Source organism: Lactuca serriola, chromosome 4, assembly GCF_051521515.1.
Source record: "Lactuca serriola cultivar US96UC23 chromosome 4, Lser_US96UC23_V15, whole genome shotgun sequence".
Taxonomy (NCBI): Eukaryota; Viridiplantae; Streptophyta; class Magnoliopsida; order Asterales; family Asteraceae; genus Lactuca; species Lactuca serriola.
The window spans coordinates 191,650,990-191,723,078 of NC_136411.1; the positions used below are offsets into that span (position 1 = coordinate 191,650,990).

The window sequence follows — 72,089 nt, forward strand, 5'->3', positions numbered from 1 at the left end:
GTACGAAATTCTATATAGACACAAGCCATCTGTCAGCAATTTCCGAGTATTTGGCTGCCCTTGCACCCTTCTCCACTTGGAATCCAACCCCAAATTCAAGGCAAAAGCCAATGATTGTTACTTTGTTGGATATGCTGCTCGAACTGCTTACAAGGTTTATAACAAGAAGACAAAACAAATTGTAGAATCTTTCGATGTTCGTTGGCTCGAAGAAAATGAGACAGATGCAAGGGTGGCTCCTGATTGGCTATTTGACTACACATCTCTTTTCAAATCATTCAATGTGTCCTCAGATAATCAAGAAGGATCTACGTCAAATTCGAAGATTATTATTGAAGATGAAGAAGACGAAGTTGTCTACCGACCACCACTGGTTTCTTCTGATCCTCCAATGGTGCCCTCTATTCACACTGAATCTTCTGAGTCTTCTCCTCAACGACCTTCTCCTAATGCTATTGCTAATCCTCTAACTCCGGTGGAAAGAGAGTTCATGAACCACGAGACTTCCGATGTAACTTCAAATCTGATGGAACTTCTCTTTCCAAAAAGTATTGCTGAAGAGTCTGTAGCAGATCCTCTGAACGAACCTTGTTCATCTACTATGGATCACACAACAAATGATGGAGCGGTTAACATTCATACTCTTCCAGTCTTTGTTAATGATATTAGCTACGAGATCCCTCCGCGCATTCAGCGCAATCATCCAATAGAGAACGTCATTGGCCAACTGGGCGACGGTGTTCAAATGCGAAGTCAGAGTGGAGATGTTAATATGTATCTCTATTCTTGCTTTATTTCTCAGATTGAGCCCAAAAATGTCGAAATGGATCTGAATGATCCCAGCTCGTTTGACGCCATGCATGATGAACTTAATCAATTCGAGAAGCTCGGGGTTTGGAAGTTGGTGGAGCTGCCAAAAGGAAAGAAATCTCTTGACACCCGATGGGTCTTTCGGAACAAACAAGATGACTCAGGTGTAATTGTGCGTAACAAGGCGAGATTAGTCGTTCACGGGTTTCGACAATTTGAGGGTCTTGATTATACGGAAGTTTATGCTCTGGTAGCTCGCTTGGAAGCCATTCGTATCTTCCTTGCATATGCTTCCTATATGAACTTCACCGTATACCAAATGGATGTAAAGACAACTTTCTTGTACGGCAAGGTCAAGGAGGAGATTTACGGTGACCAACCACCCGGTTCCGTTAACTCAAAACTTCCCAACCATGTTTACAAGTTAGATAAAGCTCTATATGGGCTTCATGTGTGCAAACTCACTTAGTTTTAAACCTACTTTTTATTATCAAATAACACACAAAAGGCAGTGAACCTATCAATTGTGGTATAGCTAAATAAGCAGGGTATCGATCACAGGGAATGGCAAATTAAATTAAAAACTAATTTTATCTAAGTTAATTAAGAAGTAGGGGTTTTCTCTAGTTTTACAAGTCTAGAAACTTACTAACTATTACTAATTTAAGACTAGAAAATAACGACTTAACTAGATTCAATAATTGGAAAGGAACTTCTGTTTAGTTCAACTTGGTTAACTCTATGGTTGATTTCAAGGTAATGGTGCAATGGATTCATTCTTTTGTTGGTTACCGATTCAAGTGATTAGATTCGTATTCACTACCCTAATCCTTAGCAAATAAACTAACTTAAATAGTGGCCAATTGTCTACTTTAATTAAATTCACTAGATTAATTATTCGGGTTAAGTTAGACTTGCAATAGTTAACTAATTTATTCTTTTAATTAACTCCTTGTTTGATGGTCATCTAACAAGCTTGCACATGAATTTACTCAATTTTCTTATTAATTCTAGTTTCATATTCATTAATCCCAGACATATAGCAGAGTGATCACATAGCATATGAGGTTAATAATCAATAGATGTTCATGCTAATCTTATCTTCCTATTAATAGAAAATTAATTATTATTCACACACAAGGTTCTTTAGCAAGCTAAAATAACAAAAATTCACCAACTTGGAATTAATCCTACCAATCAATCAAACCATATTGTCAACTTTGTATCCCCAAACAGAAGTCTAAAGGTTTTAGCTCATAATTGAAGTAAATAACAGCAAACAAACAAAGTCAAGTTGCTTAACCATAATGATAAAACAAAAGAATAAATGGAATGATGAAATTTTGCCTCAATTACTCTCCGGAATTGAATTCTAGCTTCCTTCGTTGTCTTCTAGGGTTTTTCTGGCTTCTCAATCGTAGCAAAGTATTTCTGAATCGTCCCAAAACTCCCCTCTATCGATCTGTGGAATTATCTTTAAATATACGAATCGACTCGTCGAGTCCCTCTCACATTCCCTGTATTGTGATAACTCTCTGGGATCCCGAGTCATTATCTTCTCGATTCTTCGATCGGATTCGCCGAGTAGTCGATCTGACTCGCAGAGTAGGTGCCATTTTTAATGTTTTTCTTCTTTATTCCATTCTCGATCTTCTAACTGTTTCTCCCGCTTCCTTTCGCTTCCGAGCTTCATCTTTGGACTGAAAAACATAATTTAACACTTTTAAGTACCTTTTGTCCATAATATGCAATAATTTAGCTAATAAATGAATAAAAATGTATACTTAATATGAACTAAATATGCAAATATCAAAATACCCCACACTTGTCTTTTGCTTGCCCCCAAGCAAAACTGAATTTTAAACATATTAGAATCATATATAACAACTCCAATCTAACCCAGCCATTATGCCAAGACCGCATCGCATGCATTTGTGTCTAAAATTTTTCCTAAAGACCTCCCATACTCTAAATACTCACAATCCTCATAAACACTTGCCCACTCATCCCGAACTATGCTCATTTTATGCAACCCTCCGAATCCATCCGCAGAAAACCTCTTACCCTCAAGGTGTTTTTAATTGAGCAACCCAAGCATACATAATCTAGAATTACAACTTTTCGGTACCACTATGGAGCTCTTTTGGAATTCCTCACTTCCTTTGGTAATTTGATCTTTGATCTCTTTGAATTCACCACCTTTATTGTTTGATTTTCGGGTATCTTCAACTTTTTGAATTTCTTCGGAATTTTCGATCTTTTGATCTTCACTTTAATTGCTCCAAAATTCTTACAACTTTTCTTGTAATTCTCTCTTCTTTTTTTTTAACATGTAACTCACTTTTTTTTCACTCAAATCCCTACATGCTTAAGCAGGGGCGCTCAATCTCAACCTTTATTGGCTAACGATAACAATCTTCCTGGATACATTTCAGGTTTAGGCTGCTAAACATATTGCATCCCTCGAGCTGAGCAGGGTCGTGTTTTTGTCCCATGATTTCACTAGAATAAGGAAGCCACAAATGCACTAGAACGTATATAGGCTCAACTAAACATTTGGGTTTTCATGCAATCATCAACACAACTCTAACATGGAGTCCTAATTTTACTTTTACCAAAATTTTCTAATTTAGATCCTAAGTAATACTTTTGGTATGCAAAATTTTAAAATTTAGCCTAACTTAAGACTCTAAATTTTCTAATATGTAACCAACCCCCTACCCCACACTTATTTGATGCAATGCCCTCATTGCATATTATGTATGACAAAAACATAAAAAAAAAAAAAAAAAAAAAAAAAAAAAAAAAAAAAACTAAAGAGGGAATTTGAATAAAATCCCCTGGGATAGCAGTGGATAGGTTGATCACTTCCTTTTCAGCTCCAACTTCAATTGACTTTAGACATGGTATCCATGCCTTGGGTGTCTCGTCTCGTGTGGGTCACTCCAAATATACGGAAAACAGTGTAAGATCTTCAGGAATAAATATGGAAAGAATAGATAGTCAAGTGGTACTCTAATCAGCATCAAATCAGCAGCCCCTTCGACATGAAACCAAACGACTCGTCGAGTATATACCAGACTCGTCGAGTTACTTCGGGAAAATCTTCGCATTTGTGAGAATTAAGGCCGACTCGTCGAGTCAGCTTAGTGCACTCGACGAGTTGGTCACGGAATGAAAATAATAGCATTCTACATCTGATCCAGCTTCCAATAAACTCTCTATACTTTCTATTCACTTCTAGACTCCCTTGCCAACATCTCTAAGGACCGGACTCAATACTTTAACTCTAACGCTCCCCCTTTCTTGACTCTCTTTCTCACTTTAATTCTATAACTCTAAACCCCTTTTGAAGCTAGCACTCCTAATTCAATTCTGAAAAATTGTCAAAGCATCAAACATCAATTAAACATCAAAAACAAGTTTTAAAAACATCAAACAAACCAAATAAAAAAACAAACACAAAAAAAATAAAAATTGAAAATTGTTCAATAAAAATGCATAGAAATCAATCCTCATCATCATCATCATCTAGCCCTGCTCCACTTCCTCCAGCACCACTTCGTCTTGCATTTATCACTTCTTCCCATGATGGAATATATGGAAAGTTACCACCATCTATGTGTGGAATGTTAAAGTGGTCAAAAAGTCAGATATGAGATTGGTTTCTAAAATTCAAGCCCCGCGCCATCTGGTCTTGTAGTCGCCTCATCTCCACATTGTACCAATCCATTGGTACTTCGTTGTTATCAACCGGAATCACCGGCGGCTCATCCTCAACATCCCGCTCTCTCCTTGAACGAACCCTCCTCCCCGGTGCTTCGGGACCAACAACCGGATCATCATTCGGGATGGCATAATGGCCACCACCATAATCTTCAATAATCCTCGCTCTCCGGAAAAGAATCGGATTGAACGGAGGTGTAGGGATCATCGTCATGAAATTCCACGCACCACGATTCATCAACCCGAATGAATTGGCTAACCGAGTGACAAACATCCCACCATTGATTCGGGAAGTTTTGCGATCCTTGACCGCACCCTCCGAAAGGTATGACGCTAGACACCAAGGAATGTTGCAAAAAACGCCGGGTGTAATGATGCTCCATAAATAGAATACATCAAGGTTGGAAACCCTGTCATCATCCTTTAGTTGATTGATGGTGGATGAAATGAGGCGGTGTATGAGGCGGTGTGTTAGGGATCGAATGCTCCCTTCCTGTGCCGACTTCGGAATATAGACCTTGTTACCAATTGTATTCCACCAGCCCGTACTCGTAACTCCTTCGGGAAACACCATATGGGTTTGTGCCAAAAAGGCTCGAAAGATGGGTGTTGAGACCAAGGGCTGATCATAAACCCCTAATCGACAGGAAAGATCCATCACAGAGCATTGGTGAAATTCTCCCCCCAGACAGAAACTAAAGCTCGATGGGTGATAAACATCCACTCCCCCGGTGAAAGATACCGTGGAGAAAAACTCCAAACAAAGCTCCAAATAAACCGGCTCTTGAATACGGAAGACCCGGCTCCACCCGTCACAAACCATTGTTTCGCCTTCATGATGAAACTCCTTCACAAGATAAGGAGTTAACTCCTCCTCATAGCGAACACTTTGCAGCCAATCCCAATCTATCCGGTTGGGCACATAGACCTCTTTCTTCTTGATGTCAGCCAGCTTCTTCTTCCATTTCCGCAATGTCGAAGCGGACTCGATTTGTGGGAAGTTTAGCCACGGAAAATCCCCTTGGTTGCCACTGGAACTCTGCCCTCTTCTGAACATATTTTCTACAAAACAAATACACAAAACCCAGAAAACACAGAATATAATTAAAAACATCTCACATATGTTCCCCAACTCGACTCGTCGAGTCCAGCTACGATTCGGCGAGTCGCACGAACTGCACGAGTCAGTCGGCGGGTCGATGAAAATTAGACCATGAAACCTGAAAATTTCGTCAAGGGTTTTGTCTAGGCATACTTTATTAAGGTATTAAGGCCAGAATAAGCTTTCAAAACAACATAATTCATGAAAAATCAAAACCCTAGAAATTTACTACTTTTCAAAAACGGGTTTTTTCATGCAATTGCTACCATAGATGGCCTTATAATCACGTTCTTAACAGAAAACAAGAAGAAATTTGTTACCTTTTGAGATTGAACTTGAGAAATTTGAAGAAAACTTGAAGAACAAAGATGAATGCTTGAGAGAGAGTTGAGAGAGAGGCGCACGGCGAGTGGATGTGTGAAAATAAATTGATTCTTAGGGTTAAAACCCTAGTTACCGGTTGTAAAAGTAATTTCAAAATTATTTTTTTCTGTAAATAATACCGACTCGTCGAGTCGGGGTCAAACTCGGCGAGTCTGGTCGCGATGTCAAAATTTTTCTGAAATCCATATATACTCGTCGAGTCGTGGTCAGACTCGGCGAGTCTTTTGCAAAAATTCATAAAAAAAATTTCTTTTATCTAAAAATCATTTCACCCCACACTTAGCCCATGCACACTCTCAAGCATACCTGTCCGATGAATTGGAGAATTAACAATCTAAAAACGAAAGAAAATTTTCAAAAAAAACTAAAAAGTGAAAGAAAGCAAACTCTAAATAACGGGTTGCCTCCCGCCAAGCGGTTCTTTTTAAGGAGTCATTAGCTAGACTCCTTCCCATCTACGTTTCGTCATCCTCGAGCATCGGGAATGCACGCCTAGTCCTTTGTGGTTTGTCCTTGGTCTTGTAAGCGTGAATCTTCTTCTTGTAAGCCCTTTTCAATGCATCTCTTTTCTTTTTCACAGCATCATCCTCAGCTGCTTGGGCTTCCCTTTTCCTCTTTTTCTTCTTTCCCCCATTCTTTTTCACCTTCTCTTGCACTTCCTTCTCTTTAAATTTAATTACTTCATATTTCGTGATGGTTCGTGCTTTAGGTTTAGTACTGAATGGTTGATCAGCTTCCACCCTCCTCTCCTTTGTCTCTTCATCCTTTCCTGTGCTCAACCCATCTTCAAAAGGAATCGTATCAAGACATGCTACATCGGCGTATTGAACTTTCCTTCCCTTTCCTCCTTCTGCTGTTTGTTCTTCTAAAGAATCATGAATAATATCTAAATTCAAGGTATGTGAAGAACTAGTAACAAACAGATCTAAGTCGACCAAGTCTTTGTCAAATTCGACTGGACTCGTCGAGTCCATTAAGGTGACTCGGCGAGTCTGATCGGGTTCCATCAATTCTTGGGTGTTTTCTGAGTTGGCTCCTTCCAGTAGTTTTTCTAACTCTTCCAAGTCCTTGTTAACATCTACATCTTCTTCAGAGTGTATCAAAATTTTGCTTGGATCTTCTTTTAGCAAACGTGCAAGCTCTTCTTGTAATATCTCATCATCCAATTGGATAATTGAGATTTCTTCATTCTTTTCTTCTTCTTGCTTGGCTTCTGGAATAGCTTTAAACATTATAGATTCATCACCCACCCTTAATGTCAATGTAGACTCACATATATCAATTAAAGCACACGCGGTGTTCAAGAATGATCTCCCCAAAATAATTGGAATTTCGGGGTCTTCTTTCATATCAACTACCACGAAGTCTACTAGGAAAATAAACTTGTCAACTTTTATTAGGAGATCCTCACAAACGCCTTGTGGATGAATTATCGTCTTGTCCGCCAAATGGATCTTCATATTTACCGGCCTTGGTTCTGGTAAATTCAACTTCTTAAAGTATGACAAAGGCATCATATTGATGCTTGCCCCCAAATCAGCTAATGCTCGGGTGGAAACTTCATTACCAAATTGGCACGGGATCACAATATTTCCCGGATCACCCTTCTTTTCAGGTAGCTCACTCATCAATATTTCCGCGACTTCAGCCAAATCTTTCCTAGCAGCAAAAAGGCCCTTAAGCAAGTTGAAGTACTTGGGTGTTTGGAGCATTGTTTCCACAAATGGCACATTAACTTGTAAACCTTTAACATGCGTCATGAAGGTTCTGTATGCTTCTACTTTTTCTGCAGGCATGGCTTTGATTGGGTATGGCAGAGGAGGATTATAAGGCTTCAAAGAACTGGCAGTTTTATTATTTACGTATGGACTCGTCGAGTCCATTGGAGTGACTCAGCGAGTCGGATCGGGTTTTGCTGGATCCGATTCTTCTACCTTTTCTGCCCTCTTCTTGGAGATTCTCAGTGCTTCTGTGAATGTTTCTTCACTGTTGGAGGTTATTACACTTACATTCTCCATTCTTGGATTGGATTCGGTGTTACTCGGAAGTTGACCCGGTCTTCTATCATTCACTTGATGCACCAGCTACCCCAGCTGTTTCTCAATGTTGAGAATTGATGCTTGCTGATTCCTTAGCATGTTTCTGGTCTCGTGTATGGCAGCATCGTGATCACTGTGTCTTTTTTCGGACGCGGCTATGAATCTAGTGAATAACTCTTCTAAATCGGCTTTCTTTTCTACCGGTTCTTCCTTTTGGTATAGTCCCCTCTCCTTCTGCTTGTATTTCTCCTCCTTTGCCTTCTTATACTCCTCGTATGGTAGCCAATCCTTCTTAGGTTTCCGCCAATTTTCATCATATCGATCACCACTTGAATAAAAGACTTGAGCTTTCTTATTTCCATTCTCATCTAAATCACAATCCTTTGTGAGATGGGGCCCTCTACAATTTTCGCATCCTACCCTAATAGCATGGATTGCTTGATCCATTTTTGTCATTCTTCGATCTAGACTATCAAGCTTAGCTATCACCGCCGCCATGCTATCATTTGCCGCGTTCACTACCCCACGACTTACTTCGTTTCTCGGATTATGGTATTCTCTAGAGTGCTTAGAGAATTCTTCAATTAATTCTTTAATTAACGGGGGCACCTTCTTTGTGAGCGGGCCTTGAGAATCAAGCAATTGCCTTGTGGTGACATTGACTCCATCATAGAAGATGGAGACCTCTTGTTGCCTATTAAGATCATGGTGTGGGCAATTTCTAAGTAGGCTCTTGTATCTTTCCCAAGCTTCATAAAGAGATTCTCCGGGTTGTTGCTCGAAGTTGGCAATGGCTTTCTTTAGCTTGGCTATCTTGGAGGGCAGGCAGAAATGGTCTATGAACTCTTCTTTCATCTTGGCCCATGTGGTGACCGATCCGGGAGGAAGTGACTTTAACCAATCTTTTGCAGCTCCTTTAAATGTGACAGGAAGCATGCGAAGAAGCTGGGTCTCGCATGGAACATTCGAGACATTGAAGTAATCGGCCACATCATTCACTTCGTCCAAGTGCTTGTAAGCGTCTTCGTGATCCTTCCCGTAAAAAGGAATCTCCTTGAGTTGGGCGAGAATATGGCCTTTTAGTTCGAAAGTAGCAGTCGCGGGAATTGCGGGTTGCACAAGCCCCGGCCCGGTGTCATCACGCATCCTTTTCTTCCATTCCCCCATGGGGACTTCATCAATGTTAGCCATTGTGATAGGTAACTCTTCTTCGGAATCGGTTTCGTGCTCGTAAGTATGCTCTTCTTCTTCCTCGGTCTCGTACTCGATATCTTCTTGAATTGGTTCTTCAACTGTCAACAAGGCACTGGATGCTCCTGATTTGCTGCTCTTCTTCTTGCTGAAAACGGATTTTAAGTTTTTGAGTGGGGAGTTCTTTGAAGATGTGGTTTCTCCAACGGCTTTTCCTTTGCTTCTTCTTAGTGCGGATTCCGGGTCTTCCAAAGGAGGGACCAGAGGTGTATCAGATCCTCGAGTCATGAAACAACTGTAAACAAACAAAACAAAAGGAACAGAACGCGTAAAAAGAACAAAAACGAAATAAAAGATAAAGACTGAAACAGCGATGTACTCGCCGAGTCGGCACGAGTGCACTCGGCGAGTTCAAGGCAAAAACAAAAAAGAAAATTTCTAGTTATTTTAAAAACGAATTTTTTATAAACTAATTCTACTTACTGAATTACTTTGTAAATAACTTTGTGTAAGATAAATCCTACACAAAGGATCGATTAAACTAGAATTTAATATTAATTTTAGAACCGTTCCCCGGCAACGGCGCCAAAAACTTGATGTATCCAAACTCACTTAGTTTTAAACCTACTTTTTATTATCAAATAACACACAAAAGGCAGTGAACCTATCAATTATGGTATAGCTAAATAAGCAGGGTATCGATCATAGGGAACGGCAAATTAAATTAAAAACTAATTTTATCTAAGTTAATTAAGAAGTAGAGGTTTTCTCTAGTTTTACAAGACTAGAAACTTACTAACTATTACTAATTTAAGACTAGAAAATAACGACTTAACTAGATTCAATAATTGGAAAGGAACTTCTGTTTAGTTCAACTTGGTTAACTCTATGGTTGATTTCAAGGTAATGGTGCAATGGATTAATTTTTTCGTTGGTTACCGATTCAAGTGATTAGATTCGTATTCACTACCCTAATCCTTAGCAAATAAACTAACTTAAACAGTGGCCAATTGTCTAATTTAATTAAATTCACTAGATTAATTATTCGGGTTAAGTTAGACTTGCAATAGTTAACTAATTTATTCTTTTAATTAACTCCTTGTTTGATGGTCATCTTACAAGCTTGCACATGAATTTACTCAATTTTCTTATTAATTCTAGTTTCATATTCATTAATCCTAGACATATAGCAGAGTGATCACATAGCATATGAGGTTAATAATCAATAGATGTTCATGCTAATCAATTATCTTCCTATTAATAGAAAATTAATTATTATTCACACACAAGGTTCTTTAGCAAGCTAAAATAACAAAAATTCACCAACTTGGAATTAATTCTACCAATCAATCAAACCATATTGTCAACTTTGTATCCCCAAACAGAAGTCTAAAGGTTTTAGCTCATAATTGAAGTAAATAACAGCAAACAAACAAAGTCAAGTTGCTTAACCATAATGATAAAACAAAAGAATAAATGGAATGATGAAATTTTGCCTCAATTACTCTCCGGAATTGAATTCTAGCTTCCTTCGTTGTCTTCTAGGGTTTTTCTGGCTTCTCAATCGTAGCAAAGTATTTCTGAATCGTCCCAGAACTCCCCTCTATCGATCTGTGGAATTATCTTTAAATATACGAATCGACTCGTCGAGTCAAGTGGTGACTCGTCGAGTCCCTCTCACATTCCCCGTATTGTGATAACTCTCTGGGATCCCGAGTCATTATCTTCTCGATTCTTCGATCGGACTCGCCGAGTAGTCGATCTGACTCGCCGAGTAGGTGCCATTTTTAATGTTTTTCTTCTTTATTCCATTCTCGATCTTCTAACTGTTTCTCCCACTTCCTTTCGCTTCCGAGCTTCATCTTTGGACTGAAAAACATAATTTAACACTTTTAAGTACCTTTTGTCCATAATATGCAATAATTTAGCTAATAAATGAATAAAATGTATACTTAATATGAACTAAATATGCAAATATCAGGGCTGCATCAAGCTCCTAGAGCTTGGTACGCTACCCTAACTCAGCATTTTCTCAACCACGGCTATTCCCGAGGCACCATTGATCAAACCTTTTCATCAAACATGTCGGTGCAGATCAAATTCTTGTTCAAATCTATGTGGACGACATTATTTTCGGGTCGACAAGTCAACAGCTTTGCAAAGAGTTCAAAGCAGTTATGAAGAAGCGATTTGAGATGAGTTCGCTTGGAGAGATGACCACGTTTCTAGGGCTTCAGGTCCAACAATCTTCAACCGGAATCCTTATTCACCAAGTAAAGTATGTGGATGATGTGCTGGCGAAGTTCGGGTTCCGAGATGCGAAACCTGTTCTTACACCCATCCCAGAAAGACCTTTATTGACCCCTGATCTTGAAGGTGAATCCGTAGATCAGACGCATTATCGATCAATGATCGGATCACTCATGTATCTGACTGCCAGTCGTCCAAACGTAATGTTTGCTGTCTGTCAATGTGCTCGCTACCAGGCTAATCCTAAACTCTCTCATTTACTTGCTGTTAAACGGATTTTTTGGTATCTCAGCCCAAAACTGGGTCTTTGGTATCCGAAAAATCCAGAATTTGAGCTTTATGCTTTTGCAGACATCAACTATGGCAGGTGTGAGCTTGATAGAAAATCGACTTCAGGAGGATGCCAATTTCTGGGTGATAGATTGGTTTCATGGCAGTGTAAGAAGCACCATACCGTTTCAACCTCAACAGCAGAAGCGGAGTATGCCGCTACGTCTGTATGTTGTTCTCAAGTCATCTGGATCCAACATCAGCTGTTGGACTACGGTTTGAATTTTCAAGAAACCCCTCTTTTCTGTGATAATGAGACTGCGATCCAAATTGCTAAAAACCCGATCCAGCACTCAAAAACAAAGCACATCGACATCAAAATTCATTTTTGTCAGAGAATGTTATGAGCGTTCGCTCATTCAGCTAGAATAGGTCCGCTTTGATAACAATGTAGCAGATCTGTTCACCAAGTCGTTTAACAAAGCTCGACTCGATGTGCTGGTTAATTTTCTGAAAATGATCTGTTTTGAGGATTAAATTTTTTTAGTGTTTAGTTTAGGATAAATTTTCATATTATTTTTCCTTTTATTTTATGCACAAATTTAGGGGGAGAAAAATAAAAATCCAAAAACATTAAAAAAATTAGAAAATCCAAAAACATCAGAAAATTAGAAAATCCAAAAACATTAGAAAAACAAAAAAATAAAAAATATATATCTGTGTTTTATGATATGATTTGGGAAGTGATATTAACAAGTGATAACGAGCAATCTGAGTTTGTGTAAAGTACCAAAACTGGATTCTCTAGGCTCTGTATTTGATGCGCTGGTAGGCACGAAGAATTTAACGGACTTGACTAGGTGCAGATGAACTTAAGGAATCTAGAGACTTGATAAATATTGACCTAGATAGTTCCGTTTAGCCTGACAATACGACGCTTGGATAGGTTGAGCAGGGAGATATACATAAGAATCCATCAGTCACATTAAGAGAACCCATATCTAGAACTGTGGTTTAACTTTTCCTAGATGTACGGATTCTGTCCTTAATTTCGGTATTGATGGAGCAACTGGGGAATTCCGATAAAGTAGGTCTGTAGAAAATTATTTTCTTTCTTTCTTACTGTTAGTCATATGTTGCCTCCTTTACGTGATTGGAAGAGATCCGACCTGGACTGCAACATATGCAAATCTATTTCTCTACATATTATATCTATGAAAATCCTCCTTGTCTCCTTTGCGTGATTAACAATCCGACCTGGTACACAACATATGCAACCTTCTACTTCTCAATCCCTCTAAAAACTATAATTAATAATAATCTGAATCTATCCTCTCAATGAATAATAGTATGGTCACCTAAAGTAAGGAGTATCTCGGAAGTTCTTGATTATTGGGGTATATCAGGAAGCGGGAAACATGTTTTAGTACATCTAAAATTGAACAATTATAGATTGTTTGTAGATTTTGCTGCTCAATTTAGGTGGAAAACAATATCCTTGGTCGTCGTCAGATAGATGGTCCTTAGGAATTCTATCTAGTAACTTAGGGTTAATCTGTCTTGTCATTTATAGCATGTCCAAATTTGTCACAAAATTTTTCGTGTTTAAGTGGACCACAATACCGACGATCGACTAGATTTATTCATGAAGGAGAAGGAACTGATAAATGAACAACGATTGTTTAACAACTTTGATCCCTAATCTCAATAGGTTAAAATAATTTATATAGGATTAAAATTAAAATTTAATTCTTTGTCGTTAATAGTATTTCCATTTTATTTTATTTTATTTTAGTCTATTCTATTTTATTTTTATTTTTATTTTTATCTTAGTTAATAAGTTTACTTTTAGTTTTTATTTTTAAAATCCTTAGGAATAATAAATTTTAGTCATTTAATCCTCAAAATCGTTTGTTATCGAAAAAAAAGGTTGAGTATGAGTCTCGGTTTTAATTATTAAAAAGGTGAGGGGGAGGAAATGAAAAACTTTTGTGTATATATAGGGTGTGTGCGGTGAGACTATCACCGGCACCATTTCCATTTGCCTTTTTCTCAACCGCACACAAATAGTTTTCTCTCTCACTAATCTTTGAATATTCCAATATTTTTCTTGAAATCAAAGCTCTTACCTGGTAATTATCATGAACACGGCTCAAAAATCGAATTGTTTATGAAAAATCATTCATCGTTTGCTATTTAATCGAAATGTCAATTGTTTCGTATGTAAGTGCGACCGCACACACGGGCGTGTGCGGCTGAACCGTGTGCAGCTACATTAACTTGTGAGCGGTTGAGTGTGTGCGGCTGCGGCTGCACACTTGCATGTGTGCGGCTGTGTGCACTTTTATGTGCGGTTGCACCATTTTCAAAATTAATTTTTCCCTAATGATTAGTTGTGTTTATTTTCAGATTAAGATGGGAGACATGGAATTTTCTAAGGTCCACAACTCTGCCATTTTTCTTGAACACCCTCCTGCAGCTCACAATGACTTAAAGTTCATTGTTGATGGTTTGAAGAAATCTTGACTGGTCCATGCTTTAACCACATGCCCTGTAATTTACCAGAATCTGATCAAGGATTTCTGGAGGAGCGCAGTTGTGAAAAAGAATAATCAGGGTGAAAAGTTCATTGAAGCGGAAAAGAAAATTCAAGTGACAGAGAGCATCATTCGAGAATCTCTCCAAATAAACAACAAATCTGAATACACTATGGAGATTGACATTCATCAAATCCAGGATGTCTTAGAACACATGGGGTACGAGGGAACTTTTCCCCCTACCATCAAGAAGTTGCTTCCTCCTTGTTGGAAATATTTAGCCCACGTGTTTGTGAGCTGTATTTCCGGCAGGAGATCAGGTGCAAATGAAATCTCCCTAGCTAACACAGGAGCAATCGCAACCTTGGCTGCAGGATTTGAGTTCAACTTCTCCAAGTTCATAATGCATGAGCTGGTTCTAAACCTTGAAGGGAGCAAGAGGGATAAGTTCTTGATGTACCCAAGATTTTTGCAAATCATCTTCAATGTAAAGCATCCCGAGCTGCAGAGAGGAAATGAAACCTTGAATCTCAAATCCGTTGGTCCAAGTGCTTTTGGGCTAATGAAACAAAAGAGAGGCGGAAACTTTGTGTTTGAAGGAAAATTTCCATTGATAAAATTCGGAATCTTCGAAGAGAGTGATCGATCAAAATCAGGAGAGCAATCCATTCCTATGGAACCTGAAGACATTGTTCATTCAACCTCCGAGCCAGAATTTGAGGAGGTCCATGATTCCCTTCAGCTGCTGTGGCTGAGGAACATAATTATTAGAAAGAAGATGAAACGTTATCTGCTCAAGAGGATGATGATGATGATCTTTATGGTGACGTAGAGTTTTTGAAGGAAATTGACTTTACAAGGATTAGTGATGACATCCCGACAAATATAGAATTTGATCTTGACGATGAAGATTTCGTTCCTTTTCCTGGAATTCCCAGCAGCTGTGTTAATAAAGTCGATGAAGTTGCTTCATCAGCAACCAAGATTGGAGAAGAAGGAAACGTTCTCAAGATTTTGCTCTCTACTTCAAAGCCCCCGGAGGTTGCATCAAGCTAAGGAGATGTGACATCAGAGATTCCTCCCTTTGTGTCATCCATCTCAACATCTGCTCCAATTGTTCCTGACTCAACTCAGCCCTGGACCTCTCAGTCTTCGATGAAAACAAGCCAATCATTTGCAAGCTTGGAGGTACCTACTATGGGCAGTGCACCTCAAGTTCTCTCTATAATCACTGTTACCACTGCTTACTCTCCTCCAAAACAATCTGATGAAGGTCCGAGTACTATGTTTGAGACTGGTGGCTCATCATCCATTCTAGAATATTCTCCCACCAGACCTTCATTAGATGAAGCTTCTATAAGGTTGGCAAAACACCTGGCCCAACATAGTCCATCCTCCTCTCGTGGCAAAGGAATATCATTTGGAGAGGAGCGGACAGGTGATGACAAATCTTCCTCGCCTGATCTTCGTGAAGAAATTGGGATTCTTCGTCAAGAGCTCATTGAAAAGACAATTCAGATGGATCAGCTCACTTCTTACATTGAAGAGCTCAGAGCGAATGATGAAGAGAAAACCAAACATATTCAAGATCTACAGACAAGTCTTGGTTCTGTAACAGCTAACTACTTCAATTTTAAGAACGTTCTGTATGATGCATTCGGTGAAAAGTCAAAGTTCTTTTCCAACAGCTGTACGGAATCGATGATCCTCCCACAGCTCACTCATATTCTACATCTGATGATCTTCCAGTCGATCCACCTGCTCCAAGATCAAACATTGTTGTCGACAGATTTGAAAAGGAGCCAGAAGGAAGCAGAGCCCGAATTACGATCAAACAGGGAAAAAGAACTGTAACAGCCAAACAAAGCGAAGGTCTTCTATTCAAGAAAAAACTCAAATGAGAATCGCAAAGCAAAAGACCCTGTTTTGACCGTCACGGATTTAAAGAAAAGAAAATTCGGTGAAGAGTTTGGAGACAGGTCTGGAATCCGAATGTGGGCCTCTGATCCAGAGACAAATATGTGGGTAGTAAAATGAAACTCAGGAACCTCTGAGTTTTACAAAAGCACCCACGATTTCAACTCTTGGACCAAAGTTGATCTAGCTGAATTATCCAGAGTCCCATTCCACAATCCCTCGGAAGATCCAAGTGCTTCAAACTTCAAGAGGTTTCTTGACAGGCAAGTCAAAGAAAATTTTCCCAAAATGAAGACTGCAAGAGCCCTATACAGAAAAGATAAAGAGGTTCTTGATCCAGAATCAGGCGAACCCATGAAGATCATTCTTTGGCCTGCTACGAAACAGCAGAAAGAAATTCCTATCCCTCGACACTTCCAGATCTTGATAAAATGGAATTTTGGGCTTATGATGACGAAACTGCAACTGCTGCTATTAAATTCAAGGATCGGGAACAGGTTCTAAGGTTGATTAGTGCCAAAGATCTTCTTTGATTCAGAGAGAGGGATATCAGGACTCTAGCTCGTCACCAGATCATTTGCAGAAAAGACGTCATGGAGGTTGCTGCTAAAGAATTCACTATAATGGTGGCTACAATCATTAATGGAAGAATGTGGATGGGCTCGATGGGAAGATCAGACCTAAAGTTGTATAAGAAGACAGCCGAGAAGCCAAATGAATGAAGATCAAGACTATGCTAGCCTCAAACCAAGGGGGGAGATTGAAAGTCCATAATATTGTGGTTTGAGCTAGGCATTAATTTTGTATAGATCTGATTAGGGTGGAAGTGTATGTATGGTAGTGTAGTGATTTGAACTTGATGTATGTGTGCAGCCTCACACGTGTGTGCGGCCGCACACGCGTGTATGGCTGCACACTCGTGTGCTGGTGGGGATACTATTTATAGTAGCTGATTTGTGTCAGATTGTACTTGTTGCTGAACACTGCAGTGGGTGTACTTTCTCAAGGTGTACTTGACATTTATGATATAGATGTGTGCATGCTTGATGTTATCTTTCTTCTACTACTTCTACACTTCATTTTGATTGTTGTTTACTTCATTGATTACTGAATTGGATCCATAATTTGGGGACTAACAATCAGTAATTATATTCTTGCTATCTGATACTTCCAACTTCACATTAGTGCCAACTTCTTTAACTAAATCTATGGTGGTAACTATAGATCATGTTCTAATCCAAAATCATTATAAGAGCGTAGTGAATCCTTCAATCGGAGTTCTAGTTTTAACTCTAGATTAGACGGTTCATGAACACACTAAATTTTAGCACAACATCCTTGATCAAGATCCTCTAATCCTGCAAGTTTGAGTTTAACTTCAAGTGGTTTCTAGTTGACATTGTCTTTATGCATGTTAATCTGTCTTTTTGTTTGGAACTAGTGCTAGAACTGAATTTTCGCTCTCCTGCGATAACTAGCCAGCTATAACGGCTAATAACTTAAAGGCGCAAATTTCACTGCATCCCGATGGTTTCTTATGTAAATTCCTCTAAAAGAAACAAGATTAATGTCAATAGAACCTTTCATGAATCGGGGAGTAATTCTAATTAAATACATTGCACTATAGACTCGCCATTATAGACCTAGTATCTTTAGCTACCATAGAGGAACGCAAAACATCAAATCCTCCATAATGTAGGCTCTTCTTTAACACTATCTATTAGGCAAACATTCCAAGAAAGAACATGAACCACAATGAAGCATGTATGACACATTTTTGTTATTTAGTAATTAAGATTCAAAATCTTGAATGTAAATAATCATCATCTAAGACTTGTTTAGTATTCAATACTAAGTGGAAGAGAAAAAAAAAATTATGCACTCACAAAACAAAAAGCTAGAAAATGACATCATCTTTTAAAAAGGGTTTGGTTAAAAGACTAAATAAGGCACTAAATTAGAAGCCAACAAGACATCAACAAAAACGGAAGTACCTCATTCTTTTTATTACCTAGTAAACAAATAAATAAAACTTAAAGAACATGTTGGCTACAAAATAATCTCATCAAGATATTTACCAAAAAGGTATGAAAATGTTTAGACTTATCGATTTTTGAGTGTTATAATATGTGTTCGCATCATGTCAAACACCTGGTGGGTGAAGTTAAACTTTCATAGGTCCTGTATCCAAACACCAATTTCATCCAAATTAAACATATTGATATCGATATTGACTTACTTAAGAAAATGTGGAGTTATCGATCATCATTAGTTCAAGGAATTCATGAAAATCGGTTCAAAATAAGGTAATTCGATCTTGATTGTTGCTTGGATTTTGAAGAAAATTAATGGGTTTTCCAAAATAATTTTGAGAAACATAAAATTTGAGGAAATTTTTTGAAGAAGATAGAATTAATGAACCTGGTTGGAAAAGCAAGCTGCAAGAGCGAAAGAATCGATGAATTTGCAGAGTACACATCTTCATGGACAAGCCATAGGCATGAAATCAGATGGATGGTGAACCTATTCAATGGAACCATGGTTTTCGATGGGAGATGATAACGAAATGTGCCTCCTAGAATTCGTGAACCTGGGAAATAAAACGAAAAAATGTTCCCAGGATTAATCAAGAACCGATGTTCTGGAAATGATGATATTGAATCAAAAAGATTTTTAGCGGAGGAAGTCTTAGGAAAATAAAGAAAAAATCAGAATTGTGATAAATCATATCCCTTATCAAATGATGTAGTTTTAAATGCTCGGATACCTAAACTTATATACTCTCGAGGATATATTCACTTTTCCATATATATATATATATATATATATATATATATATATATATATATATATATATATATATATATATATATAATTGATGAATTGTCCTTCAAATTTCAAAATTCCTAAACTAAAACACCATTAGTTTCCTTTGTTTATTTATCTAAATTATTTGTTTAAATTTAAAAGAAAAAAAAACACTTTAATTTTAATAATTTAATAATTTTCTCACTATTCTTATAAATTAAAACTTCTCAAATGTTTAGACATTCATATTTAACTTTTCTTTTAAATAAACTCACGTCATACATGGGTCTCACAACTAGTACTCAAATAAATAAAAATCTTTTTTGCCACATATTACACTCTTGTTTATTTTTCCATATGTCATTTTTTGGTTATTTTAAAATAATTTTTTTACATGTCATTTTATATTTTTTTCCATTTTATTTAAATTCCACATAGTATTTTAATATAATAATTATTATAAATATAATAACAAATGTATATCAATTTCATCAATTCAACTTTCCCTCTAATTTCAAAATTCCTAAATTAAAGCCCAATTATTTTCTTTGTTTATTTATTTAAATTACCTGTTTAAATTTAAAAGATAAATGTTTATTTCAATTTCAATAATTCAATATTTTTCTCACTTTCTACATAAATTCACAGTCCTAAAATCTTTATACCTTCATATAGAATATTTTTTTAAATAAACTCGTGCAGTAGACAAGTCTCACAAATAATTTTAGTAATAAAGGCTATATTCATAAATATTTTCGGATTTCCAGCAACATCCAAGACAAATAATGATTTTCATCACATTCAACAACACATTTAAGCAATAATAAGTATTGTCATCAAGATTAATCAACAATAACCTTCATAAATTAGAACAAGAAAAGCATCAGAAATAAGAGGTGCAAACTTTTTTAGTTTTCAGAGGAAAATCCAGTGGTTTAAACCATCGGAGTGTAGTTGGTCTTGATAGTGAATGAAGAAGATTGTGGTGATAAGCTGAATAAGATCGGTAGTTATGGGAGTAGTCGATGATAAGGAGGAAGCAATGGATGTCGTTGATGACTGTGGATGGTTATCAAGGCAGTTGTTGTATACGGCTACTGGTGTGGAAGGCAGCAACAATGAGACGGTAAGGATGACCAGTGAAGGACGGAGGTTTGAATTGCAAGAAGGAAGGAGGCATTGATATGTCGAGGGAAATAATATGCATGTGCTTTTTTGGTTTGGAATAAAGTGTGTTGACCTTAGAAGACTTAAGTCCAAGTTTGTGCCATGAAGACCTTGCGTAGATATTTTTATGCCTCTCGACTTCATAAAAACAAACACACTGCAATTTGTAGGGTGCAGACAGAAAAGGTTGTACATATATGTAGACAAAAAATAAACAACCCCTGAGTCTTCTATCAAAAACCAAACACCTATGCTCTCATTTTGCATTTTCTCTTCTCTTTATTTGCGGGTTCACTTTTTCTATGTCAACCTTCCCCCGAAGTGACCTCTATAATGAATACGTTCTCAATACTCATGATGTAACAACCGAATTTGATTCCGTCAGCTATTTTAGCTCTGTTACATAGATATTTATTTTCATAGGATTGTTCCAGTTTTAAGGTTATAAAAATAAAAAAAATATGTATATATGTAATTTAATATCCAGAATAATTCTATAATAACTATGAGGAAATAATTTAATTAAATGGCTTTGTGAAAAAAAAATAAGGCAAATATAATTCTTTAGAAATCGTATAATTGGATTTTACGGGTAAAAGGGGTCATTAAAAGAAACTCAATATGTTAGATTATTTAAGGTTAGGGTTGAAAGGGTGCAAGAGTAATACATGAGGACTATATGGAAAAAATAGGATTAAAACCCCATGAGCTTCAATCTACGTGTTTATGGAGTGTTAAAGCTATATGTGTTTTTTTCCCTTGGGCTTCATACGTTCCATCAAAAAAATCAAGTCTCTTCCCACTTTTTTTGTATGTGTCAATCAACATCAAGGAAGAAAAAAAACTGAACTTGAAGGAGAAGGGTAGGCGACATCGATCTTACGACATGAGAGATGAGAGAGTCAACGAGTTTGATTTGGGATTGAAATTAAGGATGCAATTGATATTCAATCTTATGAAGTTTCTTGATTTTACTTCTTCGTCATGTGTTATTTCATCAATTTGTTTGAAATCAGTTGCACCTTGAGGTCAAATTAATTTCTTTTGGTGTAATTCTTATTGTTTCTTTGATCTCATTCATCTCAATTCTCATGGCTTCTCATTTGGAGTTGTACATTCTGTTTTATGCTTAAAACACTAAACAGGGGTCGAGATGGAAAATTATAATATATATATATATATATATATATATATATATATATATATATATATATAATTTAGTATAAATTTGTATTTTTTGAAACACGTACTTTATTTATTAATTACTTGTTATGTGTGGTTTTTAGGTGAGGCCTTGATAACTTCAAGTGAGTTCAAGACTTGGAGTAGAAGGAGAGTTTCATCAAGACTAAAGGTGAGTTCATGGTTTTAACTCAATAAGATGTATAATTGATATGTGCAATCTATAGATGGTGATTTGATTCATATTAGGATTACATTGTTATTACTTTTGCGTGATGATGATATGATATTTGTGGTGTTACTATATACTTTGTGCTATTTCTATCTTATGAGTTAATTGCTATGTTACTTACACTTTGATGAACTTGATGTATATGGAATGCTACCTTAAGTTGCTTGAAATAATGTTGTATGCCTTCGATGTATTGGTTGTGAATATAATGCATGTTTTAGTACACATTTACATGGTACGAATCTCATGCTTTATTTAATGTATAATACCATGGCGTGGTTATGCGTAGAGGGTTTAGGTAGTTGATGATCTTGGCCTAAAGCCTTATCCATATCATTTATGATACTTACTAGGTTGAAAAAGTACATATATGAAGAGCTATAGCCACAAAGGTTGTTAGTTTCTTGTCCTTTTAGATGGTTGCGGGCACTTCGGTGTTCGTGGATTAGAGTGATGTTGGTCCTTCGTTCGTGTCAAGTACAAGCATCATGTAAGAGTAGGAAGGTATTGTGGTAGAATTGGCACTGTTTTACTGCTTCCTGAATAACACCATGAAGTACTTTTACTTTGCAAAGTCGGAGTAGCGAAAGAGTAGTCAGGGGTTGGTAGAAGTAAGGGACACTTGTCTATCTATCGGTTGGATAGATATCATAAAAGTTTATATCAATTTAGTTATGAACTTAGACACCTTAATCCAACACATTTGTCATAACACTCTAAAAATTTAAGGCAATTTAAACTTTTCAAAAACAACCCGGTTTCATAAAGTTATTACAAAAAGGTTTTCAATACAATTATTATCAGAGTCTTCCTAGAAACATATCATAAAACATAATCATGAGGAACAGTACGATCACGCCTTTGCCTTGCCACGGTCTCCTAAAGAACCTGAAAAACATTAAACCACAACTGTAAGCCCGGAAGCTTAGTGAGATACCCCCAAAATACCAACCACATATACCATACACGCACAACATGACATAACATAACAGAACATAGAACAGCCATGCACTTTAGGTCTACTGTGTGACTGGTCCGCCTCACCGGGCCTTCAGTCTACCTGGTCCACCCCCCGAGTCTAGCCATGTCCATCGAGTATGCAGTGTGGTTTGTCCGCCCGCACCGGGCCTTCAACCCACCTGGTCCACTCTTTGAGTCTACAGTATGACTGGTCCGCCCGCACTGGGCCTTCAGTCGGCCTGGTCCACTCTCTGAGCCTCGGCACATCTGGTCCACCCTCTTGGGGCCTACAGCCTATCCAGACCGCTCGCTGGGCCTTCGGATAACCGGTCCACCCTAGGTGTGTTGGCCTACAACACAAAGCAGGACCCGCCTCAACCCAATCCCTGTCCAACAACCATGTGCAGATAAACATACAATCATATACAATGCATATCCAATCAAACCAATCTACAGATCACATAGCATGTCATACTCTAAACAGGATACCGACCTAACCGGTCACTAGCATAGCATCATCCTATATACCAGGATACCGACCTTAACCAGGTCTCTAACAAATACCATCCTAACTACCAGGATGCAAACATAGCCAAGCAATAATATAACAACGATACCCGGATTACAATCCGATAAAGGGCCGGCCTTGGTGCCGTAGACCCTGTTGATATAGTGAGGATAACTCATCTCGCAACTGCCGAAACTCTGAAATGAAGAAGTAGATTCCCGAATCACTGCCTCACCGAAAATCCCGAACTATCCGAAGCAGCAAAATAACCATTAGACCAAATACAATATCCTTCCAAGGGTAAATTGACCAATTTACCCTTAACTCAATCCGGTCCATGACTAAGGCCCACAATCAAAATATGAAAGGCCCATCACTAGATAAGCTCTCAAGCCCATTAATGGCCCAAAGACCAAAAGTCCGAAGCAAAGCCTAATATTGGCCCAATTTACTAAATTGGGCCCACCTCACCAAATGGGCCTAGATCCAAGGTCCATAATAATTAGTGAGTCCACAATACTCCATCCATAATGTCCAGTCACGACCCAAGATCTAGCAGCCCAATAACAGCCCAATCTCCTAAGGCCCAAAATGAAAACCCAATAGAGGGAGTACGTTGGGCGTACCCTCTCTGGTACGCTGGGCGTACCACGATGCTTGCGAATTAGAATCGGGACACAGACCCGCTACGCTGGGCGTAAGTCCGCTGAACTACAACTTCTCATAAGATCTTAATGGCTTTATCTCTTAAGTCCAAACTTCAAATCCATAGACCAAATATGCCTAGGATTCATAAAGTCTCAAACTTTATTACTTGGGACGTCCATAAAGCTCTTAATCCAAGGTCTTAATCCAATAAGACCTATCTATAACAAATGTGAGACTACCAAAGCCCTTGGGACCTCATTTTTCTTACTCAAGACCTCTCTTAAGGTCTAAAAGGACAGCTAATCTCAACCAACTTGAAACATGCATCAAGATGAGGGTTTTTGGGACAAGAATGATGTCAAAACTTCACTAGACATATATCTACATAATATGATTGCCAAGCTAGAGACTTTTTACCTCAAAAGAGCCTCAGAATATGATGTCTTTCCAGATCTACAAGCTCCAGCCACACAACTCCTTCTTTGACAACTTCCTCTTTCTTCTTCAAGACTCTCTTTTGCCAAAACAAGCTTTCCAAGGCCAAACACACCCACAATGGAGGTGGGACTGCTATCTAGGGTTTCTGAGGTTAAGAGAGTGCTTATGGAGGCTAGGGTAAGAACCATTATGTTCCTTATATAGTGGCTGACCCTAAATTTAGGGTTTCTGGATGATAGACGTACGTTGGGCGTACGTCAAGAGACCTCCGCGTTCCTTTCCTCCACTACGTTGGGCGTACATCCAGCTTACGTTGGGCGTACCCAGCCAACCACAAGCGCGCATGCAAGGCATGCATGGTGCCCCTTTGCTAATCCCCTCCATCAAGCCATTCCCGCTAAAGTCTATATCCACATTAAGGACCGAAACGCCCTTACTCTTGCTCTCGGGATCCCATATATAGATATTTCAAGAACGGGGCGTTACAGTTGTCTATCAATCGGTTGGATAAATATAATAAAAGTTGAATAAATAACAAAATGTTAGTTGTACATTAAAATGTTGAATATATAACAAAACATTGGTTATTAATAAAATGTTAAATAAATAAAGGTTGCTTATATATGAAATGTGAATATTTATGTGATGTGCAGTTCTTTATATGGTATTTGGTTGATCATATATGTTTTTTGGTAGAACCGTGCTTAAAAATATATGAATGTATGTGGTCGAATATGAGATTAAATAATTATGATATACAGTTGTTTTCTTAGAGATATTTGTCTATCATTTTTATGTTTCATCATAAAATGAATTATTGACCTTGTATGTTATGTCATGTACCAAGTCTGGGGACCCGTGCTTATAAAGCATGTCATGGCATTGAGCAATGTTAATGTCTTAGTTTTACTGTTGAGATAGAGGAAATGAGCCGAGTCCCACATGTTTTTACTAAGAGATCGATCTTGTATTTTATATCATGTACCAAGTTTGGCGACTCGTATGCCTTAAGCTTGACAAGTCAGTATCATTGAACTTGTCGATCCATTCTCCAAGAAAATGTCATTGATCAAGTATGATAGTCAGACAAGGTCAAAGGATCAACTATGATAGTCACATAAGGTCAAAGGCAATAGATTTGCAAATGAACTGGCTTGAGCATATTTAATTTAGTTTGTTTTGTGTTTCGGAACTTAAGCAATACAAGTCTTTGTTTGTTTTGGGATCATTAAGTGGAGACCTTAATTAGTCATTTCATTAGTTAATCATTGTGTTCCCCGTTTACATGTTTAGTACCACTTCAAGAATATTAATTTATTCAAAAATCAAACATCAATCCTAATCTTGTTGAATATTGACCCCTTTCCATTTGAAATCATATAAATTATTTTTCTTTACATTTGAAACCGTGTATATATATATATATATATATATATATATATATATATATATATGTATATATATTTATTTAAAAACCACATTTTTATATAAATACAATGTTCTTTTTACATTTAAACCATAATGTTATGTACAAATATATTAATTATATTATAATCGTACTTATCATCAAATAGACAACTTTTATATGAGCTTGGAGATGCAAATAGTAAGATAATCTAATTTAATCTCAAGAACACGAGGGTTTGGGGTTGCTTTAATTACCAAGTGACCGTTCGTTATATATATTTATGATTTTTGGTTCTTACATATATATACTTTTTCTCCACTTAACATTACTATGCAAAAATCTTCTCTCAAAGAATATCAAAGAAGTTAAATGTATTTTTGTTTCTGAATTTTAGATTTTATATGAAATCCAAATTAAGTTTTATTGGATTATCCAAAATGTGGTTTCAAGTTAATTAGTTATCTTGTCACGCCAGCGCCACATAATCAAACAATATATGAAAAATACAGCTATAATATAATTAATACATATTTATAAATAACATTATGATTTAAATATAAATAACCTTGTATATATACAAAAAAAAGATATGGTTTTAAAATGCAAAAACCATATTATCAATAAAAAAAATATATTTATGCGGTTTCAAATGTAAAAAAATTATTTATACGATTTCAATTGTAAAAAAACAATATTAAACAAGAAAATGAAGTGTCGTTTTTAAAACGTACAAAATTAAAAAAAAAATGATGTTCGATTCGGAATAAAAAAATGACAACATTAAAAAAGAAATTAAAAACAATAATGTTCGATTTTGAACAAACTATGTGCCAAAATTGAAAAAAAAAACATAGTTTGAAAATTTAAAAAGTAAAAATTTAATGTCTTTTGTGTTATTTTTTTCAATTTTGATATATCATCATAACACGTCAACAGACAACCTAGTCAATATAGTTAAAATTATAACAAATTAATAAATGAAATGTTAAATGTAAGACAAAAAATAACATAGACTCAAAACTTTTATGAAAAAATTTTCAATTTTTTATTCCTAAAATGGGTGACAATAATTGTCCTTAATTTTTTCATTATTTTGTAATACAAAATTAAAGAAAATAGTTTTTTCTTTTCTCTAAATATTATTTGATTTAGGTCTAGAGGCGCGTGCAAAGAGTAAACCGTGGAACAGCATGTTCAACGCCTCTTCATCTCTAACCTACAGACAAACGTGGAAGCATCCCCCCGTTAAAAAATAGGAGGCGAAGGCCGTTAGGTACAACATCTCAATCATCACACCGTCGTTACACAAACGACCAAATTTAATAATTCCAAAAATAAATAATTAAAAATAAATAAAATACCGCACGAAGCTTTGAACGGCCAATGCCAGAGAGATAATGCCTGAGACTCTGCAGTGGTCGTTATATTCACCACAACTTCCATGCCGGAACTTCCCTTTGTCTCTCTCGTCGTTTTCTGTGTTATGCGGCGGTGGTCGACGTTTTTATGGCTGACGACGACTAGCTCAATTCCGCCCCTCAGGAGGAGGCGGAGATACCGCCTGAAGTAATCGCAAAGCGTTGACATCTCCCTCTCTCTCAGTCTTATGTCGTCGGCATTTGAACTTGCTGTTATCCCTGGTGTTCGACTCCGTGAAGCTCCTGTTCTCTTGTTGTTGCACTTTCACAATGCTCTTCGTGAAGAAGTTGCTGACCTCCGTCGTACTGCGGCGGAGGCGTTGGACAGCAGGATCTACGGTGTTGACTTGATTCAGGAACTCCGCCGTAGATTTGAGTTTCTGAAGCTTGTTAATAAGTATCACTCCGTTGCTGAAGATGAGGTTTCTTCATTTTCCTGAATCTGATTTCTGTTTACTAATAATTTAACACCGACACTAATTACTCTATGTTGAAACCACCGTCGAATAGCTTATTACCTTTTTCATGAACTTTTCCCTCGGGTTGACTTTTAAACTTTGAATTTTTCTGCTTATAATTAAGGATTTGTTTCGAATTGATTGTTTGTGAGCTAAATGCTTAAGTAATCCAATTGACTATGATGATATTTGAGGTTTTTAGGCACATTTCACTTGATTAATTTCAGGTGATTTTTAGAGCTCTGGATGTACATGTAAAGAATGTGGTGTCTGCGTATTCACTTGAGCACACAAGCTCAGAGGATATTTTGGACTCGATTTTCCATTATTTAGATGTTTTGGAGAAGGAAGATGAAAGGTCTATTTCCAAGCCATTTCAAGAACTTGTGTACTTCATCTGTACATTGCAATCCAGCATTTGCAAGCATATGGCCAAAGAAGAAGAACAGGTATGACACACATTCTTGCTTAATGCTCACAATCATAGATATATGGTTTTTTTACTCTATATATACTACTTATGTAGCAGATAATCTTGGATCCATATTAAATTGGGTTCCTCATTGTGGAGATTATGGGCATTTGTCCTGAGATCCCATTTTCATTTGTATTATCATGCTACATATATACGTACTAATTTGGCATGAGGTCCGAGCTTAAATGATGTGTTATGCTTAAAGGAAACAAAGACCATGATTAAACAGCTCTGTATAAACACACATTACCTTCTAATAGACTTGGCTAACTACAAATTTGGAATTATTTGCACTGAAATATAGTACAACTCTAAAACTTTCCCTTTGAATATATCATAACAAAAACACAATATTATTGAATTTCGGAATATACATACCAATTAATCTCAACATTCCACAATAAGTTAAATGCATCCAGTCTTTTGCAAGGGTTTCGTTAGAATATCTGAAAATGTTGCACTCTAGGATTATGGATCAATCAACTACAGAAACCAAAACCTTTTCTTGGTAGTTAGCTTGAATTCGATGGCCTAATTTTATGAATCAAAAGACAAAGATTAGGGTTATGTGGAGAGATCGAGATTGAAACGAAAAAGGAATGCGAGAAAGATCTGTTTGTAAAGAACAGATGGCCAGACCCAGAGCAGTGGTTGCCACCTCTACCTGACTGACGGGAGAAACCATCCAAACGCCGCAATGCCCGCCATTGCCGTCACAGCCACCGGAACAAATTCCACCACCGCTGCCACAAATATACAGTCTGCTGCACACAACAGCAGAATAAAGTAGTGTAGCGGTGATTAAAACCATTGCAGTTGTTGCAAACAGAGTAAGGGCGATAAGTGGTCCTCCGATGGCGACGGCGGCAGGAGATTCCGGCGATTGCCTAAACCACCGCAATCTTTATAATCACAAGCCCACAAATATCTCATCTTCGTTTCATTGCCTACACCTTAACCCAGTGGGGTGCGAGGGGTTGCAGTGTCGCCGGAGATCTGTTGGAGAAGACCCAAAACCTAAACAGGCAATAGCCGGTAAAATTCTACATTTTGGTCGGTATTATTGACCCTTGTTTAATTCAGTTTTTTTCAAAATAGAAGAAGCTTATTAAAATGATCAAAGATAGATGGGTTATTATTACAAAATGATTGTGGTTTAAATAAATACATAAAATGACTATGAAGATAGAAGTTTGTGAAATATTTATTTAAGAAACTTTTTTTTTTCTGCAAAATCACTTGACTTTTCATAAAATGTTATGTGATATAAAGTGTAAGCTGACATAGTATGTGCAAGAGATATAAAGTTAATTATCTCCTATCTCTACCACCACCATACGTCTGTTCAAGTGATATAAAGTTTTTAAACTTTCATCTTTCGTAGAGAGGTCTATTATCATCCATGACTTAAAAGTGTTGAGTCAGATAATGAAATGCTAATTTGTTCAACGTGGATTCCTTACAACCATATCCTATTAAGCTTTACACTGAACTTCTCTTGTGAACTCCATTTAAATTTACTACTTGATCATTATTCGACTCAAAACACATCATTGGTTGAATTCATATGAACATTTACAATGGAACAGGTTTTTCCATTGCTGACTCAGCAGTTCACTACAGAGGAACAGGCGTCATTCGTCTGGCAGTTCATCTGTAGTGTTCCTATGTTACTCTTAGAAGACTTTTTTCAGTGGATGAACTCCTTTCTCTCTTCAGACGAAAGGGAAAATGTTCTACAATGTCTTAGAGAAGTTGTCCCTAAAGATATATTCCTACAAGAGGTATATATAAAGATTTAAATCTGAAAACAATTGTTTTATTTAATTTTTTTGACATATATCCATTTTTTGAAGGTTGTAATATCGTGTCTTAAAGCAAAGGAGGAAAATACGAGTGTGGACTTTGATAAATATGGAAAAGGGTCTTTATTCCTGAATGGGCAGGCGAATTTCCGGAAGATTCTAGAAGTTTATTCATCCGAGGGTGATGTTGAAGAACATCCAATCCCAGGACCTATTCAATACAGTCCATGGGATGGTGCACGTTTATGGCATGCTGCCTTTAGTAAGGATCTTCTAGATGTTTTGGAGGAGCTATATTCAATTCAAGATTCGAATGATTTTTCTGGCCTAGTTCCTGCAATTGTGCAGTTAAAGTTTTTTGCTGATGCCATCATATTCTACAGGTAATAATATATATAAAATAGAATCAATTAATTAATTTATGAAAAATTTACATGATTGGTCCTTACGGTTTGGCAGAATTTACATGGTGAGGACAACTATCAAAACGTCTACACGTTTGTCTCTATGGTTTCAGTTTTTACTTGCATGGTCGTGTTTGTCCCTAATTTGATTTTTTAACTTTTTAATTATAAACAAAAAGAAACGTAGTTGGACCCCACCACTCCCACCTACTCATCCACCCCTCTTATTTCGATCATTTGGACAAGAACCACTTCAAAATTGCAAGAAATTGAAACGACAGGGACCAAACGGGTAAAAGTTTTGATAGTTGTCCTCACCAAATCATGGGACCAATCTTGTAATTTTGTGTTAATTTTTTGATTTGTTGAAACTTCATGCTTGATGCAGAAATCTGATGAATTATTTAAAATTTTCAGCAATGCATTGGATAAACTGTTCTACTCTATGTGCATTGAATTGGCTGAAGACTGTCCAGCTCCTTCTTATCAACGTTTCTTGGATGACAGTCAAATCGAAGGGTTGCAGTTGTTGCTATATAGCAAGAATGAAAATGTATTGTCAGCAAGAGACTTTTTGGAGAAGCTATGTCACAAACTCAAAATATCTGCCATAGGGATCCGCAAATACCTCACGTTTGTTGAAAAAGATGTAAGATTCTTTTTTACTGATATTTGAGTAATGCAACTAATTACTAACTAACTAAGCACAAACCAATATTTATGCCTATTGGAACCTAAGTTATAAGTATTGGAACCAATACTTATAACTCAGGGCTGTTTGATAAAACTGAATCATTTAGTTCTAAATGATTCAAACCTCTGAACGGTAGGAACGGTGGTTCCTTAACTATTCAGAAGATTTTGATCCTTGAATAGAATTAGTTCTATTCAGAGGTTATCAAACAGCCTGTTAATATGAACTTACCAACATCTCGCATTCTCGTTTCCTGGCAGGTTTTCCCTTATATGGGTATGAACTGCAGCCGTAACATGCAGCGGCGGCTATTATACGCGAGCCTCGAGATGATGCCACTTGGGTTACTCAAATGCATATTTACCTGGTTCTCAAGTCGTTTATCTGAGGAACAATCAAAGTCCATTATGCATAGCATAAAACAAGGAGGCCTCCTTATCAACAATTCGCTATCTTCCCTTTTACACGAATGGGTACGAATCGGTTACTCTGGCAAAACATCTGTGGAAAAATTCAGAATGGAGTTACGTGAGGTTTTTGATAAAAGATGTTCATTTGTTTCTGAACATATCAAAAACGATTCCGGGTTCCCGTATTTCCAATTGGACACACAACTCACCAGATCCAACATATCCAACACATCGTACTCTACCGGGATCAACTATCGTGTATTTTTCCCTCAAAAACCACAAATCACAGCTCCTTTTTCAACATATCCAACAGGGAACAATAATAATAATAATCATACAGAAAGTTCTTTTCGATACCTAGAGTCAAAACCAGTGGATCACATCTTTTTCTTCCATAAAGCTTTGAAAAAAGACATGGAACATCTCGCTTCTCTTTCCGCCAGCCTGGCGGGTGAGAAGAACTATGATTTGTTCTCAAATTTTTATAAACGATTCCATCTTTTACGTGTTCTACACAAAGTACACAGTGATGCAGAGGATGAAATCGCGTTTCCAGTTTTAGAAGCAAAAGAAATCATTCAAAACATTAGTCAGTCGTATTCCATTGATCATAAAATGGACATTGAATATTTTAACCGAATTTCATATGTTCTTGATCAAATCTCGAAATTTCATTTCGAGAATGGGGATGATGTCATCTATCGTCAGCTATGCGTGAAGCTTCACGACATGTGTAAATGCATGAATAAAATGCTGTCTGACCATGTTGACCATGAGGAAATCGAGCTATGGCCTTTGTTTAGAGAACATTTGTCTCCTAAAGAGCAAGAAAAGATCATTGGATGTATGCTTGGAAGAACAAGAGCAGAAACTTTACAAGAAATGATCCCATGGCTTATGGCTTTTCTCACAGTTGAAGAACAGAACGCGATGATGTCATTATGGCGTAAGGTTACCAAGAACACAATGTTTGATCAATGGTTAGGAGAATGGTGGGAGGGTATGAAGAGGTATGATGTTCCCAATGTTGAAAAGTCAACTCAGTTGACCAAGTTAACCCGGTCAACTCCAGATGCGATGGAAATCGTCTCGAAATACTCACCAAGAGGAAATATGGGAGATTTATCAGAAATGAATACCATGAATCAGAAAATGATTCACCATGAAGATGATAGAGATAGGAAATCAAGCAAAAAACAAGATGTTCATGATTGTAAAGTGTGCAGTGAGATGAACAATACAAGCACACAAATATCAAGTGAAAAAGGTGTGAATTTAGTATTGAGTCAAGAGGAGTTGGAGGCTACGATTAGAAGAGTGCATTGTGATGAATCATTGGAGCCTCAGACGAAATCAATCATGATACAGAATCTGATAATGAGGTTAATATCGGCTTTATATTTGAGAAAATTACAAAAATAACAAAAATAGGTGGATGATTTTAACAAAATGACCATGCTTTTTTTTTACTATTTATACAAAATGACCACATATTTTGTAATGTGCCCTGCAAAATCATTTTTTCTTTATTATTATTATTATTATTATTATTATTATTATTTTTAGTTATAAGATTCTTTAGTTGTGGGACCATATAAAAAGTCATTTCGCTTCGAGCCCATTGGGACAATTTAGTCATGTTATGTAAAGAGTAAAAAAAGTGGTTATTTACATATTTTGCAGGGTTGTAAAAATCCTGACTAGGTCCCTCTGATCCGTCCTTAGGCGCTACCTGACCGCCTAAAAGACACCTAACGATTAATCACTACCTATAAAATGAGCGAAGCAGTAGCAAACGATGAAATGTTAACATTTTGAAGAAGATCCATCTCAATAGAAACTATTTGAGGAATGATTCGTGTTGTATTAATCATATTAACCTATTTTGTTATGATATTAGTTATATTTAATTTTTTAAAATTTAAAGAATTAGCAAATTAGGGTCCGTACTTAATCCCCTGAATAATCTCTGTTTAGCCGATTAATCCCTTAACACCATACCACCGATTAGCTAACGTCGAATGTTTTTTACAACCTTGATATTTTGTTAGAAACATCCACCTATTTTGGTTTCTTTGTGATTTTCTCTTTATATTTTCCTTTTCTTGCTATGTTTTAATCATAATATTGTAGCTTAATATTCGAATTTTTCTCAGCCCTTGGATCAACACGCAAAGAAACTCTGATGACATGGATGCTAATGAGGAAATAATTCCCGGCATATGTCCATCTTATCGTGACTCTGACAAATTAGTGTTTGGATGCAAACATTACAAGCGCAACTGCAAACTTCTTGCTTCCTGTTGCAACAAATTATTCTCTTGCAGACGTTGCCATGATGATGCCACTGATCACTCAATGGATAGGTATGCATCTTTTCTAGACCAACTGATCTTTCCTGAACAAGACTAAATGACCAGTTTACCCTTCTATATGTATCTGTCCCATTACGTCTATTAATTCAAAAAGAAACAAACATTAAGACGCTGCTTTTTTTATTCAATATAAAAAATCCAATACGAAAAGTGTTTGAACGTGAGTAAATGACCATTTTACCCTTACACTTCAACACACAATTTGTCAATATGCAGAAAAGCAACAACAATGATGATGTGCATGAAATGCTTGATAATCCAACCCGTTGGTCCAACATGTTCAACCGTTTCATGTAACGGTTTATCCATGGCCAGATACTACTGCTCAATCTGCAAACTTTTTGACGACGAGAGGTGACTTTTTCATTATTTATTTTCCATTGTTTTTTTTTAAAGCATTTAAACATACTCAAAAAATAATAATAATCTAAATTTGTGTTGTAAAACAGGCAAATATACCACTGTCCTTACTGTAACCTCTGTAGAGTTGGAAAAGGCCTGGGACTTGACTACTTCCATTGCATGAATTGCAATGCATGCATGTCAAAGTCTCTTTCAGTTCATATTTGTAGAGAGAAGTGTCTTGAAGACAATTGCCCGATATGTCATGAGTATATCTTTACTTCAAGCAATCCTGTTAAATCCCTTCCATGTGGTCATATAATGCATTCTTCTTGTTTTAAGGTATTAATCTCATCTCATCTCAATAAATAGCAATGTACTTTTTAATTATTTTTTATTCAAATTTTTTTATTGACTCTTTAATGCTACTCTTAGGAGTACACATGTTCCAACTATACCTGCCCCATTTGCAGCAAGTCATTAGGCGATATGCAGGTGAGTTTTTTAGCAACCTACTTTGAGAAGTTTCTTTTTTTATATAATTATATATTTATATTCATAAATTATTTTGTTAAAGTTGAATTTTTGTTGACTCCTAGGTATACTTTGCGATGTTGGATGCAATGTTGGCTGAAGAGACAATTCCAGACGAGTATTCCGGAAGGACTCAGGTGAATAAATAGTTAAATACTAAACACACTCTCTCACACACACACACACACTTGATGTATGTTCTATGTTAAGATTTTAAATTTGAAAAAATGATTTTTCAGGATATTTTATGCAATGATTGTGAGAAGAGAGGAACTACGTCGTTCCATTGGTTGTACCATAAATGCCCTGGGTGTGGTTCGTACAATACACGGGTTATCTGACGTGGATATAATGTGAGTAGCTTTAGTTTAAATTCTTTGAGTGTTGTAATTTTTTTTTTTTTTTATATAAAATATATGTGATAACATTTAGGTTTTAGTGTATCCTTGTTTATATGAATCTTACAAAGACTCTCAAATGTACACGACATTTCAAATGATCAAAGCTTCCTACAGAAAGAAATGAAACAATTAAAAAGCAAGAATTGAATCCGAGTATAAATAATTTGTGTACTTTTAAAAGAGTAAATTACCTTTTTGGTACCAAAAAAAAAATTCTTCCACAGTTTAGGTATTTATTTGAGATTTTGTAACGTTTTTTGTTTCTATTCCATATATATATATATATATATATATATATATATATATATATATATATATATATATATATATATATATATATATATATATATATATATATATATATATATATATATATATATATATATATATATATATGAGTACATTTTTGGCACCAAAATTGCAATAAGCTACACTCATTCAAGGACCAAAAGTCGTCATTTTACTTGAAAATAGACCAAATAAGGGCCAAACTTGTAAAAGGCAACTTATTGAGACCCAAATTGAAAAAATCGGCTATATTCAAGGTCCAAAAATGTAATTTACTCTACTTTTTAAGTTGCAGACACTGATGTGGCTAAAAGAGTACATGGATATGTCCGAGCTGCCACGTTGGATCAAGATTTAGAATTATGTCACAATGCTTATTTACTTCGAAGTTCAAACATCAAAACTTGTGTTATGAAAATAAAACTAGGATCAAACCGAAGCGCCAATTTGATTCTTCACTCTCATGGACCATTTTGTGTATATAACTTTGAATCTTATTTAACATGTTTAAGTTTGTTTCTGTAAAAGGCTTTCAAACACGTTTCAATAAGCCAAAAAAATTATATATTTTAAGGTAAGACTTGAAAGCATATATATTTCATGTGTGGTATATAACATTAAAAAAAAATGTTGCTTTGGTTATTTTTTTAGGGAAATCTATAGAAAAGTCATACTATTTTAGTTTAATTTATGAAAAAATCTCAAACTAAATTTTGTTTATAGAAAATTACAAAATACTAGCTAAAATTTTGAAAAAACCATTTTTGTCTGGTTTGTTTAGTTTTGATAGAATATAGAGATTTTTTTTTAAACTTACAAGATAACCAAAATATTATGATTTTTCTAAAAATTATCATAAAATTAATGGATATTTTAATTAACAAATCATTTATAAATAACAAATATTTTTATTATAAACAAATGAAATACATTTGTTGCTAATTTATAAAAATATAATAGTGGACTAAGTATTCATCTATTGTTTACTGATCACCACTTCAAACTTTTTATGTTCCTTATATTCATCATTATGGGTGTCACGATGCGATGTATCCTGTGAGTGTTCCTCTAATGTCGGTGTTCATGTTAAGTTCTTTAAACTAACTACAACCCAACATCCATACCTCACCTGGTAACAACTATCGGCAAACGCACATCTATCGAATGTGAAAAGTGAACCGTGAATGACAATTTATGTGACAACCAAGAAAATTTATGTCACCAACCACCGTTAGGAAATAGTATGGAAAGATAAATGTAATAGCTTAACATTGTAAGGTTTGATTTTATTTGAAAATATAATCAAATGTGCTATTATATTTAGAGATAATTCGACGTTTAGACTAAAAAATAAGCGTCCAAAAAGTTGTACCATCTTTTAAAATGGTTAATGTATTCGGAAAGTACTCGTTGACGTGATTCCGAGGATATACACTTGATAAAAATCCGACTCTAATTGGAGGAGTTATGTTAGAATTCGTAATGTTTAGTTGTGTCAATTTGTAACGCATTGAGTTCGCATGTTTTGTAATGTCAATGTCTTTACTTTGTGTGATTTGTTTAAGTTTCGAATTCGCATATTTTTTGTTACCTTAAGTTCGCAGTTTATCAGTTGGCTTCAGATGCCTTTATGATATTCTTTTGAGGCGTATATAAAGGAAAATTAGTTAGAAGAATGAGTTAGAGTTTTGGATAGAATAGCTCTTTGCGTATGTATCGAATTATTCTGTTGACTCGTTAATCAAAGGGGAATCTTATTTACATCGTGTGTTCTTGTGAATCTCTTTATCGTTTATTGTGAATCTAATCGTTCCATCAATTGGTATCAGAGCGGGAGATCATTTGATTTTTTTTTCAAATCTCGATTTTGTCGTTGTTAATTGTGTTTTTTTCAAATCTCTTTGCAAATTGATCTTTAATTCCATGTTTGGATCTTTCAATTTGATTCTAAAACTCTTTTTCAAGTTCGTTGATCCGATTCTTGTTTCATTTCATTCAAAATTTCAAAACAGGATTCACACTCAATTACGTTTAACCTTCCAAGTAGTATCGGTTCTACATCGAGAATTCTTATTCTATTTCCTAAAGACTATGAAGTTTGGGTTCTTCACTTTGAAGATTATGTTCTAGGGATTGAAACTCATGTATCTAACATTTAGCACACAATCACAAAAGAAACATCAAGTATTCCAAGACGAAAACTGAAGTCAGAATTCAAGAAGATTTTGACACCATTGTTGTTGATGACACTGAAATTGATTATGTGGAGGAAGACAAATTGATGTGCAAACTGAAAGGATTAAGAATCATAAGGTTTGCTCTTCCTACTGACACTTTTCATTTAGCCTGTTCTTATCAAACTACAAAAGAAATATAGGACAGTTTGAAAGAATTATATTTTGGAGATGCTGATCTCACTCATTCTTTGCAAACATCACTTCTCTCCGAATTTGGATCTTTTGAGCAAAAGTACAATGAAACTATTAAAGAAACAGTCAATTGATTTAATCATATTTTGAGTCGTATGCTAAAACACAATTTTAAAAGAGAATTCATTGAACAAAAGGCTAGGTTCATGAATAGTTTGAGGCCAGAATGGAAGTTGATTGTTTCTATTATTAAAGGTCATGAACAATTCAAAAATTACTCTCTTGCACAAAATGTTGGTATTCTAAAGTCTCATGAAGATGAAATTATAAAGGAAGCAAAGTTGGTTACAAGTGTTGGTTCGTTAGCCTTGGTGACGAAAAGTGAAAGTTCAAAGCAAAAGAAGACAAAGATTGTGGTTGAAGATTCCGAATCTGAATTCTTAGATGAAGAACTTACAAAAGAAGACAAAGTTCTTATGGTAACTAATCCAAAGAAAATATTCAAAAACAACTTCTCTCGTTTCAAAAGAACATCGAAAACAAATATGCTCAAAATAATTACAAGCAAGGATGTTCAAACTCTGAAAAATCAAGAAGTGAAGTTTCAAAAATTATCAAAGGGATGATGAAAAGAAGGAGAAGAAGTTACTTGGTGACTCAGGCTTTGACTGCAACTATTGTCTTGGAAAGAATCATTTTGCAAAGGAGTGATTATTACAAAAACAGAATGAGAAGAAAGAAAAGGACAAAGATGGAGCCAATTATGTGAATAAAATTGAAGAAATTCGCAAGAATTCTAGTGTAACACTTGGTTTCGGATTTGCTCCATTATTCGGGGTTGCGAGCTAATCTTCAATGGTGATGAGACTTAGGGCCTTGGGAAATAAAGAATTTGGCCCTTCTTGGGTGTGGGTGTTATGGCCTAAGTGATCCAAGTGTTCGATTGTGTCTTCGGAGGCCAAAGGTATAATTGTAATTTGATAACTCGGTCTTTTATGGATTTTGGGTTTTGTTCAGGAGATTTTAAGACTTGGGTGTGTTGTTAGAAGCGTAGGGATTCGTGCCACCTTTCTGTGGATATAAGGTGCGTTGGAAACAGACCTAAGATGAGGAAGTTATGGCATTTTGAAGATTTTGGCAGAAACGACACTTATAGGAAAAGGCTTGCATTTCAGTCCCATGTATTCATGGCAGAAGGCATGTGCCTGGGTGAGTATGCCCATCGTAAGCTAGGGGTATGCCCAACCTAATGATCAGAGTGCCAAACCCTAATTTTTAGGCTTTGGACACTGTTTAAGCATCTTTATGAGCTTAAGGGTCTTTCCTTTCTCAGCCCCCATTGCATTCTAGCCTCATTTTGGAAACCTTAATCTCATTTTGAGTGTTTGAGAGATCTGAGTGTTCCTTTTGGTGTGTTCTTGCTTATTTTCAAGAAAAGGCTCCTTGGTGCTAGCTTGTGGTTCAAAGGAGGACGTTTAGATCCAGACTTTTGGCTTCATTTCCAGTTCATTCAAGGTAAAATGTTCTCATCTTGACTTCTTATTGTGCAAGTTTGAGTTTAGGACAAGGTTAAGGGTTTTTATGGTGTATTAAGTTCTCATTGTGAGTTTGGGCCACTCCAGGAGCTTGGGGTGATAGATCTTGCCTCTTCTGATGTTCCTAGTTCATAAAAATGCTTTCTTGATGTTTAAGAATGGTGCATGCATGTTCTAATTGGATTATGTTGGGACTTAATTGATTAAGTTGGTTCTTGGGCCCCATTGAGTTAAGTAAATGCATAAAGGTGTCGACTTTATGCATCAAGAACTTATTTTAAAGGTTTTTTGAGGTTTGGGTGCAAAGGACTTAAAGGATTAAGTCATAAATCGAGTTTTGGAAAATTCCCTGTACGCCCCACATAAATGTAAGTCCGCCTCGCGTACTGATTTAAGGCCCCAATCAATATCTTCGAGTACGCTGAGCGTACCTAGGGGGTACGCCCCGTGTACGTTCAACTGTGGACTTTTAGGCTTGTTCACATTTGGGCTTCAGACTTATGTTTGGGATTTGTGTATTGGGTTATTAGTTAGAGGAATCTTAGAGTCCTGGACTCTTGTTCGGGTATGTCTAGTTGGGCCTAGGTTTTTGTATTGGGCCTTTGTAGCCCCCAATGGTTTTGGGCTTTAGTGGGCCCCATAGGCTTGGGCCGTTGGTCCATCGGAGATTTATTATTGGCTAAGGACTTATTGAGCTTTAGGATAAGGCCCATATGGGGTTGGGCCCAATTTGAAAATTGGGCAATTAGTGGGCTTTTATGGATCTTGTAGTTTTGGGTCATTCTAGTTTTGTGCTTGGGCCTCAGTTGTGGTTCATGTTGGTTTAGGGGTAAAATGGTCCTTTTACCCCAAGTATGTCTTATAGATCATAGTTTGGAACCCAATTGCTAATTGGGTGTTATTTTGATATTGATTGTCGGAGGAGTCGTCAGAGCAACAACTAGGGATTTCTTTCAGTGAGCTTCTGCATTCGAGGTGAGTCTCCTCATTATTCTATAGGTTAAAGGAACCAACGTCATCCCATTTGGTTTATGTGTTGTAGGAAGACATAGGGATAACCCTTGGCGGTTTGTATGAAAGACCAAGAGGCGGCTCCTGGCGAACTGTATGCAAGACCAGAGTCTGAACTCTGATAGTTAATTAGTTAAGTAATGTAGATTGTATGATAGTTGTCTTTATGATGCTTGCATGGAAGACCCGAAGGTGGCTCTTGGCACTTGTCTGTAAGACCCAAGGTTTTGGCCCCCGGCCTGGCAAGGAAGACCACGAGGTGGCTCGTGGCATAATTGCAAGACTATGGTTGGAACATAACACTTTTATTTATTGATTGGATATGTATGTCATGTATGGCTTGTATGATATGTATGGCACATAGCACTTTTATTGATTGATTGGATATGTATGTCATGTATGGCTCGTATGATATGTATAGTATGTGGTAGTTGAGGAGCTCACTAAGCATTGTGCTTATAGTTTGTGGTTTATGGTTTCAGGTACTTCCAGTTCGAAAGGAAAGGGCCCGGCTTGACAGTAGTGCACACACCTATGTTTTTCCGCAAGTTATGATTTTGGGAGTTACTCTGATAATTGTTTTAATTTGGAATATCATAATGTTTGGATAAATGTAAATGGATGTTGGAATTTATATATTTAAAATGAAATTTTTACCCTTGATTTTCGGGATGTTACAAGTTGGTATCAAAGCCTTGGTTTGAGGGATTCGGGTATACTCTCAGGTGTGCCTAGAATCAAACTGAGGGTTTAGTGAATTTTTTTATAAAATAAACATTTAAATAAAAAGAAATTTCTAATCAACGAAAGTTGTGTGATGCGTGTAATCGGCCGAGCTCAAGTAAGTGGTTCCCAGAATACTAATACATGTTTATTATGATATATGCTATGATTATGAGAATTGCATGCTAGATTAGGGCTAAGGATCTGCTCAGTATCATATGATAGGAGAGATGCCTTTTTATGCCTGATTGTATGAGGTTTAGAATTGCATGCTAGTATGATTCCAGATGAGTGGATAAACGGGCTTGGTTAGTGTATGCTGGTTAGATTTTTCCGTTGTCTGAATGCTGCTTGCTTAGTGCTTTGTGGGACTATTAGTGATATGAATTGACTGCTAAGTGAATATGCTAAGTCACATGTGGTACAGGTTAAATAATCTTAGAATGATGGATTTGATGCTATTGCACAACTCTTGTTTGAGTCCAACCATTATAGGGTTGACTCTTTTATTCGAAGGATTATCCGATCTCTGTTGTATGTAACTATATTCATGAGGAAGCTAGTTGACATTGGTAGTTGTCTTTCAACAGCTAAGGATTGGGTGAGGTCGGGAACCTAGGATAGCCTAGGATATGCTTCAGTGGGTTTAGTGGTGTGGTTTAGTGAGTTTTGGTGCATTGGTTTGAGGAAGTGACTTAGAAAATTCGGGAGGATTGCTAAGGAAAGTATAGATAGGTGTGGAAGGTAGGATTAGGCCCATACTATTGAAAGCACAAGATCCATACTCGAATCAGTGAGAGTCTTGGAGAATCTAAAAAGCTTATGGGAGAAGGATTAGTGGGCATGTTTTGATCTTTGGCATGTTGTATTTCAGTTTGGAGATGAGCATACAGGGAGGTGGTTCTGGTTCTGGTTCGAGTTCCGGCTCAGGTGCAGGTGCTGAGCCGATTAGCGAGCAGATGCTGGAGTTCATCTCATCGGAGATTTCTCGCACTATTTCAAAGATCTTGGATGTGCGCTTCGGCGCATTCCGTGCTGAGATTATGGTTGTCATTAGAGCTTGCACTCTTTCTTTCTGAGATTTCCGACTGTTCTGTGCTTGTGGAGCTCATTCATTCCATGGGGAGAGGGACCCTATTGTTAGTAGGAGGTGGTTAGCGGATATGGCTAATGCGTTCAGGATGGGTTTTTGCCCTGAGGAGGCGAATGTCAGATATGCTTCCTGATATTGAATGACAGGGCACGGGATTGGTGGGAAGAGGTTAGTAGTGAGTTGGATGATGATGGTGTTGATGCCATGTCATGGGATGACTTCTCGAACAGGTTCCGAGTTGAGTTTGCACCGGCTATTGAGGTGCAGCAGTTGGCACATGAGTTTCTGGATCTCCGTCAGACTATTGAGACTATGGCAGAGATCACTGCCAAGTTTCGGAAGGGCTTTATTGGCACTCCAATATGCAACATATGAGGAAATGAAGAAGGTGAGGTATCATGATATGCTGCGGGATGATATCAGGGAGTTTGTGATTATTTCAGGGTGCGAGACCCTGAATGATATGATTTCTTGAGTAGGAGATTGATTTGGAGCACCTCGGGAAGAGGGGGGATTGATTTGGAGCACCTCGGGAAGAAGAGATTGTCCTTAGGGGCAAGCCTGATATGTTTTCACTGCGATCAGGTGGGCCACAAAAAGGCGACTGCCCGATGTTGAGGGGAGGAACAGTGAGTGCGCCTGATCCGACTACTTTGAGGATCATGGATAGACGAGAAGGTAGTGTAGGATCCCCATCGGAGAGGAGTCAGGCTTTGCAATGTCAGACATGGGAGGTCAGGACTCAAGCAGGCGATGTTGCGGGTATGTATCTTTTGCTTTCTTTTCGGATTTTGTTAGTATTTATGTTGTTAGAATCTTGCATCGGTTCGGGTAAGCGTATCTTTGGATTCATTTCTCTACTTGTTTTCGATTATATTTTCAATAAATGTTATATGCCAATTGCATGCCATGAATTATTAGTAGTTTATGTAACAATGTGAATTTTCAAAATAATTTTTCATTTTTAAAACATTCATTCATTCATAAATAATGTTAAACACATTGTATCAAATATTATTATCACAAAACATCTCCCCAGAATCTCTATAAAAACTCCAATGCGTGTGTGTACGAATCATACCGGCGCCTTCCCGCGCTCATCACTAGTACCTGAAACACATAACACAACAACTGTAAGCATAAATGCTTAGTGAGTTCCCCAAAATACCACATACAACACATACGCCACTCAAGGCTATAATACGACCCTCGGGTCAATGTGTCTCAGCGGGACCCTCCAGTCCCATAGCTCGTTGGACCCTTAGGTCCGATCATAGCTCGTTGGACCCTCCGGTCCGGTCTATATCATCATACAACATACAAATATAACATAGCACAAAATCTCATACATAACATATAAGACCCTATGGTCATCACATAGTACCACTCTAGGTAACATATAGTGAGAAGACTCACCTCGATGTGTCGGTAAATATATGACTCGGAAGAAGTGTGATCTAGCCTCCGCCTAATCACATAAAGTAATACTCTTATAAATAGAACTGACCTTAATCCTAAAGTCAACAAGGTCGACGGTCAAACTTGACCCGACTCGGCAAGTGCACTAGGGCGACTCGACGAGTCTACACGTGTCCACTGACTCTCTTAGATTCTCTCTTGGCACGTCGAGTAGTTCCCTTGACTCGACGAGTCCACCTGGCATGAATCGCGGGGCCACCCCGACTCAACTCGCTGAGTCTCAAGAATAACTCGGTGAGTTCCAACTTGAACTCAGACCCCTGACTCTCCCTGACTCACCGAGTCATACCCCCAACTCGGCAAGTCCACTCACTGAGTGATTAACGGACAACCTTCATACTACTTGCCGAGTAGTCATACACCAAACTCGGCAAGTCCACTCACTGAGTGATTAACGGGCAACCTTCATACTACTCACTGAGTCTGTTCTTGGGACTCGGCGAGTTCATGCCATGCACAAACTAAAAAAAACTTCTGAGGTCAGATCTGTTCCATATAATCATAGATCTTGCCTCCCCAAGCATGATAATCACATAAAGTTTGGACCTTGACACACATATAACATAGAAATGGTCCAAAATGGTGATTTAGCCCCAAAAATGTCATTCCAAGCTCATGACTTCCAAAATGACTCATAAAGCTCCAAGGGTTAAGGTCTTTCGACCTCTTTGGGTCCAGATCCAGAACACAAACTCGAGGAGGGACCAAATACACCACTTAATCAATCTCTAAAAGGGTTAGGAAAACCCTAACACTAAGAATCAACACCAAAACTGAAGAAGGTCCGAGAATAATACCTCAATGCAATCTCTATGAGCTCAAAACCACCAAAAATCGCACCTCCTTCAGCCTCCTCTTGCCTTAAGCACTTCCTTCTTGCAAAAACACCCACCAAATATCAAGATTGGCCTCTCCTTTCTCACAAACGCTCTAGATCTCTTTAGGGTTTCTCTCTGGGGTGGATGGCCGCAAATGATGGCCATAAGGCCCTTTAAATAGGTCTCAAACCCTGGAAATTAGGGTTTCATTAAACAGCGTGGACTCGCCGAGTCCACTCATGAACTCGCTGAGTCCAGCTGTGAACTCGCGTACAAATCCATGACTATACTCGGCGAGTGTAGACGCTAACTCGCCGAGTTCCCCCACAATACCCAAAAATAAAAGAACAAAATATCATACCTGGGAATCCGGGTGTTACAATTCTCCCCCACTAGAATCAGACTTCACCCTCGAAGTCTCACTCTGCAAACAACTCCGGATGCTGCTTCCGCATCTCACGCTCCGGTTCCCAAGTCAACTCTGACCCTTTCCGATGCTGCCACTATACCTGCACCAACGGCACTTCTTTGTTCCTCAAAACCTTGATTTTCCGATCCCTGATCACCACCGGTCTCTCGGCATACTTCAGGCTCGCATCCACCTGAATATCTTCTAATGGCACCACTGCCGACTCGTCGGCTATACACTTTCGCAACTGCGATACATGGAAAGTGTCATGAATCTGACTTAACTCTGTTGGCAACTCCAAACGATAGGCTACCTTGCCTACCCTCGCGATCACCCTGAAAGGTCCAATATATTGGGGCCCCAACTATCCCCTCTTCCTAAATCGGATCAATCCTTTCCAAGGAGAGATCTTCGGGAGTACGAAGTCGCCGACCTGAAACTCGAGCTCGGACCGGCGTCTGTCCGCATAACTCTTCTGACGACTCTGAGCGGTCAACAGCCTCTGCCTGACCTGCTGGATCTGCTCTTTCGTCTGAAGCACAATCTCGGTGCTGCCCATCACATGCTGCCCTACTTCTCCCCAGCAAACAGGGGTTCGACACCTCATCCCATAAAACAGCTCAAAGGGCAGCATGCCAATGCTCGAATGATGGCTGTTGTTATAAGAAAACTCCGCCAAGGGCAAATACGTGTCCCAACTCCCGCTGAAATCCAACACACATGCCCGGAGGATGTCCTCAAGCGTTTGAATCGTCCGCTCACTCTGCCCGTCAGTCTGTGGGTGGTATGCAGTACTAAAATGCAGTTTCATACCCAATTCCTCATGAAACTTCTTCCAGAATCTGGAAGTGAAACATACATCTCGATCTGAGACAATCGAGATCGGCACTCCATGCCGCGATACCACCTCTCTCACGTACATCTCTGCCAACTTCTCCGCGAAAGAGCTCTCACTGATGGCCAGGTAGTGAGCACTCTTCGTCAATCTGTCCACAATCACCCAAATTGCATCGACACCACTCGCGGTTCTTGGCAATTTGGTGATGAAATCCATGGTAATCTATTCCCATTTCCATTCGGGAATCTCTAATGGCTGCAGCTTACCATGTGGACGCTGGTGTTCGGCCTTCACCCTGCGACAGGTCAAGCACCTCTTCACAAACCATGCGACATCCCTCTGCCCTACGGCTCAATGCATCAGCTACCACATTAGCCTCGCCCGGGTGGTACAGGATCTCACAATCATAATCCTTGACCACGTCCAAACACCTCCTCTGGCGCATATTCAGGTTGGGCTGATCCATCAAATACTTCAAGCTCTTGTGGTCCGTGTATATCGTACACCGAACCCCATACAAATAATGTCGCCAGATCTTGAGAGCGAACACTACCGCTCCCAACTCCAAATCATAAGTGGGGTATCTCGACACATGAGGCTTAAGCTGCCTCGATGCATATGCAATCACATGCCCCCTCTGCATAAGCACCGCTCCCAATTCGGATATCGATGCATCACAAAATACCACAAAATCTTCCATCCCTTCTGGAAGGGCTAACACTGGGGCCTCGCATAATTTCTGGCAAAGTGTCTCGAACGAGGTCTGCTGCTCCGGACCCCAAGAAAACGCAACACCCTTCCGGGTCAACTTGGTGAGTGGCACGGCGATCTTGGAGAAATCCTTAATAAATCTCCGATAATAGCCGGCCAAACCTAGAAAAATCCTGATCTCGGTGGGTGACCTCGGCACCTCCCATCTCATGACCGCCTCAATCTTGGCCGGATCGACCAATATCCCATTATGGTTAACGAGGTGTCCCAGAAACTGAACCCTCAAAGCCATAACTCACATTTGGAGAACTTGGCATAAAGCCTCTCTGATCTCAGAACTCCGAGGATCTCCCTCAAATGCTCCTCATGCCGCTCTCTGGATCTCGAATACACCAAAATTTCGTCGATGAACACGATCACTGAGTGATCTAACATTGGTCTGCACACCCTGTTCATGAGATCCATGAACACCACCGGTGCGTTGGTGAGTCTGAAAGGCATCACCACAAACTCGAAATGCCCATAACGAGTCCGGAATGCTGTCTTCTGGACGTCCTCCTCCCGCACCCTCACCTGATGATACCCCAACCTCAAATCGATCTTGGAGAACCAAGATACTCCCTGCAACTGATCAAACAAATCATCGATCCTCGGCAATGGGTAACGGTTCTTGACCGTTAGCTTATTCAGTTCACGATAATCAATGCACATCCGGAGCGAGCCGTCCTTCTTCTTGACAAAAAGGATAGGCGCCCCCCATGGCGAACTGCTCGGCCTGATAAACCCCTTCCCCAGTAGCTCCTGAAGCTGCGAGGATAACTCCTGCATCTCCAGAGGCGCAAGGCGATACGACGCCTTAGCGATAGGCGCAGCTCTTGGAACCAACTCAATACCGAACTCTACCTGCCTCCCCGGAGGCACACCCGACAATTCCTCTGGAAACACATCCGGAAACTCGCGCACTATCGGAACCTCATCAACCGACTTCGGTCCCTCTGAAACAACCCTTGCATCCATCACATATTCCACAAATCCTCTACAGCCCTGCTGTAGACTCTGTCTCGCTCTGGCGGCCGAACAAAATGCTGACCCCGCACGTGTACCCTCACCGTGCACTGCAAGAACTCCCCCACTAGGGTCTCGAATCGTCACCAAATGATGCTTGCACTCTATCACAGCTCCATTTCGGCTCAACCAATCCATACCCACTATAACACACACGTCCCCCATCGCGATCGGAACCAGATCTATCGGGAACTCCACACCGAAGATCTCAAGGACACATCCTCGAATCACATCCGAAGCATACACTGCTCGCTCATCAGCTATGGAAACTCACAAAGGCCGATCCAGCGCCTCTCGATGGACACTAATATACTGACTAAAAACTATGGAAACAAACGACCGACTCGCACCCGAGTCAAATAATACGAACGCAAGCACATAACTCACAAGAAAAGTACCTATGCATATCATCGTATAAGCATAAAAACTCAACTCAAATAAAAGATGAAAAGAGAATACATACCAGCCACCAGATCGGGCGCCGCGCAGACCTCCTCCGCGGTCAACTGAAATGCCCTCCCACGAGCCTTCGAGGCCTCGACCTTCACTGGCTGAACCTCGGTAGTCCTAGCAGCAGGCACAGATCCCTGTGCTGATCCCTGAAGAAGCTACGGGCACTCGGCCTTCAGATGGCCGGTCTGGTTGCAATGAAAGCAAACTGAGAATCCCTTGGGGCAATCCCTCGCGATATGCCCCTCCTTCCGATACTTGTAGCATACCCCAGCCCTGCACGACCCCTCGTAACTATTACCGCACTTCCCGCATGTGTGGCCCTTCGCGCCTCCAGATCTCGAATCAGCGGGTTTAGCCCGCTTGGCTGCCGGTTGAGACTGAGCCGGCTGCCGATCCATCCTCTGAGACTCGGCCTCCTCCCTGGCCTGAGTCTCCAACTCGATCTCCCTCTTCCGGGAATTTTCCTGGAGCTCAGCAAATGTCCGGTAAGTCGAGTTCGCCACAAACTCCCGAATATCTCTCCTCAGCATACTCAGATAACGGCTCATACGAGCCTGCTCAAACGACACCTGCTCAGGGCAAAACATCTCCCTCTCATGAAACTTCCTGGTGATGACTACCACAGAATCAGTACCCTGCTAGAGGGTCAAGAACTCCTGAATCAACCATTCCCTCTCCACCGGGGGAACATACTCCTCTCTGAACATAGCGGTGAACCTCTCCCAGGTCACCTCGGAAATCTCAGCCAAAGTGAAGTTCGCCGTCATGAACTTCCACCAATCCCTCGCTCCTAGGCGGAGCTGGTTCAAGGCGAACCGAATCCTCAAGTGCTCTGGAAAAGAGCACGTATAGAAACATCCCTTGATGTTAGAGATCCATCTCATAGCGGCAACCGGGTCCTGCGTCCCGTCGAACTCTAGTGGCTTCGTGTAGCTGTACTCCCGGAACAACAACGAGTCACCTTCCTGAGGTCTGGTAGTAGCAACAGCAGCAGTAGCTGCAGCTACATCAGCCTCAGTCAATGTTGTGTACCGCTCATCAAAAGTCTCAATCAACGTGGTCTTGATGTCCCCAAACATCTCGGGAATCTCAGCCCGAATGGCAGCAGCAACCTCCTCATGAATCAATCGACGGATCTCCTCGTCGCTGACACCACTACTCTTAGGTGTGTGTCGAGTCCGAACCATGATGCTTCTCAAATACAACAAAAATTATCAGAGACTCGATCGAGCATACACATACTCGATGACGCAACCCTACTTGTCCTCCGTTGTCCAAAAGATTCTTACATGGAATGCCCACTGATCCGGTGTCTCCAGTAGTACGGGCCCAATACTACTGACCACACCGCATCAATATTCACTCCAAGTCCTCCTCCTTGGATCTTGGATTACAAGTACTCTACTCTCAAAGCATCTCAGCAGCAGAAATCTCCTAGGCTAAGGCATCAAAAATCAGGCCACTCTAGTCCTAATATGTATACCTAGCCTATTCTAGCATGCATAACGTAATATATCTCATAACACAAAATGTAAGGGTACTTTTGGGGATTCACCGTTCGGACGCTGGTTGATCGTACACACGACTCTGCTCTCTTTATCTCAAAACTCTCTTTACTCTTTTCAAAAATTTTAATTCATTAGCAAAAATTTTCTCAAATCCTCAGTTTGAGTTCAGATACGCCTGAAGATGCATCCGAATCCCTCAAACCAAGGCTCCGATACCAACTTGTAACAACGTGAATTTTCAAAATAGTTTTTCATTTTTAAAACATTCATTCATTCATAAATAATGTCAAACACATTGTATCAAATATTATTATCACAAAACATCTTCCCAGAATCTCTATAAAAACTCCAATGCGTGTGTGTACGAATCATGCCGGCGCCTTCCCGTGCTCATCACTAGTACCTGAAACACATAACACAACAACTGTAAGCATAAATGCTTAGTGAGTTCCCCAAAATACCACATACAACACATACGCCACTCAAGGCTATAATACGACCCTCCGGTCAATGTGTCTCAGCGGGACCCTCCAGTCCCATAGCTCGTTGGACCCTTAGGTCCGGTCATAGCTCGTTGGACCCTCCGGTCCGGTCTATATCATCATACAACATACAAATAACACATAAGACCCTCTAGTCATCACATAGTACCACTCTAAGTAACGTATAGTGAGAAGACTCACCTCGATGTCTCGGTAAATATCTGACTCGGAAGAAGTGTGATCTAGCCTCCGCCTAATCACATAAAGTAATACTCTCATAAATACAACTGAAATCAATCCTAAAGTCAACAAGGTCAACGGTAAAACTTGACCCGACTCAGCGAGTGCACTAGGGCGACTCGGCGAGTCTACACGTGTCCACTGACTCTCTTAGATTCTCTCTTGGCACGTCGAGTACTTCCCTTGACTCGACGAGTCCACCTGGCATGAATCGCGGGGCCACCCCGACTCAACTCGCCGAGTCTCAAGAACAACTCGGCGAGTTCCAACTTGAACTCAGACCCCTGACTCTCCCTGACTCACCGAGTCATACCCCCAACTCGGCAAGTCTACTCACTGAGTGATTAACGGGCAACCTTCATACTACTCGTCGAGTCTGTTCTTGGGACTCGGCGAGTTCATGTCATGCACAAACTGAAAACAACTTCTGAGGTCAGATCTGTTCCATAAAATCATAGATTTGGCCTCCCCAAGCATGATAATCACGTAAAGTTCGGACCTTGACACACATATAACATAGAAATGGTCCAAAATGGTGATTTAGCCCCAAAAATGTCATTCCAAGCTCATGACTTCCAAAATGACTCATAAAGCTCCAAGGTTTAAGGTCTTTGGACCTCTTTGGGTCCAGATCCAGAACACAAACTCGAAGAGGGACCAAATACACCACTTAATCAATCTCTAAAAGGGTTAGGAAAACCCTAACACTAAGAATCAACACCAAAACTGAAGAACGTCCGAGAATAATACCTCAATGCAATCTCTATGAGCTCAAAACCACCAAAAATCGCACCTCCTTCAGCCTCCTCTTGCCTTAAACACTTCCTTCTTGCAAAAACACCCACCAAATATCAAGATTGGCCTCTCCTTCCTCACAAACGCTCTAGATCTCTTTAGGGTTTCTCGTTGGGGTGGATGGCCGCAAATGACGGCCATAAGGCCCTTTAAATAGGTCTCAAACCTTGGAAATTAGGGTTTCATTAAACAGCGTGGACTCGCCGAGTCCGCTCATAAACTCGTCGAGTCCAGCTGTGAACTCGCGTACAAATCCGCGACCATACTCGGCAAGTCTAGACGCCAACTCGCCGAGTTCCCCCACAAAACCCAAAAATAAAAGAACAAAATATCATACCTGGGAATCCGGGTGTTACAGTTTAGTGGAGGGTTGTTTCTCTTATAGCAGGTTTGGAGTGTTTGGTGTTATATTGGTTTGTATTCGAGATCAGTTCAGGGGAATTTTGTGGAAGGTTTATGGTCAAGATTCAGCAGGTTAGGTACCTAGTATCGCCAGGATTCAGTGGTTTTAGCAATTGTGCTTGGATTTGCTTTTGGGGGTGTCGAGGAAGTGTTCTGTTGCTGAGGTTTTGGTTGGAGCATCCATCCTATGGACTTCAAGATTTGAGTGTGATATCATTTGAAGCATCTAGGGTTATCAGTGTTGCTGGGATTCGAGAAGTGTTCAACAGGCCTTCAGGGGTTGTGTGGTCTTTTGGGATGGTTAGTGATGGAGCACTAGCATTAGTAAGTGATGGTTGTCATCAAATCGATCATTGGAGAGTAAGAAGGATTGTGAATCCTTCAATTCTCGTGTGTTGTGAAGTGGGGGAGAATCGTTCAGGTATTTAGGAACACGAGCAGTTGTGAAACTAGGATGGGTTTCGCATCCCTTTCGGGGAGGAAGATGGCCCAAGTGGCTATTTGGATTAAGGATTATGTGAGTTCGGAATTCGGGAAACTTCCCAACATTGGGTTCATGTCTTCTTGGTGTATGATAGTAGGCTTTAGGGGACCCAAGTTGGGGTTCCAGTTATGACTCAAGTTCATCTTGGGTGTTTGGTTGAGTACGTGCTCGACTCTTGGTGTGTTCGAATTAATAGATTAGTGGTATGGCATTGGGCGGCGGTTGTGTCAAGGAGGAAGTGATGTAAGACTGAAGGGTGCCCGTAGCATTCACTAGTTAGCAGTTAGTATAGAAGTGTTGTAAGACTGCGGGGTGGCCCGTAGCGGTCGGTTACTGTGGTAAGTGTTGTAAGACTGCGAGGTAGCCCATAGCATTTACCGATCCCTATGCAGCGGTGAGATTATGGCAAATATGTGATTTGCTCACAGATTTCTTCAGATGGTTTAGGCCAAGGTGGGTCTTGTTGGAACCTAAAAGTGAACCTCTTGCAATCTCTATCCTTTGAATGTTCCGAAGTAAGTCAGTTCCGAAGTGAATGGTGTTCCATAGTTAGCTTGTGTTCTGGAGTCAAATTGGTGTCCGAAATAAAGAAAATGTTTATGTGTTGATGTTCCGAGATGGTGTATGCTTCCGAATCAGTCTGTCCGTCTTATCATTTATTGTTCTTGTCTTTTAGTCTGATGTAACAGCTCATAAGACTCAGTTTATTTTGTTAAAGGGATAATCAGAGTGTTAGATGTAACTCTTTTATCCAGTCCTATGGTACACGGATATTTATGAATTGGATCATTGATGGTTATAGGTGTTGGAGTTTGGGGCAGTGTTTCGGGAGCGTGATTTCGTGGTTCAGTCCGGTATTGCATGGTGAGTTATCCTCACTATACTAAGGGGTCTAAGGCACCAAGGCCGGCCCATTGGATTTGATATCCTAGTAGTTATTGATATGTTGGATTTGAGTTAGTGATGTATGCCAGTTGATATGCTAGTCGGGTAGATCTGTAGGATTACCTTTGATACTGTATGATTATATGTATATGCATTAGTTATGTTATATGTCGACATATTATGTGGGATGGGTTGAGGTTGTACTGCTCCGTGCGGTAGCCAACAAACCCTAGAGTATTCCAGATATGAGCTGAGGGCCAGGAAAGGCATGTCAGACTCATACTGAGGACTTGGAAGCATTCCAGATACGAGTTGAGGGCCGGGTAGGGCATGCTAGACTCGTACTGTAGGCTCGGTGGCGATCCAGATGTGAGCTGTAGGCCCGGAAGGCAATCCAGACTCACATTGTGGGCCCAGGGGTAATCCAGTCTGTAAAGCTGTAGACCCATCGTATGTTGTTCAGTTTGTTATGTTATGATATTGCTGATATTGTTGTGGACTGTATGTGTATCGGTATTTTGGGGGTAACTCACTAAGCTTTCGGGCTTACAGTTTTAGTTTATGGTTTCAGGTTCAGCGGATGACCGCGGGTAGGCGAAGGCGTGACCGTACACTTCCTCGATTGACGATCTTGATTTTTGGGAACTCTAATGTATAAACTATTTTGAAAACAAATTGTAATAATTGAATGGTTTCAAATGATTTAAAAAGTTTTAAATTTGCTCGAATTTTATGGGTGTTACAGTTACACCGATATATTTACACTAAATTTACACTTATTAGGACTTTGTGACAGATTTCCAATAGTTTCGTTACTGATTTCTAACGAATTTATGACGTATTATGAAGAATTTACACTAAATTTTACACTCAGCAGTAAAATTTGAGGGATTTTCCATGCCACCCCAGGATGCCAAGTAGGTTTGCCCATGTTTGTAAAAGAGATTTCACTCGTGCTGACATGTATTACTACATCCCTTATGGAACCCCAACAGACACTAAGCCCAATCTTTTTGCTTCTGGCAAGCTTGTGGTTGACTCAACCCTCTATCGAAGCCTTGTTTGGTCTCTACAATATCTGACATTCACTCGTCCAGATATTGCATATGCGGTTCAACAAATTTTCCAATACGTGCATGATCCTCACGTACCACATTTTCTTGAACTAAAGTACATTTTGCGTTACCTTTAGGTTACATTAACATATGGTCACTACATATGCATGTCTCATGCCGATTGTTTGGTAACTTATTCAGAAGCTGATTGGGTTGGTTGTCCTTAGACATGCTAGTCCAGTTTTGGGTTTTGTGTCTATCTTGATGACCCCTTACTCGAAATTTCATGTCTATTATCTCGTACTAGACATAGTGTTATGTACTTATATTTTTTTAGGCTACCCGTGAAAATAGACTTATATTTTGTTAGGCTACCCAATATGATACCAATTTCATGCGTAGGAACCAACATGGAGGATAATGTTAAGGGATTTCCATCAGTGAACACCATTTCCACACCGTAGTAAGTGTGGAGTGGATTGGTGGTTCTTATGGATCTTCATAGACACCATTCTCTCTATCTCTCTCTACTTTCACCTCTTTTTCTCTCTTGTTCGTTACTTGTTCATTAGTGAACACCATTTCTACAACCTAGTGAAATGATTGTGGAATGGTTAAATGATGATGTGACTTACTCTTCACTACCTTTTCACCAATGAGGATACCGAATAGCCTTAGGGAATGCGTTGCCATCGGCCATGCGCACGTTTTGCATGTTCTATCTACTTATAAGTTTGTTGATATATGTATAGTGTATTTATTTTTTATACATATAGTGTAGAGTCTACGGTGTAATTATTATATTTTGTCTGTACTATTTGAAGGAGGATGTAATATACAGAAACCCTAGTGGGTCTTTACATAAAATATCAAACTGTTTAATTGCTCAAAATGAAGTTTTCTATCTTTAAGATTTTTTCAAATATTTTATTATTGATTAGGATCCTTATTCTACTCCATTTGGATTTGCTACGATTATTGAAAGAAACTATCCATCTTGGAATTCGGATTTCTTTTGTTCGTTTTAGTTGTGATCGGTAGTTCAACCAGTCTTTTGGTGTTAGAAGTTTTTGTTTGTTTAGAAGTACGTAATCACCAATTCTTGATAATTGATTCTAGTTGTCGATCAATTTAAAAAAAAAATGTTTGATTTTGTGTTATGTCTGTGCTTCTATTAATTCTTTGGTTTGGTCTAGTAATCAATGGAAGAGCTTGCACCATGAATTAATAATAATGATAATACTGTCTATAATAAAAAAAAATATTTAAAACAAGGATAGAGTAATAATTTTCACATACTTAACAGATGAGTTGTTAACAAAAATGGAGTAATTAGAAGCATAATCGTTAGCGTTATAAAACATCAAAAAGAAAAACCAAAACTGAAATCCAATTCTTTAAACACCAACTGAAAAAAATAATAATAATAACTCAAGAACCAAATTAATTTCTAAGTTACCCTATTAGTATTTTTTATGATTTTAAAGTTTGACTATTTAGTTCTAGACGTCCAAAATGAAAATTGATATAGGTGTAAAGAGTTAAGGTGCAGCATGTTCAATGCCTCTTCCACTTTAACCCACAGTCAAACATGCATGGAAGCGTTTTACCATTAAAAAAATAGGGAGGCGATATTGCCGTTTGGTATAACGTCTCAATTATAAATGATTCACCAAGAACTGAAGATCATAGAGAAAAGATATCAAGCAAAGATCACGCTGTTGAGGATTTTAAAGTTTGCAGTGAGGTTGACAAGAGAAGCACGGAGATACCAAAGGTTGCTGGTCAAACAGAGTCAACAGAAAAATCTGTAAATCTTGTGATAGCATTAAGTGAAGAGGAACATGAGGCTACGATTAGATTATTCAAAAGAAAATCATTATTCCGAATCTGCTAATGGGATTGATTTGTTGATATTAGTCTTACATTTTTCCTCATTTGTTTGTCAATGATCATAACTTGTGACATTTTTTCTCAGCCGTTGGATCAACATGCAAAGAAATTCTGAACCAGAGGTTGATATGGAAGCTAAGGAAGAAAGGATTCCAGGTTTACATCCATCTTATCGTGACTCTGAAAAACTAGAGTTTGGATGTAAGCACTACAAGCGGAACTGCAAACTTGTTGCTTCCTGTTGCAACAAATCATACACTTGCAGACACTGCCATGATGAGGCCACTGATCACGTAATGGATAGGTATGCATAAGGCCATTATTTTCTATTAAGTGCTGCAGAGATAAATGATCTGTTTTCATGAGCTAGTAAGTGTTGTATTGAAAAGCTGTTTCTTTTTCAGACAGAATGAATTCAGATATCTGAATGTGAGTAAAAGGGAAAATGACTTATAAGTTCAATGAAATTTTTAAACCGTTCAAAAAACTCAATTATGTTTTTTCTGTTCAATAAAACTCAACGAAGTTAACCTTTTGTCTTAAAAAATCCAACTAACTTACACTTTGTTTCACTTATAATTTAGGGTTAACCGGCTAATGAAAGTCAACTAATGACATGGCTTATGACGTATAATTAAATATCAGAAAATGACTGGTAAGATCAAAGAAGTTTCAGAACCATTCAAAAAACCCCAATCATGTTTTGTTTGTTGAAAAAAACCCAATGAAATTATGTGTTTTTTTTCAATTGTTATTAGAGACAACCAGATTCATTACGTATACAACTAGTTGGCAAATGACATGACATTATATTTGATGACATGGAATAAACAGATTAGAATTTCCCTTTATATATCAATTTAGGGCTTGAAGAAGAGAAAAACAAATGGCATTTGTGTTCGATCTCTTATAATAGTTACTTCTTATTCTTCCTCTCAATCGTTGATGTTCAACTCAAGATCTATAAAGAAGATATTTGATGATGAAAACCCTTGTGGATGTGGATGCCCTTCTTGGATTTAGACATCTAGAACGGATGATCATCCATAGAAAAAAGTTCAGGGCTTGTTCGAACAGATGGGTAAATGTAATTGAAAGCTTTATCATGTCCATATTCTATCTATTTGTTTGGTTTCTTTCAAAAACAAAAACTTATTAAAATGGACATAATAAAGCTTTCAATTACACTTACCCATCTGTTCGAATAAGCCCTAAACATTATCTTTGGATAATTCTCCATTCTAGATGTCAAAATCCGAGAAGGGTGTCGACATCCACAAGAGTATGTATCATCAAATATCTTCTTTGTATATCTTGAGTTGGACATCAACGATTGAGAGGAAGAAAAAGAAGTGGCTATTACAAGAGATCGAACACATATATCGTTCGTTTTTCTCTTCTCCAAGCCCTAAATCGATATATAAAGGGCAATTCTAATCTGTTTATTCCATGTCATTAAATATAATGCCATGTCATTTGCCAACTAGTTGTATACCTAATTAATCTGGTTGCCTCTAATGAGAATTGAACAAAAACATAAGTTCGTTGGGTTGTTTTCAACAAACAAAACATGATTGGAGTTTTGTGAACGGTTTTGAAACTTCATTGTTCTTGCAAGTCGTTTTTCGATATTTACTTACACGTCATAAGCCATATCATCCGTTGACTTTCATTAGCCGATTGACCCTAAATGAGAAGTGTAAGTTAGTTAGGCTTTTTAGACAAAATGTTAAGTTCATTTGGTTTACTTGAAAAGACAAAACATAATTAGGGTTTTTTGAACGGTTTGGAAACTTCGTTGGGCTAATAATTCATTTCCCCGTGAGTAAAATGACCATTTTACTCTTTGAGTATCTATTAAGGCATCCACAATTCATTAAACTTTATAGAGTTCAATGAATTGTCACACCATCCATTAATCACCTATACAGCAACGCCCACAATCCATTAAACTCTTATTCAATCTTAATCACGACTTTATTCTTTCTATCGAACCATTCAATGATCATTCAGCTTTCCTCTATGTCATCACCTACACTCCATTCAACTCTTATTCAATCTTAATCATCACCCATTCAACTCTTATACTACTTGCATTGTGGATGGTCTTAAGTAGAAGAATTGCCCTTTTATATCTGTCCCCAATAAGAGCAACCATTTCGGTGGTGGTGCTTGCAGTTGTATTGTAAATGTCACATGTAGATTGTTTGCAAGACACGTCATTAGATATTATTATTTTATTAAGAAGGTAATATATTAATTAGTTTATAATATTTAGATATGATTATTTGATTAAAAATATTAACATATCACTTTGCAAGCCTTTTATAATTTGAAAGATGAAGTCTAAATGGCATTCAATTTTGAGGGAGTGGCATTGCATGGAACTTTTGAAAGACCGGATGTGGAAAGTCTTTAGTCCCATAAGTAAATTTAAGTAAATGACCATTTTACCATTCGACTAGATGAGAATGTAAGTTTCATATATACTTTTGTGTTGCTTTTGATTAACATGCAGAAAAGCGACAACCATGATGATGTGCATGAAATGCTTGATAATCCAACCCATTGGTCCAACATGCTCAACCGTGTCATGTAACAATTTATCTATGGCTAGATACTACTGCTCAATCTGCAAACTTTTTGATGATGAGAGGTCATTTTATCATCAATGTTGTTCCTTTAATCTGTGTTTTATTTATGCATTTAAGCCTGTCCAGAAAGAAATAATATAGATTTCTTTTAAAAGCAGGCAAATCTACCACTGTCCTCACTGTGACCTCTGTAGAATTGGGGAAGGCCTGGGGATTGACTTTTTCCATTGCATGAATTGCAATGCATGCATGTCAAAGTCTCTTTCGAAGCATATTTGTAGGGAGAAGTGTCTTGAAGTCGATTGTCCAATATGCCATGAATACATCTTCACATCAAGCACTCCTCTTAGAGCCCTTTCCTGCGGTCATATAATGCATTCTTCTTGTTTTGATGTATATATTCATCGCTTCTAATACCTTTCCCTTTTACAGATAACTTCAAGAAATAACTTAAAACACTTCTTTAATGACTCTTTAATGCTGCTGGTGTCAGGCATACACGTCTACTAACTATACGTGTCCAATATGCAGCAAGTCATTGGGGGATATGCAGGTGAGTAACTTTGCATATCACGTTTTAATATTCATTAATTATTTAATTCAAGTTGATTTTTTATCATCTCCCAGGTATACTTTGGGATGATAGATGCAATGTTGGCAGAAGAGACAATTCCGGAAGAATATGCTGGCCAGACTCAGGTTGATTAATACTAAACACATATACACAAACACTTGATGCATGTTGTCAAAATTTTAATTTGACAAATGGTTTTTCAGGACATTTTATGCAATGATTGTGAGAAGAGAGGAATTGTGTCGTTCCATTGGCTGTATCATAAATGCCCCAGTTGCGGTTCCTACAACACCCGCCTTGTTTGAGTTGGATATAATGTGAGTGGGCTTTAGTTTAAGTTCTTTGGTGTTGCATAGAAGCACCGTCTTTAATGTATGTCATAAAGTTAAGTATCTTATGTAGACCCTAAAAAAGCTTTTATTTATACCAACATTTAGAAATGGAAGATTGGGTCAATGCTATCAGAAGAATTCATATGTACTGATGTACACAACATTTTAAATGATCAAAGTTTCCTACAGAAAGATATACAAAAGATTTTAAGCACTAAATGAATCCAAGTAAAAGTAATTTGCATACCTTTTAAGTTGCAGACACTTGTGTGAATAAGGGACTGCATGGATCTGTCCGAGTTGTCGCTGAAATTCGGATCAAGATTTCGAATTATGCTACAATGGTTATTTACTTGAAAGTTGTGTATATGTTGTGTGTTTTCAGATTAAAATAAAACTAGGATCAGAATAAAGCACTAAATTGATTCTTCATTCACCAGGACCATTTTGTGTATAAATACGTATTGAATGGTAGTATATATATACTGTGTTAATTTTGTGTGTAAAGGCTTTCAATGGTTGCATGCTATCTCCTTGGAATCAAGGATAGGATTTTATCATAATCATGCATGATATGCATCCATTGTTAAATTATGTGTGCGTATTATTCGGGATTATTTTTGTATATACTCATAATTACTAGTATATATTTATTATTGTATTTTTATGTTTGTACTAGTATATATTTAGTATTGTATTTGTATATTTGTTTTTTGCACTTCTTTCTTCGAAGGTGTGTATATATATATATATATATATATATATATATATATATATATATATATATATATATATATATATATAGGTTTCATGTGTTTTTTATATTTATTGTGTGCTAAAATGCACTAATAGAAATTTAATAAAATTAATTAATTAATTAATTAATTAAAGATAGATATTAAACGATTTCCATAATTGTATATATGTTAAATTATATCCCTAATTATAATTCTCTTTTTTTATGAAAACTAATTAAATTTGTTATTAATGTCAGCAACGACATTCTTTCGGAATGAATTCGTATCTTAGTATTCATGTATTGGTTCGTGTTTTGTTTATAGACACATTCACTTAAAATACAACAAAGTTGCATGGAACATGAAGAACGAAAGTACATTCTAGTAGAATACTATAACGTCCCAAAATACAGGCCAAAAATTTCATTTTTAATTAAGTGATTTGTAAAAGCATTTGTAACAATATATCATACGATCATAACATTTGGTAAAACATGTCTCGAGGCCATAAACCAAAACATAAAACATGATAATGTCAGAGTACAAATCCCAGAATGACTCATAGTGCGGAAAACAAAGAGTGTGTGTGATGAGCCACTACCGCGCCTGCTCCTTTCCCTTGACTGAAGAGGTAATTGAAACAACAACTGAAAACCGTAAGCACAGAGCTTAGTGAGTTCCCCCACTATACCACATACCATATAACCACATAACATACATATATTGTCAGGCATATCTGGGTGCCCGACCTACCCCTTCGGTCCTCTCGACCGGATACTGACTAGCATATCTTGGTGCCGGCCTCCCCTTCGGTCCTCTCGAACGGATACTGACTAGCATATCTGGGTGCTGGTCTCCCCTTCGGTCCTCTCGACCGGATGCTGGGGACTATTTCACCCCTACTACTGCCACATAACACATATCACATACTCTATCTAGCATAGCTGGGCATGACCGCCCCTTCGACCCTATCGACCGGAAATCTGAGGACTATCTCCCCCTACTGTCACTAGCACATAGCATTATATCATACTAGCACATAAACATATCACAGGTAGTAGCAACCCTAGATGAATATCATAGAGACAATCATCTAACATACAACTCCTACTGGTGGGCCGGCATTATGGTCGTAGACCCACCACTACTGGAAGGTAACTCACCTCGAAAGTAGCTGCTGAAGTCTGCTTGCTGAGCACCTGACTGCTGGATTGGGAACCCTCTGGCTATAAATCATAAACATAAGTTAGCCTCTCTTACACACCCTTAGGTCAGATGACTGACCCACCCTTAGTCCAAGGTCAACTTCCAGTTGACTGGACTCGCCGAGTCTTGGCACCGACTCGCCGAGTCCTTCTTCCACTAACGCGGTCCCACTCTACAAGCCCCTTTTTCCCACTCACTGAGTCGCCCTTAACTCACTACTCGGGACAATAGGACCGGCTCACGACCCGACTCGCCGAGTCCAAGAACAACTCGCCAATCCATGCGAGCAGACTTCCCACTCGCTTTTAGATCCTTATCCGAACATCCTTCATGAGAATTTGGAGTTTCTGGGACTATCGCAACATGTTAGATTGCTAATTCTACGTGCAAACACGAAGGGTTGGACTCCTGACACTTAAACCCTTCGCACCCCGAACAGTTCATACGACTCGCCGAGTTTGAAGAACAACTCGCCGAGTACCAGGCAATCTTCATAGGACTCGTGGAGTGGTTCTTCCAACTCGCCGAGTCTAAGGCCATCTTCATAGAACTCGCCGAGTCCCTACGTCCCACTTCCCAAACAGGCCAAAACTGGGACATGCAACGCTTCTAACTCATAGATCCATGCTCCAAGGGCATGCTTATCACGTAAAGTTGCAAACTTTACGTGCATGCATGGACCTATAAGCTCAAGAAGGCAAATCTAAGCTCTTTACGGGGTCAAACACTCAAAAGGGACCTCAATAACCCCAACCAAATAGACTTTATACTTTTAGGATGTCCGTAAGATCCCAATCCGAAGTCCTTTAAGAAGTTAAAGCATAAATGCATGAAATTTGAGGTTTTAGGGCTTGAAACCACTAATTTGGGGCAAAAAGGGGATCTAATGAACTAATGAACAAGGTAAGAACTTTTCTACCTGAATGGAAGCTTCTCACAGTGTAGATTCCGGATCTACCTCCCCTCCTTGCTCACTTCAACCTCCGCTTCTTTCCTCTAAGCTCCAAACCTTCTCCACTAAGCCAAAATCACTCTCAAGAACAATATGGGGGCTAGGATCTCTTACTACGGTTCTCTGGAAGTGCTAGGGACTAAGGAGACCAAGTTAGAGTGTTTAAATAGGGTGCAAACACCTGGATTAGCGTTTTTGTCCAAACAGGGTCTACTCGCCGAGTCCAGGTACCGACTCGCCGAGTACAAAGTTCAAACCCCGTGCCTTGTCCTGCTCCTACTCGGCGAGTTTGTCCTTCAACTCGCCGAGTCCAGGGCAAAAATGCATAAAATTAAAATATAATACGCAAGGAGTACGTACCAGGAACCAGGTGCTACAAATACACTCTCATTCTGTTAGAATATACTCTCATTCTTCTACAATAATTTCTAATTCTACTAGAATACACTCTCGTTCTCCGTGTTCTAAGCAATTTTGTTGTATTTTGAGTGAGTGAGTAATGAAACAAAATACGAACCAATACATGAAAAACTAGATGCAAATTCATCCTGAAATAATATTATTTATTATATTAATGATGAATTTAATTAATTTCCATAAAAAAATATAATTATGTATAACATTTAATATACATATAATTATGGAAATTATTTAATATCTATATTTATTTGATTAAATAATAATTTAATTTTTATTAAATATTTATTGGTGCATTCTAGCATACAATAAATGTGAGAAACATTTAAACTTAGCTCTCTCTCTCTCTCTCTCTCTCTCTCTCTCTCTCTCTTTCTATATATATATATATATATATATATATATATATATATATATATATATATATATATATATATATATATATAAAGAGCTCGGGGTAATGCTCCATCATCTCTTCCACCGACTCCCAAGTCCACTCTGATCCCTTCCGGTGTTGCCATTGCACCTTCACGAGTTCCACCCTCTTGTTCCTTAGATCCTTCGACTTCCTGTCGAGGATTGCCATAGGCCGCTCGATGTAATTCAGGCTGTCATCAACCTGAATATCCTCCAAAGGAACCACGGCCGAGTTGTCCACCAAACACTTTCGCAATTGAGAGACGTGGAAAGTGTTGTGAATCTGGCTAAGTTCGGCTGCCAGATCCAACCTATATGCCACCTTGCCCACCCGGGCTACAACCCTGAACGGTCCAATGTATCTCGGGCCCAACTTGCCCCAATTCCTAAATCGGATGACGCCCTTCCAAGGCGACACTTTTAGGAGAACCATATCCCCGACTTGGAATTCCAAGTCTGAACGACGCTTGTCGGCATAACTTTTCTGTCGACTTTGTGTAGTCTGAAGCCTACTCCGAACCTATTGGATCCTCTCAGTAGTCTTGAGCACCACTTCGGTGCTCCCCATGACCATCTGGCCCACTTCACCCCAACATATCGAGGTCCTGCACCTCCGTCCGTACAACATCTCGAATGGAGGGCGGTCAATACTTGTGTGGTACCTGTTGTTTTACGAGAACTCAGCCAAGGGAAGATAGGTATCCCAACTACCACCGAAGTCTTGCGCGCACGCCTGTATCATATCCTCCAGAGTCTGGATGGTGCGCTCGCTCTGACCATCCGTCTGCGGGTGAAAGGAGGTGCTAAAATGCAGACGAGTGCCCAACTCATCATGAAACTTCTTCCAAAACCTGGAAGTGAACCGCACATCTCGGTCTGATATCACTGACACTGGCACCCCGTGTTGCGCCACTATCTCCCTGATATAGATATCGGCCAACTTTTCGGCCGAGATACTCTCCTGGATCAGAATAAAATGGGCGCTCTTGGTCAATCGATCCACGATGACCCAAATCGAATCTACTCCACGCGCAGTCCTACGAAGTTTTGTGATAAAATCCATCGTAATATCTTCCCATTTCCACATTGGGATATCCAACGGCTGCATCTTGTCGTGCGGTCTCTGATGTTCGGCCTTGACCTTCCTGCAGGTCAAGCATCGCTCAACGTACCAAGCCACATCTCGCTTCATGCAGGGCCACCAATAGTCTAGACGAAGATCTCTATACATCTTCGTTGCCCCTGGATGAATAGAAAATCGGGATTTGTGCTCCTCCTCCATCAAGATTTGACGCACGCCTCCGTGATACGGCACCAACACCCTACGGTGTAGTGTCAATAATCCTCGGCTATCATAATCGAAGGAAGTGACTTGACCCACTATCCGCTCGCTTTTCCGATGCTCCTCCTTCATAGCCTCCCGCTGAGCTTCCCGAATCTGCTCTAACAGTGGAGTCACCACCGTCATCCTCATACACACATCCCTGATCGGTGCCGCCTTACGGCTAAGTGCATTGGCCACCACATTGGTCTTCACCATGTGATAAAGGATCTCACAATCATAATCCTTCACCACATCTAACCACCGACGCTGCCTCATGTTCAGATTCGGCTGATCCATGAGGTACCTCAGACTCTTGTGGTCCGTGTAGATAGTACATCGGACCCTGTAGAGGTAATGCCGCCAAATCTTGAGGGCGAAGACCACCGCCCCCAACTCCAAATCGTGTGTCGGGTAGTTCGCCTCGTGAGGCTTCAGCTGCCTCGAGGCATAAGCAATGACATGCCCCCTCTGCATCAGTACCGCGTCCAACCCCGAAATGGACGCGTCACAGTATACCACAAAATCCTCTACGCCCTCGGGCAGGGCTAAGATTGGTGCCTCGCACAATCTCTGTCTGAGAGTCTCGAACGCTGCCTGCTGCTCAGGCCCCGATCGAAAGACTACGGCTTTCTAAGTCAACCGTGTCAGGGGTACAACTATATTGGAGAAATCCTGGATGAATCTCCGATAGTAGCCTGCTAATCCTAGGAAACTACGAATCTCGGATGGAGACTTCGGAACCTCCCATCTCATCACGGCCTCGATCTTGGCCGGGTCGACCAATATGCCCTTCTGGTTGACAAGGTGCCCAAGGAATTGCACCTCGCGCAACCAGAACTCGCACTTGGAGAACTTAGCGTATAAGTTCTCCCTCCTCAGGGTCTCCAAAACCTCCCTCAGATGCTGCTCGTGCTCCTCTTGCGTCTTGGAATAAACCAAGATGTCATCAATGAAAACTATCACAGACCGATCCAACATCGGTCTGCACACGCGGTTCATGAGGTCCATGAACGCGGTAGGAGCATTGGTGAGCCCAAACGGCATCACCATGAACTCATAATGGCCATAACACATCCGAAACGCGGTCTTCTAAACATCCTCCTCTCTGACCCTCATCTGATGATAACCTGAACGCAAATCGATCTTGGAGAACCAAGATGCTCCCTGTAACTGATCAAAGAGGTCATCAATCCTCGGGAGTGGGTAACAGTTCTTCATCGTTACCTTATTCAGTTCCCGGTAATCTATACACATCTGATGCGACCCGTCCTTCTTCTTCACAAACAGGATCGGGGCTCCCCAGGGTGAACTGCTCGGTCGAATAAATCCCTTGTCTAGCAGCTCCTGCAGTTGCGTAGACAACCTCTGCATCTCGGGAGGAGCCAACCGATAGGGTGCCTTGGCTATCGGAGCCACACCAGGAACTAGGTCGATCCTGAACTCTACCTGACGCTCCAGAGGTATTCCAGGAAGCTCCTCTGGGAACACATTAGTGTAGTCTCGCACCACTAGAACCTCGCTCACTGTCGCCTTACCCGTCTCCCGTGTATCCATAACGTACGTGACATATCCCGCATAACCCTGCTGAAGGTAGCGCCTAGCTCTCACTGCTGAACATACTGTGGGTCCATGTTGTGGCCTCTTGCCGTGGATCACCAACTCTCCCCCACTTGGGGTCCTGATCCGCACTAGCTGTTGTGCGCAATCTATCACCACCTCATTAGGGCTCAACCAATCCATGCCTAAAATCACTTTGTTCCCACACAACGGAATGGGAACCAAATCCACCAAGTAGCGATCCTCGAATAACCTCATAACACAATCTCTGAATACCGCCGATGCCCGAACCGATCGATAATCGGCGATCTCTACCTCTAAAGGGCAATTCAACATGCTCAAAGACTCAGTGAACTTCTTGCTATGCGCAAGAGAAACAAATGATCGGGTGGCACTCGAGTCAAACAACACCTGAACAGGGATACCGTTCACATGGAACGATCCCTTCACCACATCGGGTGCGGCGTGTGCCTCCTCAGTAGTCAGCTGAAACGCCCAACTCCTCATCACTAGAGCCTCTGCCTTGCCCTGCCGGCCATCTGTAATCCGCAAGGTAGCTGGAGCTGGCGCCTTAACCGACGCTGATGCTGTCAACTGGGGGCAATTGGCCTTCTTGTGGCCCCTCTGGTTGCAGTGGAAACACAACAACTCCGTCGTCTGTATCACAGGTGCAGGGGCGGTACAATCCCTGCTGAAGTGCCCTAACTTGCCGCACTTGTAGCAGCTTGACGATCCCAACTTGCACGCTCCCTCGTGCGTCTTGTCGCATTTCCTGCAGCGGCCACGCCCCTGTTCGCCTTTCGGCACCGAGTCTGGTACCTTGGGCTTCTTCCCCGAAGCCCCCATAACATGCCCCTCTTCCGCCTTCCTCTTCCGGATGTGCTCCAGATCTATCTCTCTCTCCCTTGCCCTGGCAATCATAGAGTCTAGGGTAGGACAAGCTGAAAAACTGACATGCTCCCGGATATCAGCTCGTAGCATGTCGTGGTAGCGGGTCCTCCTCATGTCTTCATCACCTGCGTACTGGGGCACCAACAATGCCCTCTCCCAGAACTTGGCGGTGATCTCCGCCACAGTCTCTGTCGTCTGCCACATGTCCAAAAACTCCCTGGCCAGCTGCTGGAGCTCGACAGCCAGCGCAAATTCTGCCCTGAACCTGGTCACAAAGTCCGACCAGGTCATAGCCTCGACAGCCGAGGATCCCAATGAGTCACCAACGGACTCCCGCCAGTCCCTAGCCTGATCTCTCAAACATCATGCTGCAAATCTCACCTTCGACCCCTCAGGGCAGAATCTAGTCAACTGTGCAGACTCAATGTCTACAATCCATCGTCTGGCAGCTATGGGGTCCTTCGCCTCGTGAAAATCCGGTGCACCACTGCCCCTGAAGTCCTTGAAGGACAGTGTGTGAGATCCTGACTGGCCAGATGCCATGTCGCTCCTGAATGCCCGGAGGCGATCCTCCATCAATTCGATTATCCCTTCCTTGATCGATCGGAAGATAATGGGGGTCGACTCAAGGATACCCCTGGTGATCTCTGACGTGATGAACTCGCGTAGTCCCCCATCTATTGGCTCGGAACCTGTTCCCGAACCTGACCCCTCTCCTGAACCGCCATCTATCGGCCTCGATCATAGTACCACCATTCTGTAATACATAAATAACATTTGTTAGTGATACTGATACTTCTCGAGAGATCACATCTACCACAAGTTCCCTAGTCTCATCTTGGCCTTCCTCGGTTCGGGTACGGATCCTCTGCTTTCAGTAGTACAGGCCCATACTACCTTCCACATCTATTCGTACATTCTTCAAGGACTGCCTCGAATCCATCAGATTCCCTTTCACTATTGCTGATTACTGCTATTCTCATCCTAGGCTTGCCCTAGGGAAATCTCTGACTCCACCCTTCCAGGTCCTCAGCTGCTGAAGGCCTCCTTGTAATGCCAATTAGCCATTACCTGAATACCATCACATGTGATGAGGCTCAAATAATCCTTCGAGTAACAGACTCGTCCCTATAACGGTTAGACTCAAAAGAGAGCTGCGCAATAGGGCCAAATCCAGCACTCTAAGATTATTCAACACTGATCACATGTGACGTGACGTATTCACCTAATGGATAACTCCCATCACTTAGAGTCCCACAAAGCACAAAGCAAGCAGCATTCGAACAAAGGGAACAATCTCAAGCAAATCCGCTCTCATAGAGAGAAACTGAACTAGCATACAGAGCTAAACTCATACTATCAGACATAACCTAACAGACTATCCTACTGCTGTCTACTCAATTCTAGCATGCAATTTTCATACACTGAAGCACATAAAGCAGGCACATAAGGCATCACTCCTAGATCCTTAGTCCTATTCTAGCATGCTGTTCTACTGAAACTAATAAACATAACATAAGCTTGTGTGGGTACTTTGGGTACTACTTACTTGAGCTCGGTCGGTCGTGCACATCACACACTTCGTTCCTTCTTAAAACACTTTACTTAACCTTTTAGAAAAAATTTTCTTTTTCAAAATCTTTTAATCCCTCGATTTGAGTTTAGACACCCCCGAAGGTGTTTCCGAATCCCTCAAACCAGGGCTCTGATACCAACTTGTAACGTCCCAAAATACCGGCCAAAAATTTCATTTTTAATTAAGTGATTTGTAAAAGCGTTTGTAACAATATATCATACGATCATAACATTTGGTAAAACATGTCTCATGGCCATAAACCAAAACGTAAAACATGATAATGTCAGAGTACAAATCCCAGAATGACTCATAGTGCGGAAAACAAAGAGTGTGTGTGATGAGCCGCTACCGTGCCTGCTCCTTCCCCTTGACTGAAGAGGTACCTGAAACAACAACCGAAATACGTAAGCACAAAGCTTAGTGAGTTCCCCCCACTGTACCACATACCATATAACCACATAACATACATATATTGTCAGGCATATCTGGGTGCCCGACCTACCCCTTCGGTCCTCTCGATCGGATACTGACTAGCATATCTGGGTGCTGGCTTCCCCTTCGGTCCTCTCGAACGGATACTGACTAGCATATCTGGGTGCTGATTCGGTCCTCTCGACCGGATGCTGGGGACTATTTCACCCCTACTACTACCACATAACACATATCACATACTCTATCTAGCATAGCTGGGCATGACCGCCCCTTCGACCCTATCGACCGGAAAGCTGAGGACTATCTCCCCCTACTGTCACTAGCACATAGCATTATATCATACTAGCACATAAACATATCACAAGTAGTAGCAACCCTAGATGAATATCACAGAGACAATCATCTAACATACAACTCCTACTGGTGGGCCGACATTCTGGTCGTAGACCTACCGCTACTGGAAGGTAACTCGCCTCGAAAGTAGCCGCTGAAGTCTGCTTGCTGAGCGCCTGACCGCTGGATTGGGAACCCTCTGGCTATAAATCATAAACATAAGTTAGCCTCTCTTACACACACTTAGGTCAGATGACTAACCCACCCTTAGTCCAAGGTCAACTTCCAGTTAACTGGACTCGCTGAGTCATGGCACCGACTCGCCGAGTCCTTCTTCCACTAACGCGGTCCCACTCTACAAGCCCCTTTTTCCCACTCACTGAGTCGCCCTTAACTCACTACTCGGGACAATAGGACCGGCTCACGACCCGACTCGCCGAGTCCAAGAACAACTCGCCAATCCATGCGAGCAGACTTCCCACTCGCTTTCAGATCCTTATCCGAACATCCTTCATGAGAATTTGGAGTTTCTGGGACTATCGCAACACGTTAGATTGCTAATTCTACGTGCAAACACGAAGGGTTGGACTCCTGACACTTAAACCCTTCGCACCCCGAACAGTTCATACGACTCGCCGAGTTTGAAGAACAACTCGCCGAGTACCAGGCAATCTTCATAGGACTCGTGGAGTGGTTCTTCCAACTCGCCGAGTCTAAGGCCATCTTCATAGAACTCGCCGAGTTCCACTTTGGGACTCACCGAGTCCCTACGTCCCACTTCCCAAACAGGCCAAAACTGGGACATGCAACGCTTCTAACTCATAGATCCATGCTCCAAGGGCATGCTTATCACGTAAAGTTGCAAACTTTACGTGCATGCATGGACCTATAAGCTCAAGAAGGCAAATCTAAGCTCTTTACGGGGTCAAACACTCAAAAGGGACCTCAATAACCCCAACCACATAGACTTTATACTTTTAGGATGTCCGTAAGATCCCAATCCGAAGTCCTTTAAGAAGTTAAAGCATAAATGCATGAAATTTGAGGTTTTAGGGCTTGAAACCACTAATTTGGGACAAAAAGGGGATCTAATGAACTAATGAACAAGGTAAGAACTTTTCTACCTGAATGGAAGCTTCTCACAGTGTAGATTCCGGATCTACCTCCCCTCCTTGCTCACTTCAACCTCCGCTTCTTTCCTCTAAGCTCCAAACCTTCTCCACTAAGCCAAAATCACTCTCAAGAACAATATGGGGGCTAGGATCTCTTACTATGGTTCTCTGGAAGTGCTAGGGACTAAGGAGACCAAGTTAGAGTGTTTAAATAGGGTGCAAACACTTGGATTAGGGTTTTTGTCCAAACAGAGTCTACTCGCCGAGTCCAGGTACCGACTCGCCGAGTACAAAGTTCAAACCCTGAACCTTGTCCCGCTCATACTCGGCGAGTTGGTCCTTCAACTCGCCGAGTCCAGGGCAAAAATGCATAAAATTAAAATATAATACGCAAGGAGTACGTACCAGGAACCAGGTGCTACAAATACACTCTCACTCTGTTAGAATATACTCTCATTCTTCTACAATAATTTCTAATTCTACTAGAATACACTCTGGTGCTCCGTGTTCTAAGCAATTTTGTTGTATTTTGAGTGAGTGAGTAATGAAACAAAATACGAATCAATACATGAAAAACTAGATGCAAATTCATCCTGAAATAATATTATTTATGATATTAATGATGAATTTAATTAGTTTCCATAAAAAATATAATTATGGATAACATTTAATATACATATAATTATGGAAATTATTTAATATCTATATTTATTTGATTAAATAATAATTTAATTTTTATTAAATATTTATTGGTGCATTCTAGCATACAATAAATGTGAGAAACATTTAAACTTAGCTCTCTCTCTCTCTCTTTATATATATATATATATATATATATATATATATATATATATATATATATATATATATATATATATATATATATAGGTGATGGTTCACTTGAGATTAAAAAAAATAGAGATCTTAAGATTCGACCTCAGCCACATATTTCTCATTTGCCACTCAAACGCTCCAGCATACCGTCAACAACGAGATATGCCTAATCATAAATGATTATATGGCAGAGAGGTATAATCATATATGATTATACATGTTTATACATATATGCGTAATTATAAATAATTATACATATATGTCTTTTCATAGATTGAATAATCATATATGATTATGACAGTTGGTAGCAGAAGAGGTGTTGGTGGCTGAGTTGGCAGAGGTATAAGTGACATAGGTGGCAGTGGTGAGATCGGTTGGTGTGAGGTGGTGTCGGTGGCTGTGGCGGTTGTAGTGGTGGGGAAGGTGGCGGGGGAGAAAGGAACGAACAACACTATATAATCATTTATGATTATTACAGGTCTGCCGCGCCGGTACGCCGGAGGGTTAGAGATACAGGTGTGAAATATGTGGCTAAGATTGAATCTCAAGATCTCTATTTTTTTTAATCTCAACGGAACCTATATATATATATATATATATATATATATATATATATATATATATATATATATATATATATATATATATGACTAAGTTATTACCGAAACTAAAAAAAGTGTGGAAACTTGCGAACTCATCATTTTTTCAACACCAAAACAACAATCTTCTCTAAATGGTGTGTTTAAGCCATGTCTAGGCTCAAAAAAGTGATTTGACAATTTTTGTTATTTATTTTCAAAATTTTCATGTATGCATAATCATAGGTGTTCGGATTGCTGATTGTGCTCATCAACAGTCTGTACAATCGATTATTGTGCTCATCAGCAGTCATACAAAAAAAAAATCGTCAAATCTTTTTTTTTGAGCCTAGATAAGGCTTAAACTCATAATTTGGAGAAGATTTGTGTTTATGAGTTCGCAAGTTCTCACAAATCTTTTAGCTCTCAAAAGAATCTGCCTCTCTCTCTCTCTCTCTCTCTATATATATATATATATATATATATATATATATATATATATATATATGTGTATATATATATATATATATATATATATATATATATATATATATATATAGGTGAGATCAATTGAGTAATCATAGTTTCCCAAAAACCCTAGAACTATAGGTGGAGCGTTAGATCAAAATTAACTCATTAACGACATGATCGTCATCTTATCTATCTCATTTAATGTTTAATTTTTTGTGTTATTGAAAATATTAATAAAAAGGTCTAAAAATTCACTTAATAAATCAAATTTTCGGATTTAAAAATATAAATTTTGATTATTTAAAAAAATATAGTTTTTTTAA

At 39.2% G+C, this 72,089-nt stretch overlaps 2 protein-coding genes and 1 long non-coding RNA gene across 5 annotated transcripts; 2 read left to right on the forward strand and 1 right to left on the reverse strand.

Moving 5' to 3' along the window:
* Positions 1-26,955: 26,955 nt before the first annotated feature.
* Positions 26,956-35,771, forward strand: LOC145103088 (zinc finger protein BRUTUS-like At1g18910). 3 transcript variants are annotated; one of them, XM_079040629.1, is made up of 13 exons: positions 26,956-27,417; positions 27,681-27,902; positions 29,518-29,712; positions 29,785-30,116; positions 30,555-30,786; positions 31,092-32,623; positions 33,398-33,607; positions 33,833-33,970; positions 34,066-34,300; positions 34,394-34,453; positions 34,558-34,629; positions 34,732-34,845; positions 35,471-35,771. In XM_079040629.1, the coding sequence occupies exons 1-12, from the start codon at positions 27,184-27,186 to the stop codon at positions 34,831-34,833; spliced, it is 3,564 nt and encodes a 1,187-aa protein (XP_078896755.1). In that variant the 5' UTR covers positions 26,956-27,183; the 3' UTR covers positions 34,834-34,845; positions 35,471-35,771. The 3 variants fall into 3 exon arrangements, with proteins under 3 accessions (XP_078896755.1, XP_078896754.1, XP_078896756.1); XM_079040628.1 differs by having other exon boundaries at positions 26,957-27,417; positions 35,477-35,771; XM_079040630.1 differs by lacking the exons at positions 26,956-27,417; positions 27,681-27,902 and adding an exon at positions 28,839-28,963 and having other exon boundaries at positions 35,477-35,771.
* Positions 28,230-28,732, reverse strand: LOC145103089 (uncharacterized). Its single transcript, XR_013706360.1, has 2 exons — positions 28,593-28,732; positions 28,230-28,459 (listed from the first exon to the last, which is right to left on the reverse strand). It is a non-coding gene; the product is annotated as an uncharacterized LOC145103089 (long non-coding RNA).
* A 19,474-nt stretch (positions 35,772-55,245) lies between the features above and the next one.
* LOC145103091 (zinc finger protein BRUTUS-like At1g18910) lies at positions 55,246-59,163 on the forward strand. The gene is made up of 6 exons (XM_079040631.1): positions 55,246-55,733; positions 57,948-58,085; positions 58,182-58,416; positions 58,517-58,576; positions 58,651-58,722; positions 58,801-59,163. Exons 1-6 carry the CDS (start codon positions 55,528-55,530, stop codon positions 58,900-58,902), a joined length of 813 nt encoding a protein of 270 aa, XP_078896757.1. The 5' UTR covers positions 55,246-55,527; the 3' UTR covers positions 58,903-59,163.
* The last annotated feature ends 12,926 nt before the right edge of the window (positions 59,164-72,089 follow it).

Excerpts from the sequence above, each read along its gene's own strand:
- LOC145103088 (XM_079040629.1), top strand. The coding sequence starts at position 27,184 with ATGTCGTCGGCATTTGAACTTGCTGTTATCCCTGGTGTTCGACTCCGT. Across the intron at positions 30,117-30,554 it reads GATGCCATCATATTCTACAG|CAATGCATTGGATAAACTGT; the intron begins GTAATAATATAT and ends TAAAATTTTCAG. Across the intron at positions 34,301-34,393 it reads TGCATTCTTCTTGTTTTAAG|GAGTACACATGTTCCAACTA; the intron begins GTATTAATCTCA and ends TGCTACTCTTAG.
- LOC145103091 (XM_079040631.1), top strand. The coding sequence starts at position 55,528 with ATGCAAAGAAATTCTGAACCAGAGGTTGATATGGAAGCTAAGGAAGAA. Across the intron at positions 58,086-58,181 it reads AAACTTTTTGATGATGAGAG|GCAAATCTACCACTGTCCTC; the intron begins GTCATTTTATCA and ends TTTTAAAAGCAG. Across the intron at positions 58,723-58,800 it reads AATATGCTGGCCAGACTCAG|GACATTTTATGCAATGATTG; the intron begins GTTGATTAATAC and ends ATGGTTTTTCAG.